The 72089-nt window shown below is 38.3% G+C and overlaps 2 protein-coding genes across 2 annotated transcripts; one reads left to right on the top strand and one right to left on the bottom strand.

Moving 5' to 3' along the window:
* Positions 1 to 33820: 33820 nt before the first annotated feature.
* Positions 33821 to 71724, bottom strand: LOC116884854 (nucleolar protein 4-like). Its single transcript, XM_032886097.1, has 4 exons — positions 71556 to 71724; positions 45164 to 45275; positions 44159 to 44271; positions 33821 to 34354 (listed from the first exon to the last, which is right to left on the bottom strand). The coding sequence occupies exons 1-4, from the start codon at positions 71625 to 71627 to the stop codon at positions 34169 to 34171; spliced, it is 483 nt and encodes a 160-aa protein (XP_032741988.1). The 5' UTR covers positions 71628 to 71724; the 3' UTR covers positions 33821 to 34168.
* On the top strand, positions 51284 to 51688 carry LOC116884856 (cytochrome b5-like). The gene has a single exon (XM_032886099.1). It carries the CDS (start codon positions 51284 to 51286, stop codon positions 51686 to 51688), a length of 405 nt encoding a protein of 134 aa, XP_032741990.1.
* Positions 71725 to 72089: the final 365 nt, after the last annotated feature.

Genomic DNA, 72089 nt, shown 5'->3' with positions numbered 1-72089 from the left:
CTCCTGAATATATACCACCATATCATACCACATACCACAAGGACATGTGCTCCAATATGTTCATAGCAGTTTTATTCATAATAGTCAGGAACCCAGATGTCCATCGACCAAAAATGAATACAGAAAATGTGGTTTATTTACATAATAGAATACTATTAACTATTAAAAACAATAACATCATGAATTTCAATGGCAAATGATAGAAACCAGAAAATATCATTTAAGTGAGGTAACTGAGATTCAAAAGGACACAAATGGTTTGTACTCACTAATAACTTGGTATTGGCCATAAAGGACAAAAGGACAGAATACTCATGATACATGCCACAAGCTCTAAGAAGTTAAACAAGACGGAATGCCCAAGTGGGGATGCTTCAATCCCACTTAGAAGGGGAACAAAATAGTCATGGGAGTCAGAGGGAATGAGTGACCTGGGTGGGAGAGGGAAATAAGGGGATAGGCTCAGGTATGACAAGAGACAGGAGAGAGGCCCAGAGGCCCAGGAGAACGAATGGAAATACTCAGCTGCCAGGAGTGGGAGATGGGTGGAATCTCCAAGAAGTTTCAGAGACCTGGGATGGGGAAGGCTCCCAGAAGTCAATGAGGGGTGACCTGAGTGGGGATATGGAAACTGAAACTACAGGCCAGACAGGACCCCGAATGGAGGCATGGGGACACCAACTCACTTACCAAACTTTCAACCCAAAATTGGTCCTGCCTAAAAGAAATGCAGGAACAAAACTAGAGCAGAGACTGAAGGAGCAAGACTGAAGTGGGAATGGTCCCTGAAAGAGTGGCCAAACTTGCAACCAATCCCAATAAACAGGCACTAATTTCTGCCTCTATTAGTGATGCTGTGCTGTGCTCTCAGACAAGAGCATGGCTGTCTTCTGAGAAAGTTTACCCAACTGCTGACTGAGAGATGCAGATACTCACAGCCAAACATTGGGTGGAGATCAGGGGCCCCTATGGAAGAGTTAGAGGAAGGATTGAAGGCCCTGAAGGAAATGGCAACCCCACAGGAAGACCAACAGTGTCCTCTAACCTGGATCCCTATGAGCTTCCAGAGACTAAGTGTATACATGGGCTGGTCTATGACTCCAGGCTCATATGCAATAGATGGTTGCACTGCCCAGCCTCAATGGGAGAGGATGTGCCTAATCTTACAGAGACTTGATGCACCAGGGTAGGGGAATATGCAGTTGAACCACCTTCTGAGGCTACCTTCTGAGAAATAAAGAGGGAGAGACAACCAAAAATGTAACCTAAAAAGTAAAATAAATTAAATTAAAATCTCAAAAATAAAAAGTATTTGCTGCAACCTCTCTGATCATGTTATATGAAACCACTTTGATTACCAAGGGATATAATTATGCAGTCATTAAAATTGTATACTCTCAAAGACGCATCAAATCTACAAGCATACAAAAAAAAGATATTGAAGCAACATGGAAACATGCAATAAGGATAAAAGGGATTACCCCAAAGGAAAGGGGTAAAGAATCGAAATAAGATGTAAACATCAAAGTCTGTGACATTAACAATTAACAAGACGGTTCAGATGGAAAAAGAGAAAGGCTACAGAAGTCTGACTGAAGAGAAACAACAAAACAGATGAAATACTTTTAAGAACTCTAGAAACTGATCACTGGATGGTGAACCTCAGATCTCAACTGCCCATCATCTGCGGATAAAGGCAGGGTGTGGGAGGGGGACCTTCCCTTCCTCAAGAATTTTACAATAGTATATCTACTACAATGTTACAAATGAGCTCAAAAATGTTTGAACATTTCCTGATACATGTTCAGAATACAGCTGAGGAAACACCTATTTCTACACTATTCCCTGTCTGATATTTGTAAAATTTCCAAGATAGAGACCTAATATGATTAATATGCTAATTATCAAAAGAGTATGCTAAGTATCAAAAGAGAGATCATCTGATTTTCTAAAAAGAGTAAGTCAGGTTTAGTTTCACTCAAATATGCAGCACACATTTACTAAAATTCAAAATAGGCAGACAGGGAACTATGTCAATATTAGGCTGTCAAAGAATTAATTTACTTGAATTTTGATCGTGTATATTCATATAAATATTAACAGTATCTTAAATATTAAATGTTTTAAATACTTAAAGAAAAGGTCAATATTATACTAAAAATTAATTTATAGGCCTGACTAAATAATTGTGGCATATAAAATGGTATTCATCATTCAATCAATGTCATCGCTGAGAAACGTGGCATCACTTCCTTTTGTATTGATACTAAACAGTTATTTTTCTTTTTGTTTTTCCATTATTTGTTTATTCACTTTACATCCTGATCATAGCCACTCGGTCTCCTCCCATTCCTCCCTTCACACAGCCCTTCTCCCCATTATGCATCCTCTTTTTTCTTGAGCACCGCCCCCTTTCCATACCAACCCACTCTGGCATATTGAGTCCCTGCAGGACTAAACACACAATCTCCCACATAGGCCAGACAAGGCATCTCAGTTAGAGGAACAGGATCCAGAGGCAGGCAACAGAGTCAGACAAGGCATCCCAGTTAGAGGAACAGGATCCAGAGGCAGGCAACAGAGTCAGGGACAGCCCCATCTCTAGTTGCTGGAGGACCCGCATGTAGACCAAACTGTAGTCTGCTACACATGGGGTGGGGGCTATCGGCAACATCTGCATGCTAATTGGTTGGTGGTTCAGTCTCTGGGAGCCCCGAAGGGTTCAGGATAGTTGATTCTTTGGGTCTTCCTGTGGAGTTTGTACCCCTTCCGGGTCCCTGAATCCGGGACCTTCAATCCTTCTGCCAACTCTTTTCTGAGCGCTAATGTTTGGTTGTGGGTCTCCGCTTCTCACTTGCTAGATGGAGCCTCTCAGAGAACAGTTATGCTAGGAAGGGGAGGCTCCAGGGAGTCTGTAGGGTGAATCTAGGTGAGATCCCCTGTACTAGGGTTATGGATCCTGAAGTGGCCACCTCCTGTAGCCAGGCAAGACTTCCAGCAGAGGGATAAGGATATAAACCACAAAACCTTTGTCACAAAAGTTATCTGCCTACATGAAGTGCAGAGATAAAGAGGAAGCAGAGACTAAGAGAATGGCCAACCTAAGACCCGCCCAATTTAAGCCTCATCCCATGAAAAAGAACCAATTACTGACACTATTAATGGTGCTTTGTCATGGTTGCAGACAGGCGCTTCGCATAACGTTCCTCTGAACAGCCTTTTAAAAGAGTTACACCTTTTCCTTAGCCACTATAATCCTGCATGAGTGGAATTGTTTGGTATTGGCATGGTTCCTCAAAATGCCCATGGGTACAATGGTTCTTCTGCAGCTTATGGTACTACTTTGGGAAGTTCTAGCAGTTTCCAGAGGTGGATTCTAACTGGATGCAGGCTGTGTTCCGATATAATTCAGTCACAGCGTTAAGAACAAAAACAAACAAAAAACTTGTGAGTGGACATAGGCTAAACCCTCATGAACGAAATAAAGGATAAAGGAAAATAATTGTCCTTCTTGATTGGATTGAAATGCTTAATTTAATAAGCATTTCCTGTTGGCTAATTTTATGTTCATTTAAGACAAGCTAAAAATCATCTGAGGGGAAGGAACTCCAAATGAAAAATTGTTTCGATAAAAATCAGGCTACAGACACGCCTGAAGGGAACTTAGTCATTGATATGTGAAGATTCAGCCCTCTACTGGTGGGTCCGCCCCTGGAATGGTCGTGCTAGGTTATATAAGAGAAGAGACAGCAAGCCATGGAGAGCAAGCCAGTGAGCAGCATCCCTTCACGGTCTTTGCATCAGTTCCTGCCTCCAGGTTCCTCCCCTTCTTAAGTTTCTGTCTTGGTTTTCCTTCAATGATGTACTGTAGATTCTTGTCTTTATGCAGATGAAGGCAGGCACAAGATTAGGCAAGGCCTGTGATTGGGCAGTGAAAAAGTGAGGCAGGCACAGAGTTTTGAAGGGAGGAGAGAGAGGAGGAAAGAGGAAAGAGAACCAAGATGGAGGCAGAGACGGACGACCCAGATCTGTGCAGCCTTAAAGGGCCACAGGTAGTTATGAATAGTTCATAAGGGATGGAATTTTATAGGACCATTTGTCTTATCTAGGTGGGCAGCTTCTATCATTATCAATTGGTTGTGAGTTTGTTGTGAGTTTTGTGGAATGAAAATTTAAGATATAAATCAGATTGGTAAATTACAAGCTTATTGAGTTTTGATTTTAACAGGTTACTGGGAGCTGAGACCATAACCACAGGGGACAGATGCTGGGAGTGTAAGCAGAGCCCAGAGCAAGAGAGCAGCGAGATAGGTGGTCTCTGTACGGAACTGGCATGGCAGCGACCCACCTTGGGAACTAGATTGATGGCGAGATCGCCGCCGGGCTCAGAGAGCAGCATAGGATGGCGATTGGGATCTTGGCGACTTGGGTTGCGATGCTCTGCTGATGAAGATGAAAATACCCCGCAGATGCCATGTGGCCTGCTAGAGCGGGCACCAGTGTGGGTTGGTGTCCCATTTTCAATATTTATCGCTACAATGTACTGTGTTATGGACGTAAAAGTCAAATAACCTCTTTCCACCCCAAATTGGCTTTAGTTAGGAGGTTTCATCACAGCAACAGTGACCCTAACCAAGATACCCGTTCTCTTATAAATCGTCTCAGTTACTTCAGTATAGTGATAGAAAGATGACTCACATGATGAAGTGAAAAGCAAATATTTTGATTTCTGTAAATTTAATCAAGTGTCACTTCTAATCTATTCAACAACACTATCACTCAATATCCTCAGTTTACTCATGAGTGATAATTATTCCCTCCAGTTTATACTTTATTTTTAATCCCCAGAATATGTGTCTAAGGTATTATGCAAGAAATTATCTAAGCAAAATTTGCATTCTTTTATTGATAATAGAAATTGTGTTATAGACTAGATTGTTATCAAAAAGGAAGCAGCTTGTGGGTTTGCTATTTATTTGTAAACTGTGTGACTAAAAGTGGTTGATTTTATTAACCCCATCTCTTCATACCCAGTACCTGGGCATATCTAATCCTCTGTCATGCTTCAATGAAATACCTGCATTTTGTATAATCCGCAATCTCATGAAAAATCATAAAACCTGTCTGTTGTAGATAGCTGGTGCTGGTTGTTATATCGCTATGATTAACAGAAAAGTGAATAGTAAATCACTGCATATTATAGATTTTTCCCTCATGAGGCAGTTTCTTTCTTTAAAAAATAACATTTAGCATTTGTATAAGAGTCATTATTACATAACCGTAATGCATAAGGAACAGTCCCATTTTTTCAGTTGGAGGCTGACATATCTTTTTCCTTAACATACACTGACTGGGGTGACTGAATGGCTTGCCACATCTCATACTTTCTAAAGAATTAAAATATATGAATAACATAAATCATGGAAAATCCAGGATACTTTAAAAATGAAATCAAAGTCCTGTCACTATTGCAACACACAACACTTTTACTTTCCATGCACAAGTGGATTATTGTTGGCAAACCAGTTAAGCCAGAGGAAGGTAAGGCTGGGGTCTGTCTTAGCTCTCTTCTCATTTGTTAAATTAAAAAGGAGAAAGTCAAGAGATTATTCACCTCTTCTGTGGGACTGTATATATCCCAGGAGTGTGCCCTTTACTCCTCTCTGCATATACTGTAACATCAGAAACACTTTAACACTATACTCATTATTTCAGAACTCTTTGATGTGTCAGTAACAACAGATTATGGCCTAGAACCCTTCACAATGGAATTGTTTTTCATATCAGGACAACATGTTAGAATACATTTCACCCTAGTCGATTAGCATGCAGTCCAATTTATAAAACAGCTGTTCATGCTCCTGGACCACAAGGAAAAGACCCTTTGAAACTGTACCAGTCTAAAGAAATTCACAGCAATATGAACAATAGTCAGTGGACAGCACACACTTTACATGAGAACTGTGAACTGTTCAAAAATAAATAAATAAATAGTAGAAATAAAAGCCAATCAGTATATATGTTCCCATGGTTTGTGTGTGGGTCTCATCACTTTCTCCAGAATTGAAGAATTTGCTTCAACTGTCATAACTGTTGAACTATAATCCATTTTTTCTACCCAAAGAACTTACCAAAATCGCTGTAACATAAAACTAAAAACAAAACAGAGAAAAACAAACCACGAGTTTTATTTTTTCGTGGCAATATATCTTTTATGTGTAATATATCATTTTCAAAACATAACATTACAATGTATTGAGTAATAAAATACAATTAATAGGGTTACTGAATTTGATTAAATTTGCTCAGTAATGCCAGGTGATCAACTAGAAAACGATTTCCACATGAAGATGTTATTATACTCTTCAGAAGTAAGGAGAATGCGATCCTTAGAATGCTTTTCTAAGCACAGAGACTTAGAAAAGATGCAATTTTAGGAAGTGTTGGAAGGACTACCATGCATAGATGAGAGCACACACAATGTCCTGTCAAACGTCCTCCATCATCTCTGAAACCCATCTGAATATGTAACCATATGCATCTATTAAAGTGGGAGTGAATCAGGAAAGCAAGAACTAACTACAACATTTTAACCCACAAATAAACTAGTGTCTATTGTCATTAGTTAGATGGCACCTTGTTGACCTGTCCACTGAAGATCAAATGGTATTACAGTACATTATAAAGTTGAGAGGCGAAAACTATAAAACACTAGTCATTCAAAAAGTGAATACTTACTACAGTTTCATCAAAAGGGATGAGAGATTTTTAGGCTGAAATTCATGAGCTTTTATCATTTGTGCTACTACTGCTACTACTATTACTACTACTACTACTACTACTACCACTACTACTACCACTACTACTACTACTACAACCACTACTACTACTACTACTACCACCACTACTACAACCACTACTACAACCACTACTACTACTACTACCACCACTACTACTACTATTACTACTACCACCACTACTACCACCACCACTACTACCACCACCACTACTACTACTACTACTAAATTTGACACACAAATAAGTTTTATGCAAAAATTCTCGATGGGTTACTATGAAGGACAAAGTGTATAAAGTTGTAATGAATCATTTCCTTTTTAGATTAGAATGCACACACTTCTCTGTGCTCATTACTTTATAGCATAATAATTGTACAGTTTTTGAAAAAAAAATCTGTTAACTGGAATCTAAAATTAGGTACAAAAGCAGTGTGTCCATGTAAGTGCTCAGAAGCTCTACTCTATAGGTCCACACAGCTGTGCAGGACAAAGGTGGAATTTGGGTGTCTTCCTTGAGAGACCACATTGTTTGTGAGACACAGTCTCTCACTGACTCTGGAGCTGATTCTAGGCTAAGGGGCCAAAGATTTTCTCAAGATCTACAAGTCTCTGCCCTTCCTTCCACCCAAGCAGCCCTTGGACTACAGAAGGCTGTTAAAACACTTAGCCTTTAAGTGGGTGCTGTAGCCCTGAAGTTAGATATGCTTTTATCTGAGTGCAGAAAATCCAAATTTTGGGCCACATCCTTGCTTGGTGTTTTACTCATTAAACCACTTCTTCCGGTGACATAATTAAATCTCATAGAGGTTAATCACCAAGTTGCCAGATTTTCAGAGCATTTTTTTATTTATAATATTCCCCATTTTTATTTCATCTCCCTCATTTTAAAAACATTATTGGTTATTTTATCTATCTACATTTCAAATGTTATACCTCTTCCCAGTTTTCCCTCCGGAAATCCCCATCCCACCACAACCATCCCACGTGCTTGTATGATGGTGTTCTCCCATCCACCCACCCACCCACTTCATTCGTTCTTTAACAGAGGAATTTGGTGGAACATCAGAGGAAATGACAATCTATTACAAAAAGAAAGTTGAAATGTTGAATTTCTGATGTGAAGTATCACATAATTATTAACCTTGAAAAAGTTTTAAATATCTATGTATGTTTTCAAAATGCAATATTTAAGAGTTTGCTCTAAGCATAGTTGATCTCTATAAACAGAACCACTTCACTGGATAAACTTATTTCCGATGTACATTATAAGCACAAAGTTAACGGTGATATCACAGATATAATGTGTCATCTGTGACTCCTAATGGAATTCTTCTATTCTCATAGGTCTGTGCTTTTCTCAGCCATCATCAGAGAAGCTTCTTCCTGAAGCAGACAGAACAAATCTGAAGGCCCAGAAACAGACATTACTCTGTAAACAAAAGACCTTGAAACACTCAGCCCTAAATGTCATGTCTTCATCAAAGCCTTCTGCCCACAGGGATTAGAGAAGTCTGTGGGAGAGGAAGAGGAAGAGGAAAGAGTACAAGAGCCACAGGGATTAAAGGACACCAAGTAAACAAGGGTATCTAAGTCAGTATGATCAGGCACATATGAACTCACAGAGACGGACGCAGCGCACATGGGGCTGCACAGGTCCTTTGCACACACATAGATTTAACTTTACTGTTCTCATGGTCATCCTGAGTAAGTGAATAAATGGGTCTCTGTTTCACACACCTTTTCCTGGATTCTTTTTTCTTCTGTTAGTTTTGTATAACTACAATCTGTTAGTTTTGTTTAGCCTTATTTTATTTTATTTTTATATTTAAGAAGCCTATTTGCTTTCTAACAACAGGCAGTAAAGAGTGTATCCTTATGGGAGCAGAGGTGAGGAGAAATTAGGAGTAGAAGGAAGAGAACTGTGGCAAAAATTACTTTTAGTAAAGGGAAAAGGTGTGATAATTACAAAAAACAACTCAATTTAGAATTTGAATTGAGATATCCCTTGTATTTATTGATCAGGAGTCAAACGGTCGCCATTATTAAATATGGCTGCTTCAGTTCTGAGAATAATCAATATAGTTCTAAAAAAGAGTTAAGCGTCTTACCATATAAAAATATAAAGTTTTTTCTTTAGTTCATAATTAGTGAGAGACTACTCTTAATTTGTCACTTTATAGAATTATTTCAGTTTATAGCTGATTTATAGTTATTGCTAATAACTATAGGTATCATTCAGATTGCAAAGTTTTAAACTAGTTGGGCTCCTTAGGTTTCATATTTTCACATAAGTAACATGTTCAGACTTTTCCTTGCATTGCTGATTTTCAGTGTTTGAAAGCATCCTGTCACTGCTGACGGTGAGTCTCTATAAAGAATCATCACTAAGGCTGTCTAATACTCTCCATTATGCAAATTTTTAAATTTATTCTGTTTGAAAAGTGCTTTATCATTAAAAGTATTTTTCAAAAGACATGGCGCGATTGTAGGCTGCTTTCCCCAAGATCACATTGAACACTTGTTCAAAAAATTTTATCTCTGCATTTAATAGCCCCTTATGAAAATAGCCAAAAACTATAATGTAAAATTCCAGAGGCCAGCCAAACAGTTGATGGACCCAGGGGACTCTTATGGACAAATAGGAAGGAGGATTGTGGGCCTCAAAGGGAACAGGAACTCCACAGGAAGACCAAGAGAGTCAACTAACCTGGACCCCTGGGGCTCTCAGAGACTGAACCACCAACCTAAGAACATACATGGACTGGACCTAGGCCTCCCTGCACATATGTTACAAATGTGCAGCTTAGCCTTCATGTGGGCCCCAAACAACCAGAGTGAGGGATATCCCAAAAACCTGGTGCATGAATGTGGGAAGCGTTCTTCTATCTGGGCTGCCTTGTGTGGTCTCAGTGGGAGAGTATATACCTAGCTTTGCAGAGACTTGAAGTGGCAGGGGGATTCCGAGCAGGTGCCCACCAGCTCAGAGAAAAAGGGGATGGGGTCATGAGGAAGGATTGTGGGAGGGGGTAACCTGGAAAGGGCAGAGAGCAGGATGCAGTGAATATGTAAAAAAAGTAAAGTTGAATAGCAATAACATATAAAAGTAATCACTTTGAGGGCACATTCATAACTTTAGCAAGAAAGAAGAATATGAAATGATATTATTGAAATGAAAAGTTCACTTCAATGTGTGTGTGTGTGTGTGTATAAAAATATGTAAGTGAAAGTTATTTTGCTAGTGAGTGTGAGGAAAGGTAGAACCTAGCTAGACTCAATGTCTAGCAGCAGGAATGAGGGTAGGTGAAGGTGCCACATAGACAAAAATATGACAGATATCATGGTATCCGACAGAGGAGGAAAAAGGTCCTGTCACCTGAGTATGGGCAGAATGCATGAGCAGCATATATGGGAACCCAAGAGCCTCGCTGAGACACCTGTATGTGAATAGACACGTAGAATGTACACCTCGAATATCAGACACGGTTTAGTCATGCTTCTTTCCAGCACAAGAGGTCTCAGTTTTGCTAAGGTGATGCCATCATTTAAAACCTTTCAAAACTTGCATTCTGACACTGGTTTAAAGATGTTAGAGTAGAAAATGCCAATACTTCTGGGACAATTTGCCTGTTTAAATGCAAGTGAATATAAAGAAAATTATGGAAACATAACATTCATATCTAATGCAGAATTTTAAAATAATTTTATTTGACGACTTTAAGTGTAGCTTGTATTTTTATCATAATTAATATCATTCTTTTCCTTCTTTTACTGCCAAAGTTAGTTCTGTGAATTTTCTTTATCACATCTTTAATAACCAAAGATAGTTGATATTTTACTATTTAATACTTAATAAATATTTTTTCTTTCTGCCATTAATCTTTAAATATTTCTTTACTGACATTGATATGAGTTAATAGATTACATCTTGACATACATAGGTAAGAATAGACACATAATAGATACTTAAATGAGTAAATGTTCATTGCTTTCTATTAAAGAACCTATGGGAATTTAGTAATTTGTATCAATACAAGTCAATATTTGTTAATTAAAATAGAGAAAATACTAGAAGTTTTGCCTCATTGCAAAAAAAATTCTAGAGTCTCACCAAAGGTCTAAATATCTCATCTGTTTAGAGTATGATTGTGTAAAAGGGTTTAGCCTGCAGCAGAAAACAATAGATCGGTATTAGTATATTAACACATTTAGAAATCATTACCTGTTTGAGACATTATTTTAAGGATACAGAATGAACAAAATTGTTGAAGTCCCTCCTATCCACTTATATTCTGACAGATTATGAAAGAAAACAAAATATAAAAAGTAAGTTAGAAAAGCAGGAAACATGTACCATAGAGAATGATCAAACAGGAAAGACATGTGAACATTGCAATGTAAATAAAATGGTCATTTAGATCAAAGGAAGAGGCAATACTTCAACAAACCGTTGAAAAAATACTGTGGGATCAGAAATATATTGGGAGGATTTTGAGAAAATTAACACTGATCACAGATTTTGTAGTTTCTGTACTTCTGGCATGTTTAAAAATCAGCAAGGAAATTATATTGATAATGGCACTTGTTACAGTTTATTGTAGAAGTGTTTAAGCAAAAGAAATGAGACATTTGTTACCCCACCTATTACAGTGGCTTTAATATGTAATATTGCTACACATAATGTATAGTTTTAACATTAAAAAAAAATAGCAAGGGGAACTGGGAAACCAGAGACTTGGTAAATCGGCCACAAGGAAACTATAAATGGTAACCTTCTTTTAAAAATATGCAGGGATGCACAGAGTGACACTGGCCCGGTAACCATAAAACATTGCACTCATCATTCGGTTATAGACAGCCCCAGAATACATTATGACCTTGTAAGATATTAAGGAAAATTACTTGTATTAAAAAGAAAGTACAATAAATAAAAGATGATTCATTGGTTATTCAAAGACCAAATCTGGCCTGCTTTGGGCTTTAAACTAATCATTATTAATATGCTAATTTATAGTAAGAGGTGGAGAAACTCCATTCATTGATGAGATGGTTTGGTAGAAAACAAAAACCCTCAGTGATTGCCAAATGGAAATTATAGAGCTGGAGATAAACATTGTCTAGAATTAAAATTACAGAATATCCTAGCAGAAGCCTGAACATTGCTCAAGAAAGGGTGAGTGGTTTTTGAGTTAGATGAAAGGAAATTACTTAAACCAAAGCACATCAGAGGAAAGTGTTATGGAAAGACAGAATTGCCTAGTCACTGGATGTCTGTGAACAAACTATGGAAAGGCTAGCTACTTGCAAAGATTTTGTCCTGCGTGTTCCATACGCCATTGCCGTTTCCTTGTGTAGATACCGCTTCCCACCAGTGCAATGGACAAAGCAGAACATGGCCTGGAATAAGCAGTCTCTACAGACAGTATAAATCTCGTCACTCAAAGCATCATTTATATTAGCCAAAGAGAAGCCATTTCTGGCATCTTCCAAACACGTTGGCAGTAGCATTATGCTTCTGCAAAAGGCTATCCTAAGTAGTGTAAAACACAGTTTACCCAGAAGCATGGAACAAAAGAGAGTTAACTCTATCTGGATGAAACAAGGTCATCCCTGGCTGCACGGGCATCCTTGTGATGACAACCAGTACAGTGCAATCTAAGTACACACATTCTGAGACACCCTACCAGACGGCCAGCAATCAAGATGGGATATCTCCTTGCATTCAGATTGTCATCTTTTCATTATACATGTATTCATAATTTTCTTGGGCCAACAGTTCCTGGAATGTTGGGGAATAAATATATCCCTTCAATCCTTCCAACAAAATTATGCTATAACACAGTTTTGTGTTTTAGTGAAAGGCAGGGTATAACAGAAAGGTATCTCTACCAATCTTTGCAAGCCTCAACTGTTCAAAGTACTTCAGAAATGAGAAGGTTTCGCCTCAGAATATTTGGTTCTTCAGATGTCAGCTACAGCCTGCGGCAGGAGGACAAAGCTCTCACCTCTACCTGCATGGAGTTCCTTCAGTGCACCGGGGTTTAAAGACAGGATCCTTCTTTTTTTTTTTTTTTTTTTTTTTTTCAAACATTTGAGCTAAGAAATTTTTATATGAAAGAATATAAAAGGTAAATTGTATAACATAGGATAATGGCATTTAACATCTTCAGGGTGCTTCTAAGTGGTGGCTGTGATAGCATTTATTGCCCATAACCAAATGGAAAGCATTTATTTTTAGCCACATCTCTAAGTATAATGCAGGCTCCTGAATGCTGAACTCTCAGCTTGTGTTTAATTTTCATGCACATCTGAGAACTCCCTGAAGGGTCATTCACAAATTGGCATGAGCTGTGTTGTTAGACAGTAGACTCTTTAAAAGCAAATGGAATTCACATAGTCTAATGAAAAATAAAATCAAGGCAAACTTATTTCTCTCAAATGGATCTATTTATACTCATAGATCCTAATTATACATGCAAATACAAGAATATATATAAATATATTAAAATTTATATAATTAAACCTAAGGGTCACTCAACCATTCACAGTTAAATTTCTTAAAATCAATAGTCACAATTCAGCATCTAAACATATGAAGGAAAGAAATGGAAAAATCCATCAACCGCAAGGTTTCCTACCCATGGTTGGGATTAGGGATCAAAAATAAATGACACTGAATGAAAGAGAAGAAATTTTACCTTCATTCATTAGAGCTACTTTATTATAAACATGTGTAGAAAGGAAAATTATTCACAGAAATGTTCTACTTGTAGACATCTAGTGGTGATTTGAGTAACTGGCAAATTTCCTATCCTCCAGTCATGTCTAAGTCAGGACAGTATGTAAGTATTCCAGGATATTCCTTTCCATAGAGACAGTACAAGTACTAATGGATAGCAGTTTCTACCTTTGGGAAACCAAGAAAAATAAAACTAATTCCTAAGTAAGTTGATACTACCAAGCAAACAAATAAAATATTATATTTACACTTAATAACATTTAAAAATCTACAGATTTTCATTTCCCATAATTATTTAACTTTTCTATCTTCTCATCTCAGGTTATTTGAAATCTGCTGATGTTTTACTGATCTGAAAATGTCATAGCCAACATTTAAACATGTGAGCAATAAATGCATGATTTCCTTTGCAGGTAAATGTTTATATTTACCTTTAAGTTAGAAAGATCTGGAACTTTATTTTGGAAAAGGGTGTAATAACCCTATCAACATAGACACAGTTACAGACCCTCATATTAATGGACATAAACCGGATCTCATTAAAAGAGAAATGTCTGAGAAAGGTTAATTCTGCACTTTCAGATTCATGCTCTTCTTATTAAGGACACTTTTGTGTCCTGTTAATATAGGTACTTGCCCAATTGTACTGGGCACCTACAGTCAGCTTTATTTCTAAATAGGTGCTGTATACTTCAGACACTAAAATGAGTTTGGCCTGAGTGAATCCATCAGTGGATAAATAAGCTATAACTTGAAGGAGCTGAGTTTGATCGTTGGAGCTATGTAAGGTGGCCTAGCATGGTGCTATGTGTGTGTGACCCCAGTAACTCCTACAGCCAGACGGGAGGCAGAGTTGGGGGTCTTTAATAGTCCAAGAGTCAAGTAGCTGGCATCTGCTGCAGGAAAAAAGCAAAGGAGACCCTGTCTCAAACAAGGGAGAAATGTGAGGACAGACGCCAGAAGGGTCCTGACTTCTACGTGTCTGTGGTTGTTCCATGTACCCATATCCACACACACAAATGATCTCTTTCTACGACAATCTATACACACGGAAACATTAAAATATAAAATGGGTCTGTAAAACAATGTGCTTCTTACATTCATTTCAGTTGTCAGTCATAAGCCACGGTAAGCTCTTGTTTCAGGTCAGTGAGACATTTTTAAAGGCAGATGCATAAGAGAAGATGAATCATTAAATATTTAATAAATCATATTCAAGATAATATGTGTGTATAATTATGTACTTCTAGACTAATTTTTAGCTCGGCAATGGACTATGAAACATGTCCACTATCTCAAAGAACTTCACTGCCTAATGACACTACAGCCAACCTCATTGTGTAGATGCATTTCACAATGTTTGCACAAGGACAAAATTGTCTAATTATGCATTTTTCAAAGTGCATCTCTGGTGCTGGCAATGCATGATTGCATGATGACAAGTCAATGTAAAAGACAAAGATGAAATAATTACTTAGATGATAACAGAAATTAGACAAAAGACTTTGAAGCATCTATCTGGCCTAGAGGAGACTTTCTAAAATGTGTAGGGATCACTTATGAAAGAACACAGATGTGTAGTAAACACAATGTTCATATGCCCACAAGGTATCACGAAAGAAGAACAATGACTGCTAACATCTAAAAAAGCTGTGTAACTAGGGTAATGATTATTTATGGTGATGACATTGCTAACATTTGCATGCACAAAGATTCCCTCTCATACAGAAATGGATATTTTTTCTTTTAAATTGAAGTTTTTATATCCATACTTCCGTAAAAATTACTAAATAAAGGTCATTTTGTAATTTCTAGCTCAGACTACATATTCCATCAGGATTAGAACCAACACCACCTTTTCCCTAAAGCCATCCCTTATAGAAAGTGAGTGGCTGCAATGACAGTTAAGATGACAGACAGCCTTAAAAGGGGTAAGTTAATTCTTTTTTCACTCCTAATCAAGGACATCCAATAAGGAGTCTGCCCTTGTCAAAAATGCTCATACTCAACCCAGTCAAATAATCTTTCAGCTTTCTAGACCTCTCCATTCGTCCCTGTTAGACAGCCCCACACTGACTTGTGCATCTGTAAGACTCTTTCTAGCATAAAGCATAAATTACCTAGTATCTTATTCTCATGCTCTTGGGCTTGATTCCTTAGGATGCAATGCTGAATGGACAAGGCAAAATAAAGCCATGGGAAGTCCCCATTCACTGAGTCACCATGCACAGCCTTGAGCAGACCTTGTCTTCTCAAGCCGTCCTCCACCTCTGGCTATGGCTACTTGGTTCTTCTCACAGAATTTTGACCGTCACCTATCTCCAATCATCTTTCTTTTGCTGTCACTCAATGTTTTTCTATAAAGATGAAAATATTCTCATAAAATTATGCATTCTTGTTTTTTCTATCATTTGTTCTCTGAGACGTTTAGGCTTTTGGTCATAATTAAAGCACATGTACATAGGCTTTAACTCGGAAATAAGCACTTAAGCATTCCAAGCCAAGCCATTGATTCTTTCTGCCACACCAAGCTTAGCCTGAGGGCACTTAATCTGAAAAATACCAAATTCTGTATGAACAAGCTGTAACAAGAAAAGGAGTTGAAAGCCACACAGTGTTGTTAACATCAAAACGATGACCCACTCTAATAGCTTATCAGCTTCCTAAGGGGACAAGAGGTTGACAGGTTACTTCTGCCTCTGTTATTTACCTCTTCTCACAGGTAAGTTGTCATCTGTCCTGTAGAGCTTGGCCACCTACTTCGAGAGGCAACCCTGCCTCTCTTATTTCTATGAGACAACAGGCTCTCTTCCTTCCTTGTGCTTCCTATTTTTCTGTCATTTACAACCGTGACCTACAGCATCTCAAATCTCCTGCATCATATCATTAATGGTAAAGAAATCATTCTGCTTCGTAACCTTGCAAAATCATAGTTCATAAGGAACAGCTGATACATGTGTTGTCAACGGCTATAAACTCTAATTGGTTCCTTTCATGGACTCTGTGATGTGACTGAGGGAAACGTTCTTCTTAACCTTGCATGGAGTCTCCCTAGCTGACCTTAACCACCGAGCATACATATACAGTCACAGAACTGGGACCTGAGTTCAATTTCCATGGTTCTGTGACCCTTGCCCATCATTTCTTTGAGAACAGCTTGGGATCTTCTGCACAAAGAACTCTTAGAAAAACTTACATGAATATAATAAGACATTATATTTTAGCAGCAAAGCATCCCAATACGGTTTAATGGAAAGATAAAAAAAAAAAAACAGCTTATTTTATTAAAAGGGAAGGACTCGTAACAAGAGAGTATTTTGAAAATTATGCTATTCTCAGGGAAATGGATGGAATTCATTATGTTGAACAAAATAAGCCAGACTCAGAAAGATATATATTACATATTTTCTCTCACATGGAGGGATAGATTTCAACAGACATACACATGCACACACTTATGTATATGTAACATAAAAGCGTAGAGGAGGGGAACTAGGGTATGGGTCATGATGGGTGATGATGGGTGAGTATAAACAAAGGACAATGACAATGTATAAAAATGACACCCAATGAACAACAATGCCAACCAACCAGAGCTTCCAGGGACTAAGCCACTACCCAAAGACTATACATGGACTGACCCTGGGCTCCAACCTCATAGGTAGCAAGGAATAGCCTAGTAAGAGCACCAGTGGAAGGGGAAGCCCTTGGTCCTGCCAAGACTGAACCCCCAGTGAACGTGATTGTTGGGGGGAGGGCGGTAATGGGGAGAGGATGGGGAGGGGAACAGCCATATAGAAGGGGAGAGGGAGGGGCTAGGGGGATGTTGGCCTGGAAACCGGGAAAGGGAATAACAATTGAAATGTAAATAAGAAATACCCAATTTAATAAAGATGGAGAAAAGAAAAAAAAAATGACACCCAAACCCATTATTTTGTATGATAGCTATAAACAATTGAAGTGAAAACAGACAATTTTGAGTGCTTAAACTTCTTACCTTATAATTAGGATAATTCGTACTTTCATAGGTCAAAATGATTTAAAAAAGAAAGGTCAAAATATCTAGTTTATGCACAGATATAAATGCAGAAGTGCCCTGTTTACAGATGGACAATGCCATGTTGGGTAACACGGGGAGGGCTAGATCCTGTTCCAACTGTGAGAGAAAAATTCAGTGTAATTAAGAAGTAGTAGCTAAAATTCATAACTAATTTCTCAATTCAACAGATACATCGCTGAAAGTTATGGTGTCTTGAAGGTATGCAATGACGTTTACTGTACAGTTGCTTTTCCTGTTTACAGAAGCAATTAACCTTGATGTGTTTTTGCTGAAATTTGACATTTTGTTTACTTTCCAAGTTTGCTTTAGGATCAAGGGTCCTATTATCATCTATGTATGCTCAGATGGGTAAATTATTCTTTGGGTAATTTCTACTTCTCATACAAGATAAATTCATTTTAAAGTATGTTTATTAGATCTAAAGACCACTATTATTATAAAAAGTCATTTATTTTGAGGTTCAGTATTTGTGTGCCTGACACTTCAAGCAGCTTATTGATGCTTTATGTAGAAAAGTAGTACTCTTCATAAAAAATATTTCATTGTTATTTTACGTGAGGCAGAGCTGGAATGTTATAAAATAAAAGGCTTAAAAGAAAATGTAAATCATTTTTGGCATGAGTAGATAGTCATGAATGAGAGTGTTTTTATTCTGCCTTCCGTCAAAGTCTGGCCTCATTATTTAGAATAAAACATGGCAAAATGGAATCAGAAGACTCAAAACAATGAAAGCAAAAGAGGAAGCCAGGCACAATTTCTTATTGTCCTATCCATACAAGGGAAGAACAGAAAAGAATGAAAGACTCCTCAGAAGTCAATAACATTTTTAACAGGTAAGAAGAAATGAGAATTTTAAAACCCAGAGTAATTATTGTCAAGAGATCCTACTGAAATTAACAGAATACAAACCACTCAGAGCCAATGGATTTCAACAGCCAGGAATGACATTAAATGATTTATATCACTGTGTAAATCAGAAGAGTGCAGCTGTGAAGTAGGAGGGTATGAAAATCATCCAAAGGCAGGTGGGCTCAGAAGCAGAAGATCCAGGAAGATCCTGGAACGTTAACTCTCTGTTCAGATTGTGAGAGTGTGGTGCAGTGGTTGAGCTTGCATGGTGTAAGCTTGTAGAGTCAGATGAGTGGAATGGATACAGAGGAGAGAGCATGTGGCAGCTTAGAAACTCACATCTAATGCTAGAGGCTCCCCCAGCTGAATGGGTGCGCTCTAATTTTGCTTCTAGCCCTGCAGTTATAGAGACAACAGGCCAAATAATGACCCTGGGGTTTCCTCACCTATATTGAGAAAATAACAGTTTCTTTATAGGTTATGGGAATTTTACAAAATGAGCTCTGTAAGCTGTGTAATTTTTAATAAACAATTTCAAAAGGTACCCGTCATCATCTATGCTCATTTTCTGTTAGAAATAATGTTAAAATAATTTGATTTTATAGTTAACCTGCTAGAGTTTAGATGTATTTTGTTTCAACAGATTCATGCACATGGAAATTTAGATGGACAAACTACTGATATTATTGGTAAGCATTTCAAGATTGTGGACGCACTGGCAGACTATGTCAGAATGCTAGGAATAGCATTCAGTGCACCAACTCCACGGTTTGGGAAAATCCTGGTCTTCCTTCCTTAGTTATTTTGTAGAAGACTTGGATAAAGGAAAAGACAAGCTTTGATGAGTTGTGCTGCTTGTTCTGTGTGATGCTAAGAGCTATCCTCCAAGCTTTTATGATATCAAAGTGATAATGTGTTACTAAAATAAATCTCCATACTGGGAGTGAGACTAGTTAAAGCTACTGGATTAAAAACTTCAAAAATCTGAAAGTTATTTTGATATTTCAGGACATCAAATATTTAATGAAGCAACTGTATAAAATAAAAAAATAAGAAAAAATTTCCTTCTATGAAACTAGAAAGAAAGTAGCAATTATTGTTGAAACAGCTCTTTTCTCAACTGTCTTCCTTTTTAGTTCACCTTCTTATTCCTCTCTTCTTTTTCTTCTCCCTTTCTTCTTTTCTCCCTTCTATGTCTTCCCATCACCCTTCTCTCTTCCTCTGCTCTCTCTCTCTCCTCTCATTAATCATGTGCACAAAAACCAACGTGTACACACACCATGATACTTTATCTTGACTGTGTTAGCTGGTATGAAATGAGTGACTCCCGGGAGGTTAATGGACACCTCTGGGCATGGATGTGGGGCGCTTCCATAGCTGATACACTCCTGATATTTTTCTTCTAGTGGATGAATCACTGATGCCATGTCTTTTATACTGGATCTTGCCTTGGCCTTTCCTATGTTCCCTTACTCTGCCTCCTGTCAACCATGGAGTGAGCAGCCTCAGCCATTGGTTCCTCCCAACTTGATTTTGTGCCACTCTGGAAGCCTAATATCAATAGAGCTAACGAGTGGTCTGATTCCTCTGAAATATGAATCCAAGTAAATTTTTTTCTGCCATAGGTTGTTTATCTAACATGTATGGTCAAAGAGATGGAAAGCTAACATAATGTGTGTGTCTATATTTAAGACCCAAAGGTGTACGTGTATTCATAAAGAGGAAAGACGGAGGACCTTCAATAACATTCTTGAGATAACTATGATGTTCTGTTCTGCCTGCAGATTTTTGACTACATTTTTTTACCAAGTCGTGGTGGATAGCAAGAAAAGACAGGGAGTCCAGGATTGTTTGGAGGCAGAAACGTAGTCTGTTCCTTCAACAATCTCCCTGCTTTCCAGGCATTCCTCATATGTATAATCTAGCTCTTCAAATGGCTTTTTGAAGGAGAGAGGACAGGCTGAGAGAAGCAGAGGATAAGCCTTCCATCATCCCATAATCCTTTAACAAATGTTCATACTCTGAAGAGTACTGACTCAGCCATAGTGCAGAGGAAAATAATTATTCTCAAATACACTATACTGCAAATGTTACTGGCAGAGTGAGCACAGGCCACTTTTTCTCAGTCCAGCTCCTTTAAAAAGATCATTACTATTTATTTTCATTATAAACTTAAGATTACTATAGTATGATTAGTTGCAAACACTAATGTGAAAAGTTCATGTTATTAGAAATAATAATTTTATAAAATATTAACAAATTATTTGATTTAACAATCACTTTACACTGACTTCTTAAGGAGCTCAATTTCTGTTCCTACTACTCTATAGATGTGTTGTTTGGAGATAGAACTGGGAGGTAACACCAGAAAGCACACTTGGGTAAAGGGCACTGAATGAAGATTGAATTATCTTATTACAGAAACAAGCAAAGGGGAAAGAAACGGCAAACACAATTTCAGCTCAAAAATGGTTCTTACTTTTCCAGATGTCCCACTTTCAAGTGAGTGTGTCAAGATGAACAAGATAGGATTGTTTCTTGGCTGCAAGACACATCCATTCAAATGGAGATGTGAGATGGATAAGAAAATAGTTATACTACAGGTTTGCAATAAATACAATAAAATATACTTTCTGTCTCTTTCTTCAATATCCTCTAGCTGTCCTTTCTGTTTATCACCCCAAATCTTACTACAATTCCTATCATCCCAGCAAATCAAGATTTTTACAGTCAATATAGTTCTAAGACATAGATGGTTTATCTGTTTGCCCAGCTGTCAAAGAACTCTACCTTAAAAGCCCTATTCAAAACAGAACTTACTGAGTTGTTGAATTGCCTGAAGGCTAAGATTGCCCCCCACTCAGGTAATACTATGTCCAATTTTCTGAGGAACTGCCAGACTGATTTCCAGAGTGGTTGTACCAGCTTGCAATCCCACCAACAATGGAGGAGTGGTCCTCTCTCCACATCTGATTCAGCTATACCACTCCTGGGCATATACCCAAAAGATGCTCCAACATATAACAAGGGCACCCATGCTCTACTATGTTCATAGGAGCCTTATTGGTAATAGCAAGAAGTTGGAAAGAACCCAGATGCCTTTCAACAGAGGAATACAGAAAATGTGGTACATTTACATAACAGGGTACTACTTAGTTATTAGAAAACATTGACTTCATGAAATTCTTAGACAAATGGATGGAACTAGAAAGTATCCTGAGAGAGATAACCCAATCACAAAAGGAAACCCATGATATGCACTCACTGATAAGTAGATATCAGTCCCAAAACTCAGAATACCCAAGATACAATTCACAGACCACATGAAGCTCAAGAAGAAAGGTTAAAGTGTAGATGCTTCAGGCTGGAGAGATGGCTCAGTGGTTAAGAGCACTGACTGCTCTTCCTGAGGTCCTGAGCTCAAATTCCAGCGACCACATGGTGGCTCACAACCATCTGTAATGAGATCCGATGCCCTCTTCTGGTGTGTCTGAAGACAGCTACAGTGTACTCATATACAATAAATAAATCTTTAAAAAAAAAAAAGTGTAGATGCTTCGGTACTTCTTAGAAGCGGGAACAGAATACTCACAGGAGGAAATATTGAGACAAAGTGTGGAGCAGAGACTGAAGGAAAGGCCATCCAAAGACTGCTACACATGGGGATCCATCCCACATGCAATCACCAAACCCAGTCACTATTGCAGATGCCAAGAAGTGCTTGCTGACAGGAGCCTAATATAGCTGTCTCCTGAGAGGCTCTGCCAGAGCCTGACAAATACAGAGGTAGATGCTCACAGCCAACCATTGGGCTGAGAATGGGGTCCCATATGGAGGAGTTAGAGAAAGGAATGAGGTAGCTGCGGGGGGTTGCAACCCCATAGGAAGAACAACAATATCAACCATCCCGATACCCCAGAGCTCCCAGGAACTAAACCACCAACCAAAGAGTACACATGGAGTGACCCATGGCTCCAGTCACATATGTAGCAGAGGATGGCCTTGTCAGCATCAATGGAAGGAGATGCCCTTGGTCCTGTGAAGGCTCATTTCCCCGGTGTAGAGGAATGCTAGGGTAGGGAAGCAGGAGGGAGTGGGTGGTTGGGTGGGGGAGCACTCTCATGGAGGCAGGAAGTAGGGGAATGGGATGTGGGTTTCTAGCAGGGAAACCAGGAAGGAGGAGAACATTTGGAATGTAAATATAGAAAATATCCAATTAAAACAATGAAAAAACCCCACAAAAATTAAAACAAAAGACTGTTTTCCCCATTAATAGTAGTTTGCTGACTCAAACAAAGCACAAGAATGTTGTAAAGAAATATAGCATTAATTTGCCTTTCTATGAACGTTTATAAAATATAGTTGTGTCATGTTAATACCAAAAATATTAGGGAAAATTCTTTCTCAAGAAAATTATTTAAGGAAAATCTAGGTAGTTCTCACACTGCAATAAGGCTCAAAGAATGATCTATACAGAGAGGCTCAAATGTAGTTAAGTTAGCTAAGCATGGGAGCTCATGACTAATCACAGTGGAATACTGAGACAAAAGGATAGCATCTAATTTAGGGTAGCCTGAGCTACATAGCAAGTTACATGTTAGTCAATGATACACAGTAAAAGTCTATCTACACACGCATGTATGTGCATGCGAACTCCTAACTTCCCATATACACTGGGAGACACATATGACTTAGTGTTCAGCCCAGGAAAGGTCTTGAATCTGATTCTCTGTCTTAACAGGATTCTGTCATCTCCCAAGGTTCTAATTCATACAGCCATTCACAGAATAGGATATGTGGTCATGAAAATACTACCAAAGCTCAAGTATAACATGGCAAAATAACTGAGCTACAAGCAAAACTCCTGAGTCCTTTAACATCCTTTGCTGATCTGAGCAAGCAGGTGTCATGAAAAGCTTGGTCCTAAGCCTTACCCTTGAGTTAGAGCAGGATCTAACCAAGAGGCACTGGTCTTTGGGATGTGAGATGACCCTAGATACTGATGGAAGTACAAGGTAACTCTTTATGTGCTTAGTGCTTTCCTAGTATGAAGAGATGCTAAGACACAGTTTTAATCTGGAGAAAGTAGAACAGAATTTTTAATAATGCAAGTCTACATGAATAGCACACAACGATACTCCAAATGCATTTTAAGTAAGTGCAGAATTAAGCTATTCTTTTTAATACTTAGGCTTTAGTATAAGCCAAATTTTTCTCCCTTCTGCTTTTAGAAACATAATTACCACTTATAAGAAATTTCAAATGATTAAATATACATGTGCACACAAGTACACACACATAAATATAGCTAAAGGATTTAAGAATCAAAATCCCTTACAATTCATAGTAAATTACTTTGTAATTGCCTGCTCCTTTTATATTACTTGTAAAGTTAGTCTATAATTCTGAAAATTGTGATCTGATTATTTATAGAGCAATTGCCATTAAAAGCACATTTTAAAAGCTTCATTGGTTTAACTACCTTGACTCAGAATAATAATTAAATAAATTCATCATGTAAATCATTCTAATTTGGTATTAAAGAAACTTGATGAGAACAAAATGGCAGCATTGTTGTATTTTCAGGTATCTTAAATCGAGACAGGTTTGGGATTTAGTCACAGAGAACAAATCCACATTTGTGAGCAGGTTTAATTTTAAAGTTAATTTTATTACATCTATGTTTAAAAAAAATTTTAGCCCACACAATTTTTTTTCAAAATAACCCCAAAAATGCTAAGTAAATTTTTTAAAGTTCAGCAAAAATAATTAGAATAATATAAGACAGGAGAATCTCTGGGGAACTTGGCACTCAGACTAAAAACACTGTTAATAGGTTTTCTAATTAAAACTCAGCATCATAAAAAATTAACCACCAAATTTAATTTCCCACTAAGTATAGTTTTACATCATTCTTATTAAAAATATGTTTTATTAGATTTCCCAACTAAATTAAATGGTTAAGCAGTAGATGCTTTTATTGTTGGTTCATATGCCTTAATAATAATGTGGAAACTATTGGATTCAGCCAAAATAGATGCAATTTAATCAGGAGCCTATTTTTACTAAAATGTTACTTACATATCCACTGAGCAGTAAAAAGAGATTGAATATAAACACTTACTTGTTATGTCATTTCAGTACGTGCACATTCTTAGTTTATATCCAATATATACAATTTTCGGAAATTAATCCCAAGCAGACTGAGATCATGAAAGATGCATTTTTATAAGCTATAAAAGAACTGCCACCCATGGCAACTGTCATAAGAAAGGACAAAGCTGAACCCTGCATGACCTCACAAATGAATTCTCATTCCGAAAGAAACTTAGAAAGTTCTAGGTAGAACAGGATTGAGGCTTTGCACTTGACAGGCTGCCACTGTAGAACTTAGGGACAAGAATGGAGAATGGAGAAGAGGTAACATTGGAGCACTGATTTGCAACATTTGTCTAGTTTGATAGGCTTCAGAAGGACATGCAGCGTAGCTCTTAACAGTCCGTATATTTTAGGAAGAATTGTAATATAGGAGAATAATTCTGCCAGTTCAGCACACAATCTAAATTTGGATAGAAGAAAAATGTGGGACTGCATTCCATACCTCCCTACTTACTTATTTATCATATAACTAGAGTGTTCTATTTTTAATCAGCTCCATTCATACTCCCCAGGGCTACTGTCATTTCATTTGTGTAGGAAATCCTGCTAACTGAAATAGAAATTCATTCAATCTCAATAATGATTTGATTTGATATTCTTAATGTTCAGGTTATTTTAGGGCTCTATAGGATGGACCAATGGAATGAGGCAATTCATGTAGTTCTAACATTACTTCCTTTTTGTAACTCCATTTTCTAAAGCTAGGGTTCAGGTCACATGTGGACTGGATGGAGAGGATTACACTTCCTGCCACTTCCTCTTGTCCATCTTCTACTTAAGGTCCAAAGAGTTATTTTCCATAATTGTTTGTCTGGATGGTACATTGTTTCTTTTTGATTACCCAACACTTGAACACTATTCATCTTTGGGGTATATTCTACATGATATGTATTTTTGAAGGAGAAATAAGCACCCACTCTGGAAGCAAACTGACTCAAAGAAAATATTTAATAAGGAAACAAAAAAGTTTAAAACAATATTTAAATGTTTAAAAGCATTTCCTAAGAATAAATTTTAGGTGTTCTGTTCTACACTCTTATTTGAGGGAAGTTCTATTATTAGTCTGTTACAATATGAAATACCCAAGTAGCCTCAATGCAGCAATCTCAGCCTAGATTCTAAAAGTTACTTCTTGAGACCATTTATTCTCACTTAAGAAGGCCTTATAGGACTAATAATACTTTTCACAGGATTCGTTTGTCCAGGGGTATTCAAAGTAACAGACATCAACATTTAAGAAATTGTCTTCTGAATTTTTACCTGGAAAATCACAGTTTAATAGGAAGACAGTGCTTTCTATTCAGAAGAAATATGAAATAAGAAAATTCAAAATGTTAGTTGCCAAAAAAAAAAATCCCAGAAGTTTTGTTCACTTAGTAGCCTGTGCATAAATAACGCAAGGGGTAATTGTTATTCTTCATTATTAACTTGACCCAATTTAGAATCACCATGTAGACACAACTACTAGTGTGTCACTGAGGGTGTTTCCAGACAAAATTAGCTTAAGAAGAGCCTTCCTGAATGTGAGGAGTATAAGACCAGGGGCAGAGTCCTTGGCTGATTGAAAAAATAGAAAGAGCTATTTTATATTATCTGTGGCTATAGTGAAGGGAGTTGTGTCCCTAATTTCTTTCTCAGACTGTTAATCATTTTTATAAAGGAAGACCACTGATTTATTTCAGTTAATTTTATATCTTAACTTAGCTGAAGTTGTTTATCAGCTGGAGAAGTTCTCCGGTAGAATTTTTGGGGTCACTCATGTATACATATTTGTGTGATAGAAAAATTCAAGTCTCTCAAAAAGGAAATCAAAGAAGATCTCAGAAAATGAAAAGATTTCCCATGCTCTTTGATTGGCAGAATTTACATAGTAAAAAATGCCCATCCGACTAAGGGCAATCTATAGATTCAATGCAATCCCCAACAAAATCCCAACACAATTCTACAAAGACATGGAAAGAGCAATTCTCAAATTTATCTGGAAAGGGAAAAAAACAGAATAGTGAAGACAATTCTAAACAATAAAAGAACTTCTGGGGGCATCAACATCCCTCACCTGCATCATCCTGATAAAAACAAACAAACAAACAAAAACAAACAAATAAAAAACTGCATGGTATTGGTAGAGAGACAGGCAGGTAGATCAATGGAATAGAACTGAAGACACAGAAGAAAAACCACACACTTACAGACACTTGATCTTTGACAAAGAAGTCAAAAATATACAATGTTAAAAAAGAAAGCATATTCAATAAGTAGTGCTGGTTTAACTGGCTGTTCGTATGTAGAAAATGAAAATAGATCCATATTTGTCACCATGCACAAAGCTGAAGTTCAAGTCAATAAAGAACCTCAATACAAAACCAGATACACTGACTCTAATAGAAGAGAAAGTGGGCAAGAGCCTTCAACTCGCTGGCACAGGGAGAAATTTCCTAAAGAGAACTCCAATGACTCACGCCATAAGACCAAGAATTGATAAATGGGACCTCATGAAGTGTAAAGCTTCTTTAAGGCAAAGGACATAGTCAACAAGAAAAACCAGCAACCTACAGATTGAGAAAAACATCATCACTAACACTACGTCCAATAGAGGGCTAACATCCAAAATATATAAAGAGCTCAAAAAGCTAACAAAAAAAATTTTTAAAAAGGGGGTATAGAACTAAACAGAGAATTTACAACAGAAGAATCTCAAATGGCTAAAAGCACCTAAAGTAATGTTCACAGTCCTTCATGATCAGGAAAATGTAAATCAAAATGACCCTGAGATTCCACCTTACACCTGTCAGAATGGCTAAGATCAAAACCTCAAGTGACAACACATGTTGGCAAGGATGTGGAGAAAGAGGAACACTCCTCCATTGCTGGTGGGATTGCAAACTGGTACAACCACTCTGGAAATCAATTTGGAGGTTCCTCAGAAAATTGGAAATAAATCTACCTAAAGACCCAGCAATACCACTCTAGGGAATGTACCCAAAAGATGCTGCACTGTGCCACACGGGCACGTGTTCCACTGTGTTCATAGTGAACTTATTTGTGATACCCAGAAGCTGGAAACAACCCAGATGTCCCATGACAGAAGAATGAATACAGAAAAAAAATGTGGTTCACTTACACAATGGAATACTACTCAGCTATTAAGAACGAGGACATCCTGAGTTTTGCAGGCATATCATCCTCAGTGAGGTAACTCAAACCCAAAAGGCTATGCATGGTATATTCTCACTAATACATGGATATTAGCAAAAAAAAAAAAAAAGGACAGAATACCCAAGATACAGTCCACAGAACTAAAAAGGTCAACAAGCTGAAGTCACCTCTGTTCCAATTGGGAAGGAGAAACCACAAGGGGCGAGGAAGGAGAATAGGGGAGGGAAAAGGGATGGGAGTGTTGTAGAGGGAAACGTGATGTGGTATTGGATGGGGGAAAAGGACTGAAGCCCTGAGGGCCAGCAGAAAGAATGGAAACAGGAAACCTCAGGAGGAAAGAGGTTGGGAGGACCCTCCAGAATGTATCAGAGACCTGGGAATTGAGAGACCCTCAGGACTCAAAGGGGGAGACCCTAGATGAAAGACCCTACGGTGGGGAGAGGGAGCTTGTTGAGCCCACCTCCAACAGAAAGACAGGACATCAAGTGAGGGATGGGGTTGCTATCCCACAGTCAAAACTCTGACCCACAATTCTTCCTGTCTGAATGAAATGCAGATATGGAAATGGAGAAGAGCCTGAGGAAAAGAAGGACCAGTAACAGGTCCAAAGTGGGATCCAGCTCAAGGGGAGGCCCCAAGGCCTGACACCATTACTGAGGCTATGCAGTGTTTACAAAAAGGGACCTACCATGACTGCTCTCCAAAAGACCCAACAGGCAGCTGAAAGAGTCAGATGCAGATATGTGCACCCAACTAACAGAAGCTGCTGACCCCTCTGGTTGAATTAGGGAAAAGCTGAAGGAAGCTAAGGAGGAGGGCAACCCTGGAGGAGGACCAGCAGTCTCCTGGTCTCAATTAACCTGGACCCCTGGGATCTCTTAGACACCAGATCACCAATCAGGCAGCTACGCCAGCTGATATGAAGCCTTCAACATATACAGCAGAGGACTGGGTTCAGTCAGAGAAGATGCACCTAACCCTCAAGAGACTGGAGGCCCCAGGAAGTTTAGAGTTCTGGGGGAGTGGGTGGGGAGGGGATATCCTCGTGGAGACAGAGGGAGTGGGGAGGAGCTATGGGATGTGGAACAGTCAGAGGGTGGACAAGGAGGAGAAAAATATGGAGTGTAAACATAAATAATAAAAAAAGCTGAGAAGCAGAATCCTCTGTCTGACCCTATGCCTTCTCTATCAGATGTACCCCACTGAGATACATTGTATCTAAAACCATGAGAGACAATACAATAGTGTCTACTTAATGTGACATTATTACTTCAATGAGAAAACTAACTACTTCAATACAGAATGCAGCTGACTTTATCTGATTCTTTGGGGGGTTAGTGTTTCACACTAGCCGGGACTGGTCTATTATTCCATTCTCAACCTCCAGAGTTCTGTCAAATTTAGGCTACCATACCTCACATAAAATGATCTATACAATCATTTTATTATCTTTTTTTCTGAAATTAATATTCAGAGTTAAAAACTACTTCCCCGTCCCAGTGAAATAGGTATTGAGCCACATCACAATTTTTCTAATTAGCCATGGTTGTTGTGAGATCATACATATGTATGTATAATTTCATGTCTATTTACAGTGTACTATGTGTACTTGGATTAGCCACTAAATTCCAAGTTAATGCTTTCTTTTTTAAAAATTACTTTTATTTTTTAAGTCTAGTGGTTACCTCCCTCCCAGTCTGCCCTCCTACAGTTTCTCATCCCATTCCTCCTCCTCCCTCCCCTCCTATCTCCAAGAGGATGTCACAAATCATCTGACCAGTTGAAGCATATCGAAGTATTTTATAAAGCAAATATTATGAGAAAATAGAGAATTTTTGATTATAGTGAATGAATCATGCATTTCTACATGCTAACATAATTATCAAATCTATTCTTGAATGAAAACTATTATGCATTTAAAGCTAACGTTAGGTAGACATTGAAGTAGCTGTTAAAAACTTAGTGTGTATGACTTTCTTCCCCTTTTCTTTTGCTAGGTATTTCCATATTCATGAGTGTGGCCACACAGATACTGTTATCAAATTGTTTATCCCATAATGAAGTAGTAGTCATGAGCGACATAACATTCAGTAGATGGCAGAGCATACGTGTGATAGCCTGTCTTCCGTAAGAGCACATCCTTCAGTGACATCATAGCTGCCTTCCTTTATGAGAGCATGCTGATGCTTACACAATGATACAACCACTTAGAGATACATTTCTCAGAATGTGTCTCTCTGTGACTAAATCAAACATGACACAAAGTCATATGTGCCTGGAAATAGAACCTCTAGTTTGTAGCATTACCTGGGTTGACATACCACAGTCACAAGGCACTGCCTAGCTACCCAAGAACACTATGTGCATGATGTCATTACCAAACACTATGAGATGATGTCACTACCAAAATAACAGAACAGAAGTATTCCCTTCTGTTATAAATCTTTGGTTTTAAAGCTGATCAATATTAAAAACAAATAATCATATGGATATTCCTCAGCTTCCTTAGACATCCCTATCTACCTTTTTTAAGGCATAAAGAGAAAAAGCCACAGCTCACCATGACTGCAAAAAGAAGAGAGAAATCTGATATAACGGGATTTTTTTTCTTTTAGTTAAATCAGGTACAACTCTCTTCTTAGAAGATAGCAAGATAGATCAGAAGTGCTTTACATACAGCATTTAATTTGGAAAAGCAAGTAGATTGCTTTGTAGAAAATAATTGACCCTATCAAAGGGACTCAAATGCCTGCTTGAACCAAAGTTTCAGGTCTGTGCAGAAGGCTGCTGCTCTCGTCAGCCTCCCTATCACAGTCAACTTCAGAAAGCAGGGATCAGATGCACAGACATCTCAGGGCAGAGGAACAACTCAGGGGGAAATGCTGGTTGGAGCTGCTCCAGGAAATGTAGGATCTGAGATTTAAAGGTAAGAACTTAAGGGGTGGCCTTTTACCTGGATCTATTTAAATGGATGCCATAGCATGAAATTTAACAAATGGGCTGTATGTGGATCCACGAGGCTGGGAGCTGTTAGATCCAGCCATGTTTCATGGATCTCTGTGAGCCACTGCCATTGCACACCGAAGCTGTACTCCCAAGCTCCCTAACCTTCATGGCAGCATCGAGGAGCTCACGCTTACAGGAGGAAACTCAAGGTAAGCAGAGCCATTGGGTGAATTTAACCCAAAGACAGGCTTTTACGTCTGTCAAACTGTCCAAATGCTGCAATGTGGCCTCTTTAATCCAAAATCAAGGGTAAAGTGCCTCCTATGCAAAGTCTGTTACTTTTAGGTATTTTGTAAATTTTTGGTTTTGTTTTTTAAACATGGTCTGTGGGTCTCTTATCTTTTACGATAAGAGGGAAGCAACATGAATATCTAATAATCAAAAGAAACTTACTATTCTATGCCGATCTCAAAGTACCTTCCCATAAACTCTTTATTCAGTCTTCTTGACCTTTGCTTAATTATCTCACCCAGGGCAAAACATTTTCATTCCTTTCCTCCCTGTCTCCAACACTCGAGATTCTGATGATGAGATATTAAATCCGTGATAACCATATTGAAATAGAAACAGAAAAGGAAGCCTTTAAGTCTTCATACTCCATTGTATATGGTGCTCAATAGAGACATTATGTAAACTGCCTACGTTACAATTTCTGGAATTTCAAGAAGCCACTTCCTACTTCAGCCTCTTTGGGGAATATTTTCAACTTGATGCTAAGGAAAAAGAGAACATTTTACTCTAACTTTTTAAAACTTTTTTTTCAGCTTTTGGAAATCATATCTGTTTGGATTTTTAACTGATCATGGAGAGGCTGAGAGAGAAGGACCAGGAACTTGAGGCTAATCTGAGCTGCATGAAACCGTCTCACAACAAACAAAATGTAAAAACATACAGGGACAATAAAAGATTTTATACAGAGCAAAATTGAAGTTTTAACCAATTATTACAATAGGAGTTTAACCCACCATTTCTCCCAATGCTTTGAGCATATCTGATTTATGAGTACAGACAACAGCGCTCACTCTGTCACAGTAAAATATTACTCTTGCACAGTTTGCTGTCACGTGTATCTCTTCAACCTTAAATTATATAATATTAATACTGAAAATGCTGCTCACTCAGACAACCATATGTCAAGCCCACTGCAGAGACGGTGATCACTGTGAGGAAAAGCATAACCAAAGAGCATCCCGTCCTCATGTGTCTGCTGTAGCATATGCTCCTCTTCTCTCCATACTTCCCTTAGAGCATCGCCCTGTGGACTCTCCTCTGAGAGCCTCTGTCTGCACAGATTCTTCCTTCACTATGTCAGTCAGTTATGACCTATGGCCCATTTGCACCCCTACCAAGCAAGGAAGCCATTGTCAAATCCAGAGATGGAAACTTGTCTGAGAAAACATGTACTACCATGCAGTCAGTAGTTGGAAAGAGGCTGCTAGATATTTACCAAAAATAAGAGGGATCTAAGGTGTGGAAGCTGGGAAGTTCCGCCCCATGAACTCTAAACTGGGCCCACATCAGGATGCTCACCCACTATTAGATAGATTACACCACAAGTCCTTACCTTCTTGCACTCTTTAAAGATTAATTTACACCATCCACAGAGAACTAACATATTCCAAGCTAACCAAGACTTAGTTCTTCAAACATCCCAGTATTCAAAAACAAGATAAATATTTAAATTTTATTATTATAAATTTTCATTTTTAAAAAGCCAAGTAGTTTCTTCTACATGTTAGATAGATAACTTTCTTTATGTTATATATTACATGAGTTGGGTCTATGCTTCTTAAAATGTCTTATTCATTTATTTGCTCAGCATTACATACAAAAACATATATTTATACACACAGGGTAATATTTTGTACATACACAAATGTATGCCATACACATATATGTATATAACTTACATGCAAAAGAAAATAATTAGGTATGAATAACACAACATAAAGAGCACACTTTAGGTATAAAACAAGTATAATAAAGTAGTACAGGTATGTTTAGGGGTATGCACATGCATGTGCACATGGGAATTGCACAGTGTGGTGCTAGCATGGATAATTTAAGAGAATGCTATTATCAGGAAAATGGAAAGAAAATACGTAAAACTCATTTTACAAACCATAATTATATTGGAAAGCTACACCTTAATTATTTAAATGATGGGACATGTAACAAGAATTTGAAATGGAGCACATGACAGGAAACTCATAGTGGAAGAATACTTATAAATTAATAATAGAAGAGGAAAGGGTAATGAATGGGGAAATAATATAGTCTCACATGGTAATAAGAGCTCTAAGAAATGTTAACAATTATGAGGTGGATGGAGGGAGTAGGCCTTTAGCAGATTTTTTTTATAGATAGAAGGGCTTGCAGAAGAAAACTGGGGACTTGTTTGAGTGCAGAGGAGATTGAAAGCAACATGATTAGCTTTGCTCTCTAAGTGGTGAACATGGACAAAGCGAAGAAATACACCCAACACTTGTGAGCAGAAAGTGGTGAGGAGCTCTCGCAGAAAGCGAAGAGCTTGTGATGTTAGTTTCGGGTGGCGATCCTAATAATCTACCAGGATAGGGAAAAACCTCTCAATGGACTAGGAAAAATGATGCCAAAGAAAACTCAGTGGACAGCATAATGGAGACCTCCTCAGGCATCACAGGAGGGTCAGAAGGAGGCTGGGGAAGCTCTAACTTACACAATTGAAGTCATCAACCAATTTTGAATTACTTCTTTGGTTTCTACTTATAAACCTTAATTTTACAGCTGCTGTTATATTAATTTGCATCAAATTTAATTCAAAGGCAAAATCTTCAAAAAGTTTTCAGAGTTCCTTGAGAATATCAGGCCTGATGTGTGGACCATCAGCTGACTTCATAATTGCCAGCCTCATTCCCAGCATCAACAAAGGGAAGGCTTAGGAGTCTTTCAGACTAGGGATGGTAACCTTCCTTTCCCTTAGAGCAAGAAAGGAGTTCAAGGTCACAGCAAAGTACCTCTTCCTACAGCACCCCTTTAAGAAAATTGTCTTTAATATCGTGTCCTTTATAATTTGGGGCTGGGCTGTTTGTTAATAGAAAATGTAATCATCTTTAAACTCTTCATTTTCTCAAATATAAAGGATGGCACAAGAAACCAAAGCCAAGGAGACATTATCCTAGATATCCAACTGCACTCTTGTGGCACATTTCATATTTAAAAAGAAAGCATGATATGCCTGGATTTCATAACTGACATCTTTTTATAAATCAGTCTAACACTTTAATTTTGAAAAGAGTACTTAAATCTAAAAATAATAAAGTGGATGACATAACCTGAGTGCCCAGAAAATGTCTCCATAGAGACAGATTTTTTTTAAGTGGACACAAGAGGGAAGAGGTGGTTGTGATTTTAATAGAGTCTTACTCATTGCTGGTCTCGCTGCCTCATCTCTCGTTTGTTCGGTGTGAAAAGCTTACCATCTTGCTGGCCCTGGAGAGTCTGGGGACTTTGCATTCTTTCTTCCAGATTGGAGCTAAGGTCAGAGTTCACGGCGGACATCCGAGTTGAATCACTCATATCAAATTCATCACTCTCTATTGAACTTTCATCCTGAAATGGGTTGAAAATATTATTAGGCACCATAAAATTTAACTGTGTGCAAAATGTAACTATTCCACCCCTGTGCTTAATTAAAGGTTACCAGTTCATAAACTATTATCAGACTCTATAAAGCAATGCACATAGTAATAGATGTGTGAAACAACAAATCATGCAACTCTTCCTTCAAAAAAATGTTCAAAAAAATGTGGGTACTCAAGCAATGTATTAGGCGGTATCCCATTGTAGAGAGAGAGCCATGTGTTTAAAGAGAAAGCAGTTTGGGAATTACCCTGAATATTTAATGAATAGTTTCTTTCAAGGGTGAGCATAAAACATGATGGATAGGAAGATTTAAGTTTTACTATAAACACAGTGACTTCGTAAACTACCATCAGCACATATGAATATTTATAAGCATATATCACATAACAGTAAGACATTTTCATCTACAAACAGGATGAATTCCTAGTATAAACTAAGATACATGCATAGACTCGATGTCTGAATTTGATATAGAGCAATGAATTCTCAATATATTGCACAAATAAAGATGACAGATACAGATTATAGAGAATAGATGCTATGTATATTATAGATATGCAATAGATTATAGATATGCAATAGATTACATAAATAAGTGATGGATGAAATATAGATAGGTAGATAGAAAGATATGATAGATAGATAGATGATAGACAGACAGACATACAGACAGAGGGGTGATAGATGGTTTATAGAAGAGATGTAAAGGATTATATGTAGATAAATAATACAAAGCTATTTGACAGACAGAGCACTGAATTCATAAAAGAACTTCTATATAACAATGTGTAAAATTCATTCACTAAAAGTCAGGTAACAAAAATCTCTAGCAAATGATTAATTCAGAAAAATGTCAATTGTGAACAGTTAATACAAAAACTGGTATACCTTAATTTTTGGGATTATAAAATAAATACTCTATTTCCCCTTTCCCTCTCCTCCATTCAAATTTTCCCATATACCTCTTCTTGCTCTTTTGAAATGCATGGTCTCTGTTTTCATTAACTTTTGTTAAATGCATACATGTATATGTATATACAAATACTTTCTTAAATAAACCCTGCTCGGTATGTATAATGTTACCTATCTTTATGTTTTCAGGGACAAACCATTTGATATTAGATAATGAGTTGGTGTGCTATTCCCTAGGGAGACTGTTTCTTCAACTCTCAGGACTCTTTTGTGGCTTGTAAGCTTTTGTTTAGGACTGAGACCTTGCAAGCTTCCAAAGGAGGAAGGTGACCAACAGTTCACCAGGGCTATGACACCTATTGCCACATCAACTACCAGCATACTGAATATGCATACATCGATGGTAATGAACAGCTGTCTAACTGCACTTATGACCCATTCAACAAGAGGAGAACATGCATGGTACTAGAACCGTGATAACTATTCAGGGCTGGTGAAGCCATGCAGGAATCTACGACCATTGCTGTACTGAGCTAGCATAATCCCCCTAACAGCAACCTAAACTTTATCCTTCTTTCCACGGGTGAGTGTAATCCTCACCTCTCATCAAGGAAACTTCTCTTTGAAACAGGATGTTTTCCTCCAATTTTACTGAAGCAAGGAATTTGTCATTTTACTTCAAAGTTCATATTTCTTAACCAAATTAACTTCTTTGCTAATTTAAACATGCTGTTGGGTTTGTGGGCTTTTTTTTTTTTAAACAAACTAAGACATTTTCCTACTCAAAGAAGTTATTCCTTCAGTCTCCAACTTCTTCATATGATTTGACCTGCCTTGTAAGCAACCTTGTCCTGGGGATTCTCTCGTTTTAATCTCTGAATTTTGTTAGTATGGATGGGCACCATACTTGTCAGACCTTATGGATATGAGGCAGCTGCTTTATCCATTGAAACACATTTCCAACCCTAAAACTTATCTTTATACAGAATTATTTAATTACTTATATATCTGATTTATAATTATTATTTATATATATTTAGAACCATAAATATATTTATAATTTATAATTATGATTATTTGTCATTGGTTTACGGTTTTTGGGAGGGAGTTAGTATCAGATCAGAAGACAACTTGCCCTAGTCATTTGCTTCCTGCTATCCCATGCCTTCATCCTGAGGACTGAACTCGGGTCATCGAGTGTGGCCTGAAACACCTTTTATTACTATCTTGCCAGACCAAGTAATTATTATGGATAACACAGCTGATGAGATCTGTGTAAAATTAGTTTTGTAGAATTTATATAAGTGTAAACTGTGTGTGTGTGTGTGTGTGTGCGTGTGTGTGTGTGTGTGTGTGTGTGTGTAAGGTTAAATCATGGTCTTTGTTCCATGACATGACTGTAAAAATGGCTTAACATTGCAGTTAATCAGTATACGTTTATCATCATTAAATAACATTTGTAGCTGTGAATGATGGTGAACCCTGTAATCCCAGCATTCAGGAGGCAGAGCCAGATGAATCCCTGTGAGGCCTACAAAGCAAGATCAGGACAGCCAGGGGTACACAGAGAAACCCTGTTTCAAAAAGAATAGAAAATAGATAGTAGATAGATATACATAGATAGATAGATAGATAGATAGATAGATAGATAGATAGATAGATAGGCAGGCAGACAGAAGAACAGATAAAATTTATGTCAACATACTTTTTTAAAAGCCTGCCCCACTTGTGGCCCATACATATACAGCCACCCAATTAGACAAGATGGATGAGGCAAAGAAGTGCAGGCCGACAGGAGCCAGATGTAGATCGCTCCTGAGAGACACAGCCAGAATATGGCAAATACATAGGCAAATGGCAGCAGCAAAGCACTGAACTGAGAACGGGACCCCTCTTGAAGGAATCTTAGAAAAGACTGAAAGAGCTTGAAGGGGCTTGAGACCCTATATGAACAACAATGCCAACCAACCAGAGCTTCCAGGGACTAAGCCACTACCCAGACTATACATGGACTGACCCTGGGCTCCAACCACATAGGTAGCAATGAATATCCTAGTAAGATCACCAGTGGAAGGGGAAGCCCTTGGTTCTGCCAAGGCTGGACCCCCAGTGAACGTGATTGTTGGGGGGAGGGTGGCAATGGGGGGAGGATGGGGAGGGGAACACCCATATAGAAGGGAAGGGGAAGGGGTTAGGGGGATGTTGGCCTGGAAACCGGGAAAGGGAATAATAATCGAAATGTAAATAAGAAATACTCAAGTTAATAAAGATTAAAAAAAAAGTCTGGACACATTGTAAGCTTTTGGTTAAATGGACAGTAGTTACATTTTGGTCTCTACTGTTGTGACCATTATCAAAAGCAATCTGTGCAATGAAAGGGTTTATTTAGCTTATGTATATCAAGACACATCCCACTAAGAAAAGCCATGGCAGGAACTCTGGGCAGGAAGCTGGAGGCTGGAGGAACAAAAGCAGAGACCAAGGAACAATGCTTATTGACTTGCTCCCCTGGCTTGTTTAGTTTGCTTTTTTACCTACTCATGAAAGGTAAAACCCACAGTGGATGGTTCCTCCTGCATCAGTCATTAATTAAGAAAATGCCCCACAGGCTTGCCTACAAGCAATCAGATGGGGGCATTTACTTAATTGAGGTGTCTCTCTCAGATCTGTCTAAGTTTGGATCAAATTAACAAAAAACAACCAGCACATGTGCCATGCATTTCTGTTCTTTAAAAACATCAAGTTTACTTGATCATGATGGATAATGCTTTTGATTTGTTTCTGGACTTGGTTTACAAGTACTTTATTGAGTAATTTTGCATCAATGTTCATAAGAGAAATCAGTCTGAAGTTCTCTCTTTGTTGAGTTTCTGTATGGTTTAGGTATCAGGGTGAATGTGGCTTCATAGAATGAATTTGGTAGTGTTCCTTCTGTTACTATTTCATGGAAGAGTTTGAAGAGTATTGGTATTAGCTCTTCTTTGAAGGTCTGGTAACATTCTGTACTAAAACCATCTGGCCCTGGGCATTTTGTGGTTGGGAGAATTTTAATGACTGCTTCCATTTCATTAGGGGTTATAAGGCTGTTTAAATAGTTTATCTGATCTTGATTTAACTTTGGTAAGACCTACTGACTCTTTGAATTTCCTCAGCTTCTATTGTTATGTCTCATTTCATTTCTGACTTTGTTTATTTGGATACTGTCTCTCTGACTTTTGGCTAGCTTGGATTAGTATTCATCTATCTTGTTGATTTTCTCAAAGAACCGGCTTTTGGTTTCATTGATTCTTTGTATTTCATTGTTTCTTTGCTTCTAACTGATTAATTTTAGCCTGAAATTTGATTATTTCCTGCTTTCTACTCCTCTTTGGTGCCCCAATCCCTGACACTATTAATGATACTCTCTTATGCTTGCAGACAGGAATCTAGCATGGTTGTCCTCTCAGAGGCTCTACCCAAAAGCTAAATCAGACAGATGCAGACACCCATAGCCAAACAGAGTAGAGCTTGGGAAATTTTATGAAAGAATGAGAGGAAGAATTTTGGGTACTGAAGGAGACAGAAACTCCACAGAGGACTAACCTGGACCTGTGGGGCTCTCAGAATCTGAATCACAAACCAAAGAACATACACAGGCTGGACCTAGGCCTCCCCACACATATGTAGCAGATGTACATCTTGGTTTTCATGTGGCTCCCAAGCAACTTGAGCTAGGGCTAGCCCAAAAGTTGTTGTCTGTATGTGGCATATGTTCTTCTAGCTTCACTGCCTTGTTTGGCCTCAGTAGGAGAGGATACTCCTAGCCTCACAGAGACTGGATGTGCCAGAGTGGAGAGAGACGACGGGGAGCTCCCTTCCACTCAGAGGAGAAGGGAAAGGGGTATGTGGGAGAGGGATTGTGAGAGGAGGTGATCTGGAGGGGATCAGTGAGTAGGATGTAAAGTAAAACAAAATTTTATGTGTAAAAATTATAAAGGTCTATTTAAGCAATAGAATCTAAGAATAGAAAAAATGAAAACCTGCCTTCTGGAATTCTTGTCCTGTTTAGAAAGAGACTAGTAAGTGTTTAGAATGTATTAAGTCACTCCAGGTGTAACTAATCATTGAATAAGTAGAAACAGAATGGTTTAAATAAATCAAAATAATGGCCAATAAATTTAAAATCGATTATACAGTAAAAGGTAATAAACATAAATGCAAACAGATCTGTAATGTGATAAGTGGAAGTAAGTAAAAAGCACCAATAAAAAATGGCAAAATATGCCACAAAGTGTAGTGCGTTTGTCATCATTTGTGAATTAATAACTGAAAGGAAGTTGTGACATAGAAGGAGTAGACATCTTCAAAATGCAAAATACATGTGTGGAATTTTAATAAATAAATGACTGTATATTTTAAAAGATTACAAGGAAGGAGCATCATGAAGCTACGTATTTCATGTTCAGATATTAAGAATTATGATGTTTTTGGTTTTACTGAGCTGCAGCTTTAAGTAAATGCTTTCATACCTCTTGGCATAGTGTCTGTGCTGAGCAAAGTAGCAAAAAGAATTTCCAGAGGAGTTCATTCTGAATTTTTTACCCACAGAATAATGAGCTGTGTTAATCCACTAACTTCGAAGGACTGTGTTTAGCAATCAATACCTGAACTCTACCTACCTTTCCCCCTCTAGACTATGTTATATAAACCTTTCAAAATAATATTAATAACTAAAATGCATATATTATGAATGAGGTAGGCATCGATTCTAATATCATATAACTTGGGTATAAGCAGCCTATCTGGCTTGTTAGTGAGAAGTCTGCGTTTCTCACCTGCATGATATTAAGGGAACATGAGTCAATTGTAAATATTAAATTAGATGGTACACAGGAAGCCTATAGGACAGATCCCTTGTTATCACTTGCTGAAGGTTTCATTTTAAATGTATGGATTAATTTATAAAATACTTGGCAAAACTATAACAAAGAAAGCTGCCCTCTATCCGGGGCCACCATGCTTCTGTCTGTTACTCGGAACTCTTTCCTTTGAGTTTTTAAAAAGACTTTATCGTGCCCTATTAGTGCTCATGGAGAGCCCATGGCTATTTCAGTTAATTGATCTTAACATCCATGATGGCTCCAGTGATCTTATCCACCTTCCTATAAAACCAGGTTGCTCCCATTTACTACACATTTATCACCAACAACTCAAACCCTATAATCACTTTCTGAGATTTTCATTGATTAATTTGTTGACTGACAACTCCATACATGTATAGACTATGTTCTGATGATTTCTGCCTGTCCCCACCCTCTGTTATGTCCCCTCACATCCTAATAAGCCCTTCCCATCAGGACATCCTTTTCCATCTTCCTGACTTCGGGTTTCATTTGGGGACCCACACAGTTAAACCAGGACCATCTCTGTGACCACTGGATTGGAAGTGTGCGCTTGGAAACGCCAGCTTCTATGGTATCTCAAATTTTCCATACCACTTCCACCTAGCATTACAATCTTACTGATTTATAGCTTATTTTTGTAACATCTGTTTCAGTGACCTACATCTACCCTACCAACTCTCCCTTAAATGGATGTTTCCATTAAATGGCTAAGGCCCTTGTACATAGGTTCATCTCTTATAATACTTAAATAACCAGTTCCATTTTTCCCTCATTCTACCCATGCCCCCACCAAATAATTGCAATCATGAGCATGCACTTTCTTCATTTTATAAACGTATCTATCTGATCTTGAATAGACTGCTCTCATGCTTTACCGTCTAAATTTCAACTTCTCCACATCTTTCTTAAACTTATGAGAGCTTCTCTAACAACCTTACTCTTGCTTCCTTTATCCCTGAGAAAATGGGACAAAACAGGAATATACCTATCAGCGTAATCACCATTCACTGCCCACTGTTTGAGACTTTTCTGTGATCCATTCTAAAGCTAACTCTCCTAGGCCAAGAAAAAGTACATAGCAGGAAACAAAGCTGGAAGGACAAAACCATTCAAGTCCTTTAACATTGGACATGGAACTACAGGGTTTAGCATTTTACCTGCTAAGTTCCAGTCTTGCTTTAGCCAGTATTTCCTTATTATGTGCAGATTCCTCCCTTCTGGTGATGTATGTTCTGTAGTATTTTGGGGTGGAAGTATGTAATTAGCTTTTTTAATTTTTCAGGGAATTACAGTGAAGAGATTGTCTTGAATATCAGAAAGGATTTTGAACTGTTCAGCAGAATCGAAAATGAAAAACTATGGAGACCTTCAATATTAGACTACATATATTTTACATTACAGGCATGAGCCTAATGGAGGCCATGAAGTAGAATGTGGTAGTTTGCATCTTAATGTCCTCCGTACACTCATTAGTTCCAGGTTGATGGAACAATCCTGGCAGGTTTAGGATGAGTGACCTTGCTGGTGGAAGTGTGTAACCAGGGGTAAATTTTAGCTTTCAAAGCCACATGCCATTCCTACTGTACTCTCTGTCTAGTGTTTGCAGTTCAAGGTAGAAGGCCTTAGCTACCTGCTCCCTCCTTCCCTGTCTTGGCCATCACACATTCTAACCCTATAGAACTATAATAAAAAACATTCTTCGATAAACCTACAAGAACTTTCTCAGATAAATTTCCTTGGCCATGGTGTTTTATAGAAAGTAACAACACACTTCATTTATTTCACTTTTGTTCAAATTATGTCATTTATCTCTTCATTTATCCCTTCACTCATCTGTGCATGTTGGGTACTTGTCATTGCATCCAGGACCTCAGATGCTGGAGGAGAGTTCTCCACTGCTGATTTTCGTTCTGAATGAATTCTTTTTGTCATTCCTTTCTTCTTTTAATATAGTTTAGCAACTTTTAACTTGCCTAGTCTTACTGTTTATTTCCTTTATTGTCTTTCACTCCTCACTGAAAGACATGCTTCAAAATACAGGGGTTTTGTTAATTTGTTTCTAAGAGTACCTGAAAGGTAGTCGGTAAATATTGGTGACTTTATTGGATTAACTCTCATTTAAATTTAAATTCAACTTATAATCAAGATTTACCTCATCATTTTAGTTCAATATGCTTATCTTATTCAACTTCCCAAACCTCTAATAGTCACATTTTTCTAAAATTTTGTAAATACGCTAACAAGCAATTTCTTTGAATATTTTAACAGTGTGCATCCAATTTAATAATTTCAAACTGTGTTGAGGATAATTTTCCTAATTATAATTTTTGAAGGCTATGCTTTTTAGTTCAAAATGTGTGATGTTTTAGATCCAAAAGGACTTTTAATATGTGGGCTGTATGATTGGCATGAAGCTAATCATAATTTGGGGATAGAATTAAATATATTTGACCTCCAAATTAGCTTCCTACAAATGCTGTGTGGACTTTAATATTTCAATGAGGCATTATTGCTTCCTTCAGTTCTGCAATAGTGGTGCTGCCAGTTTCTCCATTCTTGGGAACAGACACATTTTCAAAATCTGCTTTTGGGTCTTTAGTAGAATGACTTTATTAGTTTTAATTCAATCATTTGTTGTTAGTTATCTGGTACTATCTAATGCAATGTGGACACTTCAAGGATATTCTTTGAGAGTGGACACTCACTAAAATCTACTGATCAAGATTAAAACTTTGTCAAGTACAGAGAAGACAAAAAGATTAAATTTTATGAATAAATTGTCCGAAAAGCTATTTTAATAGGCTCAAATTGTGTTTTACAACTAATCTAGTTTTTAAAGAGTAAACATCTAAACACATTTCCTGTTATAGGTGAAATCCAAAGAAAGAATGTATTAGCCCAAAGATTTATTTCCAACAGAGATAATACGAATGTTTCTACTCTGTGTTAGGGATGACTACTGTATGAGCATCTATTTGACTCCCACAGTGCACTGATGGCCTCTGCTTCTTTATGGAGAATACGAATATCCTACACACACACACACACACACACAAACACACATACACACACATAAACACACTCACACACAAACTCACATATATAGACATACACATACACACAGTACACACATATACTGACACACATTCAACCTGACAAACACACACACACATAAACACACACACATACACACACACACATAAACACACACATACACACACATATATAGACATACACACAGTACACACATATACTGACACACATTCAACCTGACAAACACACACAGAAATACACAAAAACATATACACACATATATGTACACATACACAAATGAAAACTCACAGACACAGAGACATTCACACAGTGACATATAGATATATACACACAGACTTAAATTCTTTACCAAACTAGATATTAGACATCTAGAAAATATCAATAAACACACTTGGTGTCTGATATATTAAAATGAAATATAATCAGAAATATGAAAATATCTGTAATTGGAAGGAACTGTAATAAATTTTCTCTCAAAAAAATTAAGACATATAAACCAAACACGATTAAATAGAAACTTTAAAAAGACTTAAAAGGATGGAAATGTGACTGATAGGGAAACGGCTATACTCGAAATCATATTAAATTGATTTTTCAGCTTCTCGGAAAAGATGGTTCAGAGCTTTGCTGTCCCTGGATGCTCAGGACGTTCTAGCTCTTTGCTGAGACTACCTCAGTGGTGATTTACTGAGGAAAAAGAGACTTCCTCACAAAGCACTAAGGAAAATGGCTCCATCCCAGGTCTCTGCATCTAGGATGTGGGCACCATGGCTTTGCAAAGCTCTGAGGTCCTGGTGACATTTCTTTTCATTCACAATGTAAATTACAGCTTTCATGCAGTGCCACACTTAACCCCTTAGTCATGGGTCTGAAGCTTTGTTCCCGTTTGTGGGTGACGTAAACGTGTAGGTTTCCAGTTTACCTCATCTTGCTGTGAGTTTAGCAGCTGCAGTTTCATGTGCTTCATGTACGCCATGGTGATTGGCATGTTGTAGTCGATCATGCTGGTCACCAGGGTAGGAGGCTTCCCATTATCTGCAACAGAACATTGTCAATCTGTGACGAAGGCAACACTGTGTTCCAGCTGCACCTTCAGGGTGAGCCAGCAAGTTTAATTACATATGGTCTTCAGCACATTAAAGATTGGAGACTATGAAAGCTGTATAAACGGACTGCGTAAAATATATCATGCAAATTTCCGATTTAACAGAATGGACGAACCCACCATATCTCACTATAAAGTGATTTTAAATATCCTAAATAACAACAAACAAAACTAATATGATGATTAAGCATTTCAAAAAATCTCAAGGCACAGCTATTTTATATATATTTTTTAATATTTTGATATAAATATACATATATATATATATAAAGCTTTTCCTTTTTATTTTCTTAGAGGAGCTAGGTTACTTATCTTCCAACAGAGGGCAGAATCTTAAAAGTGCCTATGACATAAATCTAATTATTAAGATAACAGCATTTCAATCAAGGTAAAGTCAAATTATTCTTATAAAATTTTTAATTAAAGACATTTCATGTAATCTATGATTTTTGGAACCAAGGCTCTGTAGATTTGAAAAATTATTTTTAGTGTTGAACTTCCTTGCTAGATATATCTAAAATACCATGAAATAACACCATGCTGGAAATTAAAACTTTAATACACACACACACACACACACACACACACAATTTTTAAAAAGATACTTGTACGGTTGAAACTGCCTTCCAGAAGTGGACCCCGAATTACTTTGGGTCCCCGAATTACTCAGTGGGTGTTCAGAATCCAATGTTTCCTACTTGAATAAATAAAGTGATGTGACTTGAACTGTTTTGTCCTCCACATTTTCATAAAACTGTGAGATCCGAGTTACTATTATAAAGAACAATGGCTTCACGTCTCACTATTGGGCAGTGCGGCTACCTTTGTGATCGGTCCCATCTGGGTTCAAGTGCATTCTTTTCTGGCACTCGGAACAGCTCATTAGAAACCGCGTCACTGCTTCTCTTGGTAGGAAGGCGTAGCTCTCTGAAATCTGCAATGATTCACAAAATATCAGTGTTATTGTAGGAGCTGACCGAGCAGGATCCCACAGAAATAATCACTGTCTTTCCCGATAAGACACGTTATTCCACTATGGCAGGAAGCACGAGGAAAGCATGCACGGCAAACCATGCATCATTTCAAGAAATATCTATCCAGCTTGATCAAGTGATTCTTAATAACAGCCAGCGATGCCATGTGACGGGCAAACCATTGGCTGCATCTGGGTAGATACGTGGTTTTCGTTTCTGCATTGCTTTTAGGAAAATAATCACAGTGTGCAGATATTCTTGTGGATTCGTCGTTATTGAATATTGCTCTTAACACTCATAGCACAATCAAATTTTCACTCGTTTCATCTCTACATTTTAAAATTTAGACTCGGTGAGAGGCAATGAATGAACTTTAGATTCTGCATACTGATGATTTCTCCATTATTACTTTAAAACATTTCAAGAGAATAAAAGTTTAAATCATGTATATACTGCAGTCTTCAATTATCCTCTCCACGAAAAAAAATGACACACTTGGGAATGAGCTTGGGCCACCTAGATCGTTTATTTTATATATATTTATTTATAATTTATGTCTACAATAGCTTATATTACCAGAGCAGCACTTCCTCTACCTCATACAAAGCTTTATGTTGAGAACTATGATCTTCATTTGAGGGAGCAATTGATACTCCTGATGATTGGCTCAATATTAACCTTTCTATAAAAGTGTTTCTCTCACTAGAGCATAATAATACTGTGATATAAAGTGGATGGATTTCAAGCCTCTTTCTATAAAAGCTAGTACTGACTCAGTGCTATTTAGAAATCTGATGCAAGCATTTAGATTTCTTCCAATGTTCTACCAATGACACAAAAACGAAGAGGTCAGTAGGAGGAACAACTGAGTTATAAATTAGATGTAAGTGTGTGAGATAATTCCTAAGGTATGTGTTTGGCTGTTACAAACACAGATGTATTGCAAGATAGTGTAAGGAGAAGAAAATGAGTAGCCAATTTATCACTGAGAGAAAGTGTGTGCTGATTCCCTGACTCGTGAGGAGGTCCTTTCTTTCGCTATACCATGCCACAGAAGGAGCACAGCATTGAAGAAGAAGCGTACGCTGAAATCTAACATTGCAAAGCACTTGAATTCGGAGCTTGACACTGCTGTCGGTTTGCCTTACTTAGGATACCCATCGCCTCTTACAAGAAAGAATGTCACAGCTCCTTCTTAGAACCTGAGCCCTGCTCAACAAGGAGGAGGCCATACTACTCAAGAGAGAAACCTAAGGACTCAGTGCTAGGGAAATCATGGTTATTGGAGGACAATCTACAACCACTAATTTACTAAGCCAGCATGATTCCTGATACCAATCTAAATATTTGCTCTCATATCCACAGATAAGTGTAGTCTTCAATTTTTATTAAGGAAACTTCTCTTTACAACACATGGAATCCAACCTAAAAATGCAAAACCAATCAAATTGAGTTGTGGAGCTCAGTGCCAAAATATATCTATGAAATCCTGCTCACAGACCACTGATTCGGAGGATCAGGGGCTTCGCTGTGAGATTGTATCACTCAGTAACATCAGAAGCTACAATCGTAATGTCTTACCAACATGGCTGCCCAAACATGAGCTAAACAATGAAGACACCAATGAACTAACATGTCAAGCAAGATGCAGTAACAACCAGGAGGGCTATTCCCTATAAAAATAACCATAGGTAACCAAGGAAAGTCAGGAGAGACAGACCTTCGTCCCCAGAGAAGCGCAAGCAATTAGGTACTCTGTATAAAACAGTCAGCCCTGACACATACACACTAGTAACATTATATGAACACAGCCTGTTATATTTAGGATTATATGTGTATATATACATATGTACATGCATGTAATAACAATTAGTGAGTAAAGACATCATGAGTTTGAGAGACAATGGGGAGGGGTATATGAGAGTGTTCAAGAGAAAGGAAGGGAAGAAAGAGTGTGGTAATAAATGATAACCAAGAATATATGCAAGAAAAAATAAAAAGAATAAAAAAGGTATAAGAACCCAAAGATGAGGAAGAAGCTTATGTTAAAATTCTTGTGGAGTAGCCAGATACAAGTAAGTGAAATTCAACACTAAGATTGAATCTAAATCCCTAACTTTCAAAATGTATTTAAAAGCTAAGATGTGTAGATGATAAACTATCTGCTTTAAAATGCAGGTATGTTATGAAGAAACGAGCAGAAGGGCTTGAAAACATTTTCGCCAAACTAGGTCTATGTGTTCCTGAATCCAGTAGAAAAAAACTATGATTAAAATTGGCATTCACTCTCTTCTCCCCTTAGCTTCTTCCTCCATTTCTGTTTACCCATAGGCTTTCACACAAGAATTAGCTTCCTATTATTTTAAACTTTTATATAGGAACTTAGTACATTCACAGGGTGTTTGCATGTGATTAGTGGCTGTTTTCTTCCTGCTAAAAGTCAACTTGAAATCTATTTGACAACAGCTCAACATAAAACAGGAACCTGTGAAGCATGCTGCATCTGATATTGGAATGTTAACTCTCCGCTTTTTGGAAGTACTGGAGTGAACAGGATTTCAACGGGATTTTCTAGTGGCTCTTATTTTGCTGGGACACACAGACCACAGCAGCTGCAGGCACAGGACATAAAGGCCCCCATAGAAGGCCTTTCACATATATCACTGTATTTCTTAAACACCCGCAATCATTACTCATTCCCAATCCCTTCAAAACCAAGCCTTCCAGGATTGTCAACCGTGAGAACACCAAAGAAGAGAAGGGAGAGTGCCCTACAGTCATCTCATCATGGAAACAATGCATTAGTTTAAATGAAAGTCTTCATTAAACACTGTGGTGTCAGTGTAAGAGATTACCATGTGGGGCACAGAACTAGGAAGAAAAACTCAATGGTAGAAGCTAGAAACAGAAACGGCAATTTCACATTCCATGTTACATGCATTCCTTAGATCCATACAGGGAAGCTTAGAGAGGGAGCGAGAAGGGATCATAGTCTTAGTTTAGAACTGGACCCCAGCAGCCCTGCCCTCACACTCCAGCATACATGGTTTTGATGTGCTAAACATTGAGCTGTAATCAGCTTGAAGCTGTCCAACTGTGACATGACCATGTAAGCCGCACAGCAACTGCAAAACGAAACAAACAAAGCTAAAATATAAAGCAAGTACTCATAAAACTAAGAGCATGGCAGACAGCAATCCAACCATCCATTTTATTGACTCTAGCACCCCTATGGGTTCATCCATAGAAATTCAAGTCACCCATGCGCAATGGCATGATATTTATATATTAGATACACAGATCCTCCCAGACGTTTTAAATCACCTATAAATCACTCGAACTGCTTCTTAGAGTTTAAATGTTATGCAAATGGGGAATGGACGGTGCATGTCTTTGATCCTAGAGAGAGGATGAAGGCCTATCGATTAATTTAAGGCCAGCTTGGGCTACATAGTTAGTTCCACGTCAGCCAAGGCTACCTATGTAAATATTGTCACATTGAGCTATTCCATGGAATAATAAGAAAGATATCTGCATGGGTTTGCCTCAAACACAAGTTTTTTGAAAAAAAATATTGTTCACCTATTGTTGTTCAATCTATGGATGTAAACTTTGCATAAAGGAGGGCTAACTATGGAACAACAATGGAAGAATTTAGTGCCTTTTTTTCAATCGTAAACAAAGGAAACAAGCAGCAGACTTGAGTGACACTTTGGCTTGAAGAGTGGATAAAAGCAGACCATTGCACTGCCATGGCAACAGAATGTACATCCCTCTCAAAAATACACAACAGCTTCCAGGAGAGAATACATATATGTGGCCACACAAGACTGAGACCATATAAAGCTATATTGCTTCCATATGCCGATGTGAAATTAGACATTATCAACAGCAGGGACTGAAGAGATATCTCAGTGGTTAAACGGTCTTGAGACAGTCATGTCACAGCACTTAGAGAGCTGACAATAGCCTACCACTCCAGTTGCAGAGGAACCAGTGCCTTCTCTTTGCATCTGCAAGCATATGTACAACAAAAGCATACACATATACACATGGAATAAAATGAAATAAAAATAAAAATCTTCTAAAAAGAAAAAATATATCTGTAGGGAAAATGTTGGAAAGTACATCAGTTCGTGGAAATTAGGCAACACATTCCTGAGAAATGAACGACAACAACAAGAAGAAGAAGAAGAACAACAACAACAAAAATAGATTAAAATGGAAAATACTTTGAAACAACTGAAGTGGAAGAACAAATCATTACACTGTTGGGATGGAAGGCAAGCAGCTCTTATGGGGATGTGCTAATGACAAGCACCTACATATTGATGAAAAAGGAAAGATTTCAAAATGGCGTCCTTAAAGCTGAGAACTCTAGGGGAAATTGGTTCTAATGCGTTGATCCAATTGGGAATCAGCATGTCCAAATGCTAAGGGTCCTTGTCCCTAATTGGGTTTTGATCAATCAATAAAGATGCCAGCAGCCAATGATTGTGCAACAGGAGACAAGGCAGGATCCTTAGAGTTGTAAGGGTAGGATGCAGGGTTAGGAGGAGACAGGATCACCAGCATGTGGTGGGAGAGGGAAGTGAGCTGGAGGGAAACAGTGAACGAGTCGCTTAAGAACTCTGGGAAGTAGTCACTGGCCACTTCCCTGACTGGGTTTTGTGCTATAAAAACACTCAATGAACTCATGTCCACCAGACCACACCCAAAAGAATGCTGAAGAGAATGAGCACAAACAAGAGGCAACAGAAGTTTGTAGTTACCTAGAAAGTTAAGAAAGCAAAACGGTCTCAGTTTACAGACAGCATGATGTTTACGTGTGCACAAAACTGTGGGATCCACCAAGACAGAATTAGTAAGCAAGTACAGGAAATCAATAAGAGATAACACTTTTAAAACCTTGCATCTCTACATATAGTAAACTATCTTCCATTTTATAAATATAATTTAAATAGTAACAAAATAAAATAAATGATATACTTAATATGGGATTTTAAAGTCCTATGTGTTAAAAGCTAAAATATGTTTTAATTTATGAGTCAGTTTTCCTACTCTACAAACCAAGCTTGACAAGAACTAACAGTTTAGCCCAGATTTCATCAAACTTATAATAATCTGCCTTTGACTCCCGAACGCTGAGAATACAAGCTTTGGCTATCATATAGAGCTTAATAACAACTGATGACAAAAGTTAAAAATCCCAATAAACAGAGAACTATTCTATGATCATGACTGAAAGGATTAATATTGTTAAAGTGTTCTTCCCACTCAAAATGACCTACAGTTTTAATGTAATTCCTATAAAACCTCAATGGCACTCAAAATCATTAAAAAAAAAAAACCTTACATTTGTATGGAACCATAGAGACTATTGAAATGTCAATGCAGTTGAGCAAGGAGTGAATCTCAAGGCATAAACTACTTAATTTCAATCTATCCTCAAAGGTTACAGCAGTCAAAATAGTCTGATAGTGATACAAACATATACATAGATCAAGGGAACAAGGCATCCTGAACACAGATCCATGGAGTTGCAATAAACATGCCTTCTAAAAATGTCCCAAGAACATGCATGACACACATGAGGAAAAGATAATCATTTCAATAAATACTAAAAATAAAATTAAAAGCCCAGACCACTTCTATACTAAAATATCAACTCAACAAGAATGGAAGGCTTAGATGACCTGAAATTTTTGAAATGCCAGAAGGAAAAAGAGATAAACATCTTGACAAGGAGTGAGGGGACTTCTAGGTATGGCCTCAAAATCAAAATCGAAACAAGGAAAGATGAGATTGCAACTGATTTTTATAAAAATTGTCAGAGGAGTTTGAGGCGCCACCCCCACCCAGTCCTGGGCATGCAGCTGGGAATGCCCAGGCGGAGGCAGCTCAGACCTGATCCCAGCACCACCCTCCACGGCTGTGTTGCAGGGCCGGGAAGGCTCACTGTTCAGAGATGGCTGAGCAGTCAGACAAGGATGTGAGGCACTACACCCTGGGAGAGAATCAGAAGCACAAAGACAGCAAGAGCACCTGGGTGATCCTGCATCATAAGGTGTATGACCTGACCAAGTTTCTCGAAGAGCATCCTGGAGGGGAAGAAGTCCTAAGCGAGCAAGCAGGGGGTGGTGCTACTGAGAACTTTGAGGACCTCAGACACTCTACAGATGCACGAGAACTGTCCAAAACATTCAGCATCGGGGAACTCCATCCAGATGACCAATCACAGACCGCCAAGCCCTTGGAAACTCTTATTACTACAAAAGAATCTAATTCCAGTTGGTGGACCAAATGGGTGATCCCAGCCATCTCAGCCCGGGCTGTAGCTCTGATGCATCGTCTCAACATGGCAGAAGATTAACTTGTGAAGCTCAGGAAGGAAGACTGCCCCAGAGACGGGAGAAAAGAAGCCAGTTTTAATCACTTCCACTGAAAGAAACCTTCCCCCTAAGAAAGTAATTGTAATATATCTGTTTTTCTCTCCTCCTGGGCTAGTAGAACAAACAAGGAACTCTTTGTACTCTTAAACTTTTCAAATATGCCTTTTTATTCAACTTCATTTTGGTGTATTGTAAACACGGTCTTTTTAAAATATAAAGGTCAGAGAAAAGAAACCATGAATACGATGAGGAACTAGCCAAGAGGATGAGGAGTGAAGTCACTTTCTTCTCTAAGGGAACAAGAACCCATCTCTGCACTGGCAATTTACATTTCTTCTTTCCACATGGTCAATATAACTAATCAGGGACAAACATATTAAAACTACATTGAAATCCATTTTATCTTAGTCAGAATGGATTCTGTTCAAGATGAAGGCCCATGTCCATAACCCCCACATGCAGGAAGCTGAGGAAAGAGAATTTCTGTGAAGCCAGCATGATAAAGATGAGAAATTCTAAGCAATCCTGGTTATAAAGTGAAACTCTGTTTTGTACAGAAAGGAAAGGGGGAACAAAAAAGGGAGGGGGAGAGGCAGGGAGAAGAAAGAGAAAGAAAAAAATGACGATAAATGTTGTTAAGATGAGAGTCTCAAGGAGCATGTATACACAGCTGGTCAGAATGCAAAGAATTAGAACTACCAAGGTTCATCAGTGAGGCAGAAGTTAGTATTACTGTATGATCCAACACTGCTGGGTAAATATCTGAAAGACTCAAAGTCATCATAGCTTGGAGACCCTTGCACATCCATATTTGCAGCACTATTCCATACGGTCAAAGCAAACAACCAAATGGATGCAATAGCAGATGAATGGATAAGGAGAATCAGTGCATAAAGCCCATAGAGGAGGAGGGAGGAGAGGGAGGAGGGGAAGGAGGAGGAGAGGGAGGAGGGGGGAGGAGGAGGGAGGAGGAGGAGAGGAGGAGAATGTTATTTGCAGGAAAATTGTAAACAAAATACTCTCAAATATCTGTGTCCCTCCATATGAACTAACTAGATATATGTGCATATATGTATGCATTTGAATTGTACATATACGTGGCATGTAAACAGAAGAGGGACTAGTTGGGAAAGGAACAAATGGAACCAGAGAAGGGATAGCTAATGTGCTGAGAGAGACAATCCAACATAAGTTTTTCTCTAATTTTCTATACTTTTATGTAATTTTCAGATAAACTCATGTCATTGTGTATATGACATGAAAGCAGGAAAGGGAGTATTTGGGGTCAAGAGATGGTCCAGCAGGAAGGAGGAGAGGGTAAAAAGGAGGAGGTCAGTAGTACTGAATATGGGGTGTGTGTGTGTGTGTGTGTGTGTGTGTGTGTGTGTGTGCTTGTGTGTGTGCATGCATGTTCATATACATATGTGTGTGTGAAACTGCCATACAGAAACATACTATTTCACACATCAACTCAAAATAATATTAACTTTAGAAGAAAATAAGGGGAATAAAGACTTCTATGGGTTAAAAATTTTAGCCTAAGATGTAAAGTTAATGCATGAGCTGAAATAGAGATAAATCAGAGTGAATTGTGAGCATGGGCCATCACTCTGTGGAGCCAAACAGAACTCAGAAGAATCTGTACTCAATATTATACCACATTGGCTCAGGTATACCAGTGAGTATACAGCACTTAGAAAACAACAGTCATACTGTCAATCATGTAGAAAGGCGGGGCTTGATTGTCTGCAGCACTACTGACCAAATCAAGAACGGCAGGCATGGTAGCCAAGCATTCTGCTACTGAGCTATATCAGTGACAAAGAAGTAGCATGATGTGTGGGTAGAATGTGGCCCTTTACAGGTACTGAGTCTGAGAGCAATAGAAACTTCATATAATTTAAAAAAAAAAAACCCTCCATATATTTATTTACAATTAATAACACATTTAAAGCTCACAACTATTCACAAATATTTACCCAGTATTCCTTGTAAAACTTTGCCTTCAGAGGTCAAACCTCTGTCGTTTTCTTCCATGGAACCTTAGTCACCATAGGTAAAGATTATATAAAAGTCCCCAGTGAAATTCGTTTCTCCACCTTTGAGAATAAACCACCTACGTGTGTATAATGGGATGATGCAGCTATGGAAAGATTACTTCTTTAAGAAAAGATGAATGAAATAGAATTGAAAAGAGTATATAGGTCCAAATTTGCCCTTACTTGTAAAGCCACCCACAGGGATGTTACAGAAAGAGCCTTGTCTAAAGAAGAGAGACCTCAGCTCTGGGCAACACTGCTAATCAGATTCTCTCAGCCTTTTATGTTTCATTTATGTGTGTTACATTTCATAGAAGGGACTTAAGACTAAAAGCACCTATCATGCTATCATGTTTGACACACAGTGAACTTTTATGTGGTGACTGACATATACCCACAGATATGACATACTTCTAGATATTACAAAACTGAAATGCTATGAACAGATCTGTGCACCACTGTGCTTCTGCGGAAGAAATCTTTAAGGATATGTAAGGCACTACACTTGCAAATATAAAGATATTTATCAGGTAAGACATAGTTGCTCCGCATCTATCTATTGAATGGGTAATCACTGAAATTATTAGCTAATAGTGCTAGATAAGAATCTAAAACGTAATGTGATTAAATAGGTCAAAGTACTTGAGCCACCTACTAGTCATTACTTGATTAATTTTGATGAGCTCTCAACACCTAAGGTCTGCCAAGAAAAAGTACAGACGTATTCACAGTTCGTTAAGCCAAAAGCCAGGCCTGCCAACCTGCCACTGAGAATGTGGTCACTGGGACCTTGAATTTAGCTTCAAATCTCTTTCAGAATGGCTATGCTATGTTTTCTCTATTTGTTCCACAGAACTGTGCTAATGACCAACTGACCGTGTGTATCTTTATGATATGTCTAATGTCCAAACTCGCATGCTGGTAGCATCCCGTATCAACCCGAAAGCCCTGCTGCTGATCTATGGAGAGATCATGTTTTGTTTCTCTCAGCCCTTTAGCACCCCTGGCTTGGCCTCCCCGGCCTTGACACTGTTATATCTCTTCACTTTGCTACCTTTACCCCATGTTATTTTTTCTTTCTTTAATCACTTTCTATATTTAATCTTCTCATTCATCCATCACTTCCTCTGGTCTGAGGGCAGGGGATGACTTAGCCCAACCCGAAATAGCTAGAGTTAATTTTGTGTGTGTGTGTGTGTGTGTGTGTGTGTGTGTGTGTGTGTGTGTGTGTGCCTTGTGTGAACCAATACCTACAGAGGGCAAATAAAGACTTTAGATCTACTGAGGCTAGAGTTACAGATGGTTGTGAGTCATTTGACATGGGTTCTGGGACCAAAATCACATTTCCTGGAAGAACAGCAAGCCCTATTAACCCCTTGAGTCATCTTTCCATAAAGTGGAAACCTCCAGTTTCTTCGGAAAGTCGGTTATGTCAAATGATGTTTTGCCGGAGACATGGTGAAAGGATGTCTTGCCAAAGCAGACACGTGAAGAACATGTTCTCCTGGAGCAGACAGAGGTCAAAGGATGTTAGGATACAGCAAACACATAAAAGGACCTGTGATGAAGGCGTGTACACCTGACACTACAGACAGCCAGACAGCGGGAGAAGAGCACTGAGCATTGGTTTGGTTTGCTCTGCCTCACTACTCTTCACTAATGGAACAAATATATTGGTTCGCCTTACATAGCCCTGTTGAGCTCAACTTGTGGCAATGCTGCCATTGAGAGAAGCTCACCCAAGAACTGTTTGTGAGGTTCCTGTAGCAGCTTGCCGCTTCAGTGGCCTCTCCTCAGGCCGGCTGGTAAGCCTGGTTTCCTCAGAATTGAACTATGGCTGCCTGGCGTCTGTGTGCTGAAAGGACTGGTGTGTAGCTGCTGGTTCGTGCCTGGGGTCTGCCTGCCTAGAGGACTGGTAAGCAGCTGCTGAGTCATATTTGGTGTTTGCTACAGGACTGAACTGCTGCCCAAGGACATGGAGCTGCCCCCAAAGACCTGCTGTAAACAGATCCATAGCCCAGTAACTTCTCTCTTCCACCACCTCTGCTGGGTGTGGGCTAGAGGAGAGGTTGAACCCTTATTAAAAGTAGGTTGCAAAAATTTATGCTTGCATTTCCAGACTTTGAGTGTTAGACAAAAATAAGATAGCTAGACAAAGCATAAGAAGTCCAATTCATTTGATATGGGAGAATATGGGTTTAGTCTGAAAGTGATTGGTGTTTCAAGTTTCTAACCAATTATTTGGTTAGGAAAGTCTAGGAATATATGAACAGAGGCATGCACTAAGGTGTGCAGAAGTAATATGGGGATGTCTGTAGGCAATCTGAAGCTACCACAGTAATTCAAGCCAATGTTTTCCATTCTCAGAGCTTATATTTCACACTACAAAATGACAGACCCATATATCCGTGGCATATTATTTGTTTCCAGTCTCCGTTTTATTTATTGCCGCAGCCCACTAAATTGTCCTGATGGTTTCTAATGAGACAAACCACATGATGTGAAAACACTACTTGAAAAGCAAAGGCCATGCATCTGTCTAGCCAAAGGCGTTGTGTGTGGTGCTGAGAGAAGCCAGTGATAAGTGGCCAGATTTAAAATGAAAGTTGGCAAAGCCAACAGAGGACTAAAGTGAGCAGGGGTATTTTTAGACAGTTCGGGTCATTTTTTTTAGACAGCGAAAAGCAATTTGAAGATTTGAGGCAAATGTTTCAAATGTGGTATAGAATGCAAGACATAATGTAATGTGGTGCAGGGATTAAATAAGTCTGTTTTCTAAAGAGATGTGGAAAGGCTCCGAAACTTACTGGGAGGCAAGAGCCCACCAGAGGAAAATGCACAGAGGAAACAAACCCCAGAGCCTTAGTAGATGAATCTTGGACTACATCATCTTCCTAAGAAGGAAAAGTAAAGGGTTATGCAGGTTAAACAGTACGTACTTTTATTGAAATATTTTTGTTTTATTAATTATACATCCAGTTTAGACACGTTGCTGCATAAGGAAAAGGTCTCCTCTGTTTCTATGTCCATGTAAACAAATGTGTACAGACTTACATGTGTACATAGCAAGGCCAGAGGACACTTAAGTAATATGCACCTCCTTCAGAGATAGAGTCCCTCACTGGCCTTGAACCCTCCAAGTAGCCTAGGGTGGCTTGCCAGAGAGCCTAGGAAACCAATCTATGTTTGCACTCCAAGTCCAAGAGTCCAAGCCTGAGCAGTTATTGTTGTTGTTGTTGTCCTTGTTGTTGTTTTTGTTGTTGTTGTTTTGCTTTTTTGTTTGTTTCTACAAGGCTTTAGGGATCAATCTCAGGTCATCATACATTGCAGACACCTTACTGACCCAAGAGCTTTACCCTTCACTTTCTTATAACCTTGAGCTTTAGCTTACAGCAATTAATCAAATGTGACAATATCGCAATTCAAATAAACATAAACCAAAGGTGTGTCTCTAAAGTTGAGAATATCATTTTTGTGTCAATTCTTATTCAAGACTATTGGGTTTCTAGGAACAGATTGTTGGAAGAATTCTGACACTAGATGAATAAAATATGAGCAGATGGGCCCCGGAAAAAAATTTGCTCATACATGTTTCCTAATAGTAAGATCAAAGAATCCCTAAATATTGAGTGAAAATAGGTCTCGGCAAAGCCAGTGTTTATAGGATTCCCACAGCAGGAAGAACTGCATTAAAACACAAATATACTATTTCCCCACGAGGAGTGTGTAGACTATGATGCAGCCATGTGCCTGCTGGAGCTAGGGGAGAATCAAAGGCTCTTCTTTGATCTAGTGTTCACATCCATGTTTTCAAGGCTTGCTGTTGTAGCTCCCCCATTAAGCCTGTGTTTTTCCTTGGTGCACCAGCAATTTCTTGGATGCATACATGTCAAGTATACAGTTGCTACGGACTCTCAGAATAACAAATTAGTAATCTAATGGTGACGGAGTTTAGGGCTGGAGACATTGTTCAGTAGTCAAGAGTCCTCAGTGCCCTAGCGAAGGACGAGAATTCAGTTCTTAGTACCCACAAAGAGTGACTAACTACCAAATGTAACTCCAGAGCCAGGGGGATCTGACCCCTCTGACCTCCACTAGCATCTGAACTAATGCATGCACACAGACACACAGACACACAGGGACACAGACCCACGTTTAATGAACAATAATAATTAAGGCTTTACATTTTAGACTCTAGTGGAGATACGGTTCAACAGTTAAGAGCACTTGCTGCTCTTGCAAAGGGCCTGTTTGATTTCAGCACCCACACGGTAGCTCACAGGCTGTAACTCTAATTCCATGGAATTTGATGACCTTATCTGATGTTTGTGGGCACCATTTACACATGGCACATATACCTACCAGCAAGGAAAACATGAGATAAAACAAACCTTTGGCTCTGAAACTCTGTTAATGAGTTTGGTCTTTTAGTACCATTCTTGTTTACTTTTACAGGCAAGGTCCAGAGCATGGCAAGAAAATAATATAATATGGAAATTAATGTGTTATTTGAAAATTTTAACATCAGAACATCAGAAAAACTAGTTTTGGAGATGCTACATAAAGAACTTATTACATTGTTTGCTTTAGAAACTATCTCATATCTGGGGTGCCCAGTATGGCCACTGGTCAGTCCTCCAAGCAATAGCAGGGCTATCTTTTCTTATCACCATGCCTGGGGGCTGTGTTCCTGGATCATAATCTTGAGGAAGAATCTTTTAAGGGTCTGGAGTGCTCACAGAAAAGCCACCTGTCTTCCCCCAAATTCTATCACCTCTTCTTGGAAGATATTGTTTAGGGCTGTAATAATAATTTCACGCCCATTGGATTTGTCTGGCTGTCACTATCTCCATTACATATTCCATGCCAAAGTGGAAAAAAGGGAAATTCTTGGTACCAGTTCCGAATTCTTAGAAGCATCTAAGTCACTGTCTCTGCTTCATTGAAGACTTCTTTGCTAATCACGACAGAGGATGAGTGTTATTCGAATTCAGCTGTGGCTCCTGCCCTTAAGACATGTCCCTTAAGCTGATGGAAAGAGAGTAAGGAGGACTGACACAGAAAAAAAGTAAAGATCCATTTGCTTTTATTTATTATGGAATTAATATAACTGATTTTCAGGAATAGGCTGGACTAAAAGCCTGGGAGGTGATGTCTGTAAGTCACCATGAAGTTTACTTGGCACAGAAGAAAAATATTGTCACCAAATATGTAAATAGAAAACATCTATTTCTTTGACTTGTTCAGAGATAAGCAATTCTTATTTTTTTAGAAAAAAATATATCATTTGAATCATGACTACAGTGTTTGAAAGTAAGCAGTATGTTTAAAAAACTTTACATATATGATTTATGGTCCTCCAAATAGCAACTTCGAAGCAATCACATGTCAAGAACGCAGCACAGAATTACCACTCTCAGGATTTAGACTTTGACTTGATTGGCATTGTAGCTAGTAACATTCTCTTATTACCTTCCTCAAGTCCTCTTTATCATGCTGCTTCCTGCAATCATAGCCCGTATCAATAGTCTATATCTAGATAGCCATTTAGACATATGCACATATTTGCACACATTTCAGGGTTCTTTCCTCGTTTGTTTGTCGGTTTACTTTATTTTTAGGGTTTGCAGACATACACACCTCTGGACTCAGCAAGAATCCCACTGAATATTAACTGCTCCCAGTACTTCTTAAAGCTGCAGCATCTTACTTTGACCACTGGGGTGCACTAAAGTCGCAATTTACTGTGTAAACACAAAGAGTTAATGGAAATTCTCACACCATTTGATTTGCTTCAAGAAATGTTCATTTGGACATTATTATTTAATAAGAAATTCATGGCTGACATGTAATGGGATGTTAATCAATGATAAAATGGCTTCAGTAAACTCTCACGTCTTTTGACTGTCTACTGCCAATAAGTCCAAAATATCAAGGTCTGTGTGACATTTCTACCACTGCGACGGAGTGACATTGTTTCTGGGTAGGAAATCAGTCAGTTTTGATAAGTGAAGCACACTGACGTCCCGACCTGTGATGAATAGTCGAGAAATTAAACGGTCATGTCACTGTGTTTTGTTTTAAGTTTCCCACACACACCTTAGGTCTTTTCTACACATGTTGTGTGTGTGCACTTGTGCGTGCGGCTTACTTAAAGACATACACTGGTGCATGTAAAAGTCAGAACTGATGAAACTTCCCTCAGAAGTAGCGCCATAATTTAATGTGTACAACTGAAGTGAATCAGTCAATTCAAGGGATTGTCGCCAATGCCTACCTGGTATGTAGACATTAAGTAATTAAGTAAGTAGGTAATACCTCCAGTATTAATTGGAGGAATCAAAGGTTTCTGAGAATTACACATGGAAAAACTCCTGCCCTGTATTAAATTTTGGTTCTTTTGTTTTTATATGGTGCTCCAAAATTGTACAAAGTAAGTGTCTCTACTATCTACTAAGTATCCCACCCACTGTTCACAGCAATTGGTTGTATCCAGGCCTTACCCCATTTATAACTGTTTTATCTAAATATTCATGTAATTTAATCAACAAGAAAAAGTCTCCATAGATATCGCTTCTCCTTTCTGCATTTGTTAAGCTTGCCATAGGAATCAGGCATTTGCTAAGCTGTGTTTTACAGCAGTGTCAGGGAAATACGGGTTCTCCCTCTTAGCCATTTGTAAAAGTAACAGAATAGACTTACAGAATTTCCTGTCATCTATCTATAACTGAACAGTTTTTTACCTCTAAAAAGTTTACCAAGCAAACTATGTAACTATGCTTCAGATAGCTGCCTTATTGTAAATAGTGGTATAGGTTAATTTGGAATATTACTGTTTTTCCCTTACTCGGGTATTAAGAGTGGTTGTTTATAGAAGTTTTGAAATCTCCAATAACAAGTGAAATGAAAATGAATTCTTTATCAATAAAGTAAGCAGAACGTTCATTTGTTTGTTACAATATTTTGTGCCGAGTCTCTCCTAACAAGTCAAAGAATGTGGCTTATAGAGATGAACTCCTGAATCCCTTTTTACTTCAGCAGCAAACTATTATTATATTGGATCTATGGCAAAAATGAAAAAATTCAAAATAGCAAGGAAAATGTGACCTCTCTCTCTCTCTCTCTCTCTCTCTCTCTCTCTCTCTCTCTCTCACACACACACACACACACACACACACACACGGTGTATTCTATTTTATTAGTGCGTCACATCTACAAAGAAGCTTTTCTGAGAAATATACTTAATTTTTCGGGTTTTTTTTAAATTAAATGTATTTATTCCCTTTATAACCCAATAGCCCTTCTACTTCTCCCAATAACCTCTGATGTAGGTCCCCCACCCACCTTCCTCCTTCCCTTTCTCTTTCTAAGCTGTGTTTTCTCTTTTCAGAAGGGGAAGACCTCCCCTCTTCCCTCCCCCCGCCCGGAGGTCAACACCTCCTCCTCACATCAAGTCACTGTAGGACTAGGCACAGCCTCTTCCACTGTGGTATGACAGGGCTATCCATTTAGGGGCATGGGATCCACAGGCAGGGAGGCAACAGCAGGCTTAGCAATAGCCCCTGGTCCAGTTGTTTGGTGGATCCACATGAGGACCAAGCTGCTCAACTGCTACACATGTGCAGGGGTCCTAGGTCCAGCCCGTTCCTGCTCTTTGGTTGGCGGGTCAGCCTCTGGAAGCCTCCAAGGGTACAGGTTAGTACCATGTACTCCTGTGGAGTCCCAGTCCTCTTTGGTTCCCACAATATTTCTCACAACTTTTCCCTAAGACTCCCAAGCACCATCTATGTTAGAGTGTGAGTCTCTGCATCTCTTTTCATTGGCTGCTAGGTGGCGCCTATCAGAGCACAGGTATGCTAGATTCCCTGTATGTCCTTTTGGGTCTGTGTTACCTCACTCAGGATGATTTTTTTCTGATTCCATCCATTTTCCTGTAAAATTTATGACGTCCTTGTTTTTAATGGCTGAGTAGTATTCCATTTTGTAAATACACCACATTTTCTATATCCATTCCTCAGTGGAGAGACATCTAGATTGTTTGCAGTTTCTAGCCATTATGAATAAAGCTGCTAGGAATATAGTTGGTTTATCATCCTGTACAAAATCAAATCCAGACGGATCAAGGACATCAGCATAAAACCGAACACACTTAATCTAAAAGAATAGAAAATGGGGGGGTTGGGGATTTAGCTCAGCGGTAGAGCGCTTGCCTAGGAAGCACAAGGCCCTGGGTGCGGTCCCCAGCTCCGAAAAAAAGAACCAAAAAAAAAAAAAGAATAGAAAATGGGGAATAATCTTCAACTCATTGGTACAAGAGACAACTTCCTAAACTGGTGGCTCAGGCACTAAGGCCAAGAATTAATAAATGGGACCTCATGAAACTGAAAAGCTTCTGTAAATCAAAGGACACTGTCAACAGGACAAAACAACAACCTACAGATTAGGAAAATAGCTTCACTGACCCTATCTCTGACAGAGGACTAATATCCAAAATATATAAAGAATTCAAGAAGCTTGGTACCGGCAATCCAAATAACCCGATTAAAAAAATGGGATACAAAGCTAAAGGGAGAATTCTCAACACAGAATCTCAAACTGCCAAGAAGCACCTAAGGAAGTGTTCAACAATTTTAGTCATCAGGGAAATGCAAATCAAAACAACTCTGAGATTCTACCTCACACCAATCGGAATGGCTAAGATCAAAAACTCAAATGTCAGCACATACTGGTGAGGTTGTGGAGAAAAGGGAACACTCCTCTACTGCTGGTAGAAGTGCAAACTCATATAACCACTCTGGAAATCAATTTAGCAGCTTCTTAGAAGATTGGAAATAGTTCAACCCAAAACCTAGCTACAGCACTCCTGGGCATATACTCCAAAGACGTCCCACCATCCATACGATCACATGCTCAATTTCCCTCGTTTTTAATCTAATGATTTTATCTGAAAATAATGTGTTCAAGCCCCTTTAAATGGTTTCTTCAATGGATGAAATTTCCCTCTTTTCAGGAGTTAGAGATGTTTGAAAGAAAACGCCAAGCCTTTCTTCAAGCCTTTCTTTTTTTTTTTTTTTTTATTATTAACTTGAGTATTTCTTATGTACATTTCGTGTGTTATTCCTTTCCGGTTTCGGGCAAACATCCCTTCCCTCCCCCCTTCCTTATGGGTGTTCCCCTCCCCACCCTCCCCCCATTGCCGCCCTCCCCCCGACAGTCTAGTTCACTGGGGGTTCAGTCTTAGCAGGACCCAGGGCTTCCCCTTCCACTGGTGCTCTTACTAGGATATTCATTGCTACCTATGAGGTCAGAGTCCAGGGTCAGTCCATGTATAGTCTTTAGGTAGTGGCTTAGTCCCTGGAAGCTCTGGTTGCTTGGCATTGCTGTACATATGGGGTCTCAAGCCCCTTCAAGCTCTTCCAGTTCTTTCTCTGATTCCTTCAACGGGGGTCCCGTTCTCAGTTCAGTGGTTTGCTGCTGGCATTCGCCTCTGTATTTGCTGTATTCTGGCTGTGTCTCTCAGGATCGATCTACATCAGGCTCCTGTCGGTCTGCACTTCTTTGTTTCATCCATCTTGTCTAATTGGGTGGCTGTATATGTATGGGCCACATGTGGGGCAGGCTCTGAATGGGTGTTCCTTCAGTCTCTGTTTTAATCTTTGCCTCTCTCTTCCCTGCCAAGGGTATTCTTGTTCCCCTTTTAAAGAAGGAGTGAAGCATTCACATTTTGATCATCCGTCTTGAGTTTCATTTGTTCTAGGCATCTAGGGTAATTCAAGCATTTGGGCTAATAGCCACTTATCAGTGAGTGCATACCATGTATGTCTTTCTGTGATTGGGTTAGCTCACTCAGGATGATATTTTCCAGTTCAACCATTTGCCTCTAATTTCATAAAGTCGTTGTTTTTTGATAGCTGAGTAATATTCCATTGTGTAGATGTACCACATTTTCTGTATCCATTCCTCTGTTGAAGGGCATCTGGGTTCTTTCCAGCTTCTGGCTATTATAAATAAGGCTGCGATGAACATAGTGAGCACGTGTCTTTTTATATGTTGGGGCATCTTTTGGGTATATGCCCAAGAGAGGTATAGCTGGATCCTCAGGCAGTTCAATGTCCAATTTTCTGAGGAACCTCCAGACTGCTTTCCAGAATGGTTGTACCAGTCTGCAACCCCACCAACAATGGAGGAGTGTTCCTCTTTCTCCGCATCCTCGCCAGCATTTGCTGTCACCTGAGTTTTTGATTTTAGCCATTCTCACTGGTGTGAGGTGAAATCTCAGGGTTGTTTTGATTTGCATTTCCCTGATGACTAAAGATGTTGAACATTTCTTTAGATGTTTCTCAGCCATTCAGCATTCCTCAGCTGTGAATTCTTTGTTTAGCTCTGAACCCCATTTTTTAATAGGGTTATTTGTCTCCCTCTTGGTCTAACTTTTTGAGTTCTTTGCATATTTTGGATATAAGGCCTCTATCTGTTGTAGGATTGGTAAAGATCTTTTTCCAATCTGTTGGTTGCCGCTTTTGTCCTGACCACAGTGTCCTTTGCCTTACAGAAGCTTTGTAGTTTTATGAGATCCCATTTGTCGATTCTTGATCTTAGAGCATAAGCCATTGGTGTTTTGTTCAGGAAATTTTTCCAGTGCCCATGTGTTCCAGATGCTTCCCTAGTTTTTCTTCTATTAGTTTGAGTGTGTCTGGTTTGATGTGGAGGTCCTTGATCCACTTGGACTTAAGCTTTGTACAGGGTGATAAGCATGGATCGATCTGCATTCTTCTACATGTTGACCTCCAGTTGAACCAGCACCATTTGCTGAAAATGCTATCTTTTTTTCCATTGGATGGTTTTACGCCAAGCCTTTCTAATTTCATTATAGAGACAAAAGTTCTTCACGTGACCCAGAGGCGACCTTACAAAATTTCAAGAGGGCAAACACTTACAGTGAGGTTAGCAGCTTCATCCAAGCCTTGTCCCAAATTCCACGCTTAGCCTGTTCTAACTGAATCATGTCTAGCAGACTAATTTACTCTCACTCTTCTTTTGCCATAGTACATAAAATTTTCATATAAGCAGGGCCAGGTAGGGGGATCAATGGCTCAACTCAAACGCATTAAGCTCTAAATTATAAACCTGAGGTACTGTGATAAGAGAGGAAAATATGCTTGGGATGCCTAGTGGTTAATTTCAGCTGACAACTTGAATGTTGGAGATTATCTTGATAGGTGAAAAGTGAAGACTTGCCCCAATGGGTGGCACAATTCCCTAGGCTAGGATTCTGGACTGTGTAGAAAAGATAAAGTGAGTTAAGGACAGCATTTACAGATACCTGCTTCATGGGATATGAGTAGCTTCTTCAGCTCCGAATGTCTTTCCTTCCATTCCATGATGGACTATATCCTTTAAACTGTAAGCTGACATAAAGTCGTCCTCTTTTGAGCTCTTCTTTTTGCAAGTTTATCAGAGCAACGGGAAAAGAAGCTAATACAAGAGCAAAACTTTCCTAGTACTAATCCCATAAGTGTATTGATCATGTCTTATTTTATCAATGCAATATGGAAATAACCTTTCCCCACTGTGCTTATAAGAGCAGAGGAACAGAAGTCAGTCAACACTGAAACTCACATCTATGTGCTTAGAGCAGAGATGCAAAGAATAATAAATGAAAAATAGGATGGTCATGATTTTAAGGCCAAGGAAAAGTGCCACTGAAGTGCACTAATCTAAAGAAACTTAGGGAGCTGCACAGGCACAATTTCAGTATAGTCCAAAAACCCTGTTAGAACAAACTGGGGAAAAAGTGGACAGTCTGTGCAAATAGGGATGTTTAGTTCTTTCTTCTTTGATTACTATTTTAAAATCACACAACTGTGAAAGCACACTACATACCCATTTTATCATCACCACCACCACCACCACCAACACCACCACCACCACCACCAACACCACCACCACCACCACCGTCATCGTCGTCGTCGTCATCATCATCATCATCATCATCATCATCATCATCATCATCATCATCATCCCTATAGAACTTAAGATAACAATGCAGCAAAGCTCATCTACCTCTGGGTAATGCTTGACAATCTGCTTCTGTGAAAGCCAAGAGCATTCCATGTGCTTTCTCATGGCTTATGTGCACCTGTTTCCTTTACTTTGGAGAATATTTCCATTTCTCTTCCCAAGGACTGCAGTGGCCTCACATGCTACCACCACTCTGTGAAGCATTTGAATAATAAGTGGATAAGGCCTTACCCTGTTCTACTCAGGAGTTGTCAGCTTCTTAAGCCAAAAAGATTTTGAATACATTATTGGAACTTACATTTTGGCTTAGCTAGTTTTTCCGCACCAAAAAGGCTATAAGCTTGCCATCCAGCATGAATTTAGAAGAACTCTCAGAGTTTTTACATAGTAAACTAACAGAAATAAATACAGGTTAAAATATCCTTTTTAAAGGTAGAGCCATGAAATCAGCAAATACTTATCAAAAGAATAGGACAAAACTGATGTGAATAAAAGCTTGAAAGTTGTGAGTTCTGGATACTATATCACAAATGTTTTCCCTACAGTCAGAAAAGGAATGAAGTCCTACATGAATATGCTATTTCTCAGAGGGTTCTCTTCATCAACCTATACATAACTCAAGTCTCTGTGGATCAAAGACCTAAACATAAACCCGGGCACACTAAATCTAATAGCAGAGAAAGTGGGGAATTGCCTTAAACACATTGGTACAGGAGACAAATTTCTGAACAGAACACCAATGGCTCAGGCAACAAGATCAACAACTGATAAATGGAACTAAAAAGCATCTGTAAGGCAAAGGACGTCATCGATAGGACAAAAAGGTCAACCTACAGAGTGGGAAAAGAGCTTCACCAACCCTACATTTGACAGAGGGCTAGTATCCAGAATATATAAAGAGCTCAAAAAAGTAGACACCAACAAACCAAATAGCCCAATTAGAAAATGGGGTACAGAGCTGAACAAAGAATTCTCAGCAGAGTAATTTTTAATAGACAAGAAGTACTTAAAGCAATGTTCAGCATCCTTAGTCATCAGGAAAATACAAATCAAAATGACTTATAATTCCATCTCACACTAGTCAGAATGGCTAAGATCAGAAACTTAAATAGCAGCGTATGCTAGCTAGAATGTGGAAACACTCCTCCATTGCTGGTGGGAGAGCAAACTAGTACAGCCACTTTGGAAATCCACTTGGTAGTTTCTCAGAAAATTGGAAATGGTTCTACTCCAAGACCTGGCTTTATAGCTCCTGAGCATATACCTGAAAGATGCCCCAGTCTACCACAAGGACACTTGCTCAACTCTGTTCATAGTAGCTTTATTCGTAATTCCCAGAAACTGGAAACAACCTAGAAGTCCCTCAACCGAAGAATGGATTTTTAAAAAATGTGATATACCATCCTGAACCCTAAAAGACACACATGTTATATACTCACTTTCAAGTGGATGCCAGCCATAAAGTAAAGGGTGATCAGGCTTCCATCCACAAGCCCAAAGAAACTAAATAAAAAGAAGGGCCCAAGGGAGGATGCTTCCAGAGGATATAAAATAGATATCAGAGGTGGATGGAGGAAGGGAACTCAGTAAGTGATGAGGTAAGGAGGAGAACCAGGATGGGAATCTGGTGTGGGAAGGGCAGCCAGGAAAGGGCAGAGGGGAAGCTAGGGGCATCTCTGGGACTAGTGTGGGACCTGTGACAGGGGAGGCTCCTAGGAGTCTATGTGGCAGACTCTAAGGGTGGGGAGTCTCTAAAATGAGATCTTCCATTCCCAGTGAGAGCAAGTCTTTAAAGAGTAGGTTTTATGACTGATGATGGAGGGGGAAAGTTTGCTTTTCTAGAAGTGTAGCTACTGGTGAGGTATATGTGTTGCTGTGAGCAAACGCTTGTTATTAAGTCTAATAAAATACATTCAGTCATCGAAGAAAAGGATAGGAAAGTAAAAGTGGGAATCACAGGAAAGAGGGAGAAGACAAGAGAGGATAATGGGTGATAAAATATGATTGAAATATATTATGTGAATGTATGAAAATGTTATCATGAGTTTCACTCTCAGGTATAACTAATAGACACTAAGAAAACATATCCACAGTAAAAAGCCAGTTTTAATATTTTTCATAAGATTTAGTTAAGCTCCTAGGAAAAATTAATAAGCAAAAACTAATTTTTGAAGTGTTATAATTTGTTATCTTAAGACAAACTTCAGAACAAGCGAATCAGAGAACTGAAAGTCCCATGACCTCCCTGTATTTGAAGAGCTGAGTTAGGCCGCCTGTCCTGGACACGCCCTTCTAGTAGGATCCCAAGGACTGATTGGGCAAAGAAAAAAATAGCACTAAGCGCAAAGTCATCATGTCTCAAGTCATTTATACACGTGCAGCCATTACCACACCATGCACATCACTACCTCTTTCAAAGGCAGGAAGACAATGTAACTAAATGCCTACAGTACCACAGATGCAAACAAATGCTAACCCAGAATTTTAGAACTATGTCTGTCTGGCTTCCAGCATTTCTTTTTTTTTTTTTTTACTGTAACATATTCTCTCTACCATGGAATAAGTAAATGCCATTACTGCCGTGTGTGTGTGTGTGTGTGTGTGTGTGTGTGTGTGTGTGTGTGTGTTGTTTTCATACTACTAATTAGTACATTCTACTGTGTATTAGCTTGTGATGAAGTGGGAGTGGCAAAAGGCACCTGGGGACAGTGATGTGTCACTGTGGCATCATCAAGGTCAAAGTTCAGCACAATAAAGGACTGGAGAGCAGGAGAGTATTCTAAATTACATATGTATACTATTGCTCTGTCATTAATTTTGAAGTACTAGTCCATATCACTAAAATGGATTTCTGTATTCAAAAATCCATGCAAAGATATAATTTAAGTTCACACATAAGTACTACTTAAATGGTCCATTATGTTAATGTAGATATAATTAAAAGTTGACTACAGTCAAATACATTACAGGAAACACATCCAATGCTCTAGTAACTATTAATATATAAACTTATTCAAATATAAGAACATCCTATAAAATAATGAATAGCTGCTTAAATAATTATAAAGACCTTAGGTATTCCAAAAATGTGTCATTTTTGTGGATTTTCAGAGCTCATGAGTTAGACTATACACCTTCCAAATTTCTTTAGCCAAATTAGATTAAAATAAACTGCAATTGATAGTGCCTAGATATTTCAAGGAATGATTTACTGCAGATAGGAAACCAAATAGCATTCAATAGTTAATTCAATATTAAAAGACCACCATTTCCTGCAGAGTGGAAACATAGAAGGAATATTTGCAAAAAGGCAAAGTAAATAAAATGACCACTAAATCTATTGATACTATTGTTAAAACATGGTATGCTTTTATGATTAGTTGTACAAGTATGGTTTCTTGGCCATGGAAAAAGGGGAGAAAAGAGTCAATAACCTTAACTATGCATGCTCTATGTGCCAATGTGTTAGAAGCAAGAAAACCTGAAGCCTAATTGGAACTGTTAGCATTTCAACAGGTTTCAAGCCAATGAAGCCGGTGGTACTGCTAAGAACTAAGTTCTGCCCCAACAGCCTCTGACTCTACCAAAACTATGTCATCCCATTCCAATTGCCCTTGAACTCTATGCTCCACTAATTGCACATTTATATTAATTTTTATCATTACATCCCACTCAATGTATAGTCATGTGCACAGTTTCACTGGCACTGCAGAAATTTTTTTTCCTATATTGAATTACAGCTATATAAAATAGAAGTATTCCTAATTAAAATTCATTTGAGAGGGATCATTGGGATGATAGTAGGACATGGAAATGAAGCTTTAATGTGGAAATAAAAATTAAACCTGAGGGGCCAGAGGATCATCTACTGAGGCAATCTTAAGAAGAATCAGGTGTTTCGAGGCTATTTGGGGTTTCAAGGCTTTTCCCCAAGCCCAAATGCAGAAAATATCTAATGAAATATTAATACTAAATTGTATGTGTTAGAAACACAGTTACCAATTCATTGTAAATGTTAAGTGTGAGTAATTGCATAAATTAGATTTTCCACAGTCACTTAAGGATGAGGCAAAAGCTTGGATCATGCTTCCACTTAAATTTAAGGTTTCTTGATAAATTCATTTTAAAAGCTAAGTTATTTCAAATTGCTTTTGGTATCTAAGGCACTGGCTGCCACTACCAACAATGCAGGTAATTTCCCCTCATGTTTTTTTTGTTTTATTTTGAGCTTTTATTTTCATTTACTACAATTGAATTTGTATATTCCTGTTACACAAAATCCTGTCAAGTTCACATAGGTAGTTCATGAAAATGCATTATTCCAAGAGTCCACAGTTAGTGACATTAGTAAATCAATATTTAATTTTTCTATTACTCTCCAGAGGAACAATCCTGGTTTAGCAGACAGGAGGAATGAGTACGTTCAGTGGTATTAGTCTAGATAAAAAGTCTCAAGACGCTTGGTCACTTTCGTTAGTCATGGTAAGAATGTCTCCTGGGGTGCATACGTCAAAAGGAAGTTTCTGTGGCAGAATTATGTAAGGAAACTTACACTGGGGCCTGCCCACAAACCATGCAATTTAGAAACAGCCAAGAAACAAAACCGTATAGAGAGGGATAAATAACATTGTATTAAGGGTTATTATGCAACTACAGAGACTTGATATGACCCTAATAATACAGCAAAAAATAGTTATGAAAAGAAGCTATTTCTTATGCTCAGAGCTAATTTTCAAACATAGGTACCTGTATTTGAAACTTTGAGCATTTCACACACTTTTCTGTATCTGAAAAAAAAATGGATCCAGACTGATATTGTGTATCAAGATAGCTGAAAACAGATCATATAACGGTAGCCAAAAGCCAAGTTCAATAAGAATTTATAAAAAGAACATTATCCACACTGCTGAGAAAGCGTTTACAATGTACACTTTGCTTGAATTGGCACAAGGCACTCTTGAATTTTGCTAGAACAGGTAAAATATGCATAGTAATATGGTTTTATAAAGTTTTAATTAAATAAAATGTAGATTAAAATGTGTATATCAAACTGTAGGTTCAATTAATAACTTCAAAACTGAAATATAACTCGATTTTGACAATAGATATCCTACTATCAAAGAGTTAATTAAATACACTTGTCATATAATTTACAATAAAATAATATACTTCAATTTTAAATGCTCACAGGCATTGGTACTATGAAAATAACATATTTTAATATTCTGTTCATGAAAATTAAGCCATATAAATTAATATAAAATCTATGCTTTTTATCAATGTTGATATAAGATGGAATAGAAAATATATAAATACATTAGTATGACTTTAGATGCAAGAAATTTGAATGATTGTAAAAATGTTCTTATCTCCCAGTACATAATTTATATATTATGACACACTTAACATCCATTTCAAATATGCCTTTCTCTCTTTAGGTATCTAACTGGGAATATTGTTTTTTTTAAACATATTTAAAGAATATAATGTAAAAATTCTACAGACAGATTTAAGCTTAATGCAATAGACTTATGGGGCTATGACTAAAACAGCCAATAATAAATTGTGGCATAAGTCCTTGCTCTGCTCCTGATGAGATCAAGCCTGTGCTGGATGTAAGGTACTGCTAATTCTTCACACGCATGTTAACATGCGAACAAAGTAACACGACTCAGAATGCACTCAGATTGCATGCGCGCCCTCTCTCTCTCTCTCTCTCTCTCTCTCTCTCTCTCTCTCTCTCTCTCTCTCTCTCTCTCTCTCTCTCTCTCTCTCTCCTTTCACTTACTGCTTTGTAAGTTCTCTTCTGCCCAGCGTGTTTTCGGATTTGTTCTCCATTCGGCCCTGTCTCCACATGCATGGAATAGATGATGTCAAAGAAATCTTCAACCACCGCTACTCGCCGTAAGGAAAGCTTCTCATCAACTCCTACGCCATCCTGGAGATGAAACAACACGTACACACACACACACACACACACACACACACACACACACACACACACACAGAACAGAAGAAAGAAACAAAAACACATAAGATTAATGAAATTATTTTCACTTAGCAGATGAAGTTGATTAAACCAAAATTTTTTAATAAATGAACCAAATCATCTCCAAAATTTTTTTTAAAGTGCTTAAAAGAAGTTCATGTTTTTTCTTCTTTCTAAACAATATTTTTCTATGTAGCCCAGGCTGGCCTCCATGTCTCATGCCCACTGCAGACATCACCACACCTAGCAATCCCACAAATCTGTATTATACATAATGAATTATAAAATGCTAGCAAAAGATATGGTTAATATTAAGTAAATCATTTATTCATC

Source organism: Rattus rattus, chromosome 15 (assembly GCF_011064425.1).
Source record: "Rattus rattus isolate New Zealand chromosome 15, Rrattus_CSIRO_v1, whole genome shotgun sequence".
Classification (NCBI taxonomy): Eukaryota; Metazoa; Chordata; class Mammalia; order Rodentia; family Muridae; genus Rattus; species Rattus rattus.
The sequence above is the reverse complement of the archived record's forward strand: the minus strand, read 5'-3'. Positions and strand labels throughout refer to the sequence as shown.

Coding starts and splice junctions, on each gene's coding strand:
- LOC116884856 (XM_032886099.1), top strand. CDS start 51,284: ATGGCTGAGCAGTCAGACAAGGATGTGAGGCACTACACCCTGGGAGAG.
- LOC116884854 (XM_032886097.1), bottom strand. CDS start 71,627: ATGCATGTGGAGACAGGGCCGAATGGAGAACAAATCCGAAAACACGCT. Junction 44,272..45,163: donor AGATGGGACCGATCACAAAG/GTAGCCGCACTG, acceptor GTTCTGTTGCAG/ATAATGGGAAGCCTCCTACC. Junction 34,355..44,158: donor TAAACTCACAGCAAGATGAG/GTAAACTGGAAA, acceptor AACCCATTTCAG/GATGAAAGTTCAATAGAGAG.